This window comes from Oncorhynchus gorbuscha, linkage group LG18, assembly GCF_021184085.1.
Source record: "Oncorhynchus gorbuscha isolate QuinsamMale2020 ecotype Even-year linkage group LG18, OgorEven_v1.0, whole genome shotgun sequence".
Classification (NCBI taxonomy): Eukaryota; Metazoa; Chordata; class Actinopteri; order Salmoniformes; family Salmonidae; genus Oncorhynchus; species Oncorhynchus gorbuscha.
Genome location: NC_060190.1, coordinates 33,377,456 through 33,449,544, shown reverse-complemented (window position 1 = coordinate 33,449,544; position 72,089 = coordinate 33,377,456). Strand labels below are relative to the sequence as shown.

The following is a 72,089-nucleotide window of genomic DNA, read 5'->3' as shown; positions in this document are numbered from 1 at the left end:
TTCCTGCTCCCAGCTGTTCCTATTCCCCTAATCAATCATTTAGTCTTCCCACACCTGTTACCGATCCTTTCCCCTGATTAGAGTCCCTATTTCTTCCTTTGTGTTCCGTTCCTGTCCTGTCGGTTCCTTGTCTAGAATTCACCGTGCTGTGTTTGTGTATCGCCCTGTCGTGTCGTGTTTTCCTCAGATGCTGCGTGGTGAGCAGGTGTCTGAGTCTGTCTGGTTCAAGTACCTTCCCGAGGCAACCTGCTGTTCACCTGCTGTTCAAGATCGAGTCTCCAGTTTGTCCTCGTCATTTCGAGTGAAAGTTGTGTTTTTTGTTTGTATTTACTTTACTGGATTAAAGACTCTGTTTTCGCCAAGTCGCTTTTGGGTCCTCTTTCACCTGCATGACACCTATAGTGGATTGCTGGGGCGCTCCTAACTGTTTTGAGTTGAGAGCACCAGTGCTACCAATTGTTTTATTTCATTTAGAGCTCAGCCTATCTGTCCAATTCGCAGTGGTGGATAAAGTGCCCAACTGTCATACTTGAGTAAAAGTTAAAATACCTTAATAGAAAATTACTCAAGTAAAAGTCACCCAGTCAAATTTGATTAGAACTTGAGTAAAATTCTAAAAGTATTTGGTTTAAAATATACTTAAGTATCAAAAGTATAAATAATTTCAAATTCCTTATATTAAACAAACTAGATAGCACCATTTTCTTTTTTTTCTTTTTATTGACGGATAGCCAGGGACACACTCCAACATTCAGACATAATTTACAAACAAAGCATTTGTGTTTAGTGAGTCCGCCAGATCAGAGGCAATAGGGAGGACCAGGATGTTCGGTTGATAAGTGCTTGAATTGTACTATTTTCCTGTCCTGCTAAGCATTCAAAATGTGACAAGTACTTTTGGGTGTCAAGGAAAATGTATGGAGTGAAAGACCCATATTAAGGGTGCACATTTTTTATCTTCCTATAGTGAATCACCGGGACCATATTTGACATTCATAAACCAAGTTCAGCCTCATAGCGCAATACAAATTTAAAGGCAATGTTACCGCAATAGAAGAGACTGCATTCACGGTAAACGCTGCATTTGTCGGCTTAATCATAAATTACCTTTACATTTCAAATGCACTATAACGCTGAACTTCTGTGATCCAGATTTAATGAAACCCTGAATCTAGCCCAAGGTCTGGTCGGAACCAATTCCAGCTGTCCCGCTGTCCAGACTGCTGCATGAACCATTGAGACTGCTGCATGAACCATTGGGGAATAATCAGAATTGGTTGGTAACATAGGTAAGATGTTTTATATTCATCATATGTTTGTAAGTTACTTCTCATCAGAATGTTATTTTTGTATAATACTGTGGCGGGGTTGCAGTATCTGTTCTATGTCAAGACTAAGTTGCTTGGGCCGGAGAGAGGGGAGAGGTCAAGCGTGTATCTCTTGGCTCCACAATGTCTGTGTGCCAGTCAGTGTGTCTCTGTGATCTTGTCAAGATAGGATGGATTTGATATATGCCTGTTGATATGGAGGATTTGTTAATGGTTCTGAGTTTGAGAAGAGAGCATAGTTTAGGAGACAAAGCTGAACGATAATATGTGTGTCTTTTGCTATTAAAGGATCTCAGTTGCAATGTGGAAGGGACTCTCAGAGAATTCATTGATAGACATTGAATTGGTCTGAGAGTCACAGGGTTGTGATAGAGCTCATATAATTAAAGATGGACTTTGTGATAACTAACTCTGACTTGTGTGTGGTTTGCTCTCATGATTTGGTAAATAGAGGAAATTTCCACGACACTTGTTTCGCAAACTGACAAGTTTCTATTTTGGATGGCCATCTCCTAACTCAATCAGGATATTATTCTGTTAATTATTACGCAGATACTCAAGCTAACAGGAAAAGAAAACGTATGATTTTGAACAGGAATTCCCATGGGCCATCACATTTACTGTAAATCACATTAGTTGGAGACCATTTGGATTTTGACAGACAAGAGATTATGATTCTGGATGTAACAACAGTAAAAGTCTTTAAGGTCCCAGTGTTTGGTACAGCTGTGACAACGTGTTGGTTTCGAAACAACATTGACCCCCTGGCTCTGTAATAGGGCATGTTGCTAGTTAACCCTGGGATTAGTTCACCGCATGGCAAGCGGTACCGGAGTGCCAAGTCTGGGACCAAAGGGCACCTGAACAGCTTCTACCCCCAAGCCATAAGACTGCTGAATAGTTATTCAAATGGCTACCTGGACAATTTATATTGACCCCCTTATTATTTATTTCTCTTAAAAAATTTGCCTGAAATGACATACCCATAATCTATCTGCCTGTAGGTCAGGACCTGAAGCAAGGATATGCATATTCTTGATACCATTTGAAAGGAAACACTTTGAAGTTTGTGGAAATGTGAAATTAATGTAGGAGAATATAACACATTAAGAGCTGGTAAAAAGAAAAAACATTTTTTTTAATAGATTTCTTAAATAATTTTTGAAATGCAAGGAATGGTCACAATGTAATAATAAGATGGCGCCGGAGAAGACAGCTGACGTTTTATGTGTCCCCAACCAAGTGTTTATTTGTTTGTTTCTTTGCGTTGTTTGTCATTTATTTTTTTACTTATTTTGTACATATTGTTGCCGCTACCGTCTCTTATGACCGAAAAATAAATAACTTCTGGACATCAGGACTGGGATTACTCAACCCAGACTGGCAGAATACTTTTTTTCCTTTAACGAGTCTGACGAGCACGACGTGAATTATATACTGCTCTCCCGGGAACAGGCCCAGATTCCCGTGATTTGCGTGGAGAAAAAGGGGCCAAAGGACGGGTTGCCTTCTGAGAATTCGTAGACAATTGAATAAACACGCACTTCCTTCCATTCTACTAGCAAACATACAATCTTTGGAAAATAAAATAGATGAAGATTAAATAATATTAAACTACCAACGGGACATTCAAAACTGTATCTTATGCTTCACGAGACATGGCTGAATGACGACACTATCAACATACAGATGGCTGGTTATACGTTGCACCGGCAGGATAGAACAGCGGCGTCAGGTGAGACAAGGTGCGGTGAACTATTTATTTTTGTAAATATCAGTTGGTGCACAATATCTAAGGAAGTCTTAAGCTATTGCTCGCCTGAGGTAGAGTATCTCATGATAAGCTGTAGACTACACTATCTACCTAGAGAGTTTTCATCTGTATTTTTCGTAGCTGTTTTACATACCAATACAGACAGAGGCTAGCACTTATACCGCATAGGATGAGCTGTATTCCGCCATAAGCAAACAAGAAAATGCTCACCCAGATGCAGCACTCTAAGTAAACGGGGACCTTAATGCAAGGAAACATAAATCCATTTTACCAAATTTCTATCCGCATGTTAAATTTTATTTTTATTTCACCAGGTAGGCTAGTTGAGAACAAGTTCACATTTAGAACTGCGACCTGGCCAAGATAAAGCATAGCAGTGTGAACAGACAACAACACAGAGTTACACATGGAGTAAACAATAAACAAGTCAATAACACAGTAGAAAAAAAGACTCTATATACATTGTGTACAAAAGGCATGAGGAGGTAAGCATATAATTACAATTTTGAGTGATAAATGATCAGATGGTCATGTGTAGGTAGAGATACTGGTGTGCAAAAGAGCAGAAAAGTAAATAAATAAAAACAGTATGGGGATGAGGTAGGTAAATTGGGTGGGTTATTGTGCAACCAGAAGAAAAAAAACTCTGGACCACCTTTACTCCACACACAGAAACGCATACAAAGCTCTCCCTCGCCCTCCATTTGGCAAATCTGACCATAATTCTATCTTCCTGATTCCTGCTTACAAGCAAAAATTAAAGGTAGGAAGCACCAGCAACTAGATCAATAAAAAAGTGGTCAGTTAAAGCAGATGCTAAGCTACAGGACTGTTTTGCTAGCACAGACTGGAATATGTTCCTGGCTTCCTCCGATGGCATTAAGGAGTACACCACATCAGTCATTGGCTTCATCAATACATAAGTGCATCGATAACGTCGCCCCCACAGTGACCGCACGTACATACCCCAACCAGAAGCTATGGATTACAGGCAACATCCGCACTGCGCTACAGGCTAGAGCTGCCGCTTTCAAATCCTGCTATGCCTTCCGAAGGACCATCAAACAGGCAAAGTGTCAATACAGGACTAAGATCGAATTGTACTACACCAGCTCTGATGCTCGTCGGATATGGCACGGCTTGAAAACCATTACAGACTATAAAGGGAAGCACAGTCGAGAGCTGCCCAGTGAGACGAGCCTACCAGATGAGCTAAACTACTTCTATGCTCGCTTCGAGGCAAATAATACTGAAACATGCATGAGAGCACCAGTTGTTCCGGAAGACTATGTGATCATACTCTCCGCAGCTGATGTGAGTAATACCTTTAAAACAGGTCAACATTCACAAGGCTGCATGGCCAGATGAATTACCAGGACGTGTACTGCGAGCATGCGCTGACCAACTGGCAAGTGTCTTCACTGTCATCTTCAACTTCTCCCTGTCCGTGTCTGTAATACCAACATGTTTTAAGCAGACCACCATAGTCCCTGTGCTTAAGAAAACTAAGATAACATGCCTAAATGACTACCGACCCTTAGTACTCACGTCTGTAGCCATGAAGTGCTTTGAAAGGCTGGACATGGCTCACATCAACACCATTATCCCAGAAACCCTAGACCCAGTCCAATTTGCATACCGCCCCAACAGATCCACAGATGATGCAATCTCTATTACACTCCACACTGCTGTTTCTCACCAATGTGAGAATGTTATTCATTGACTACAGCTCAGCGTTCAACACCATAGTGCCCTCAAAGCTCATCAATAAGCTAAGGACCATGGGATTAAACACCTCCATCTGCAACTGAATCCTGGACTTCTTGACGGGCCGCCTCCAGGTAGTAAGGGTAGGTAACAACACATCCGCCATGCTGATCCTCAACACATGGGCCCCTCAGGGGTGCATGCTCAGTCCCCTCCTGTACTCCCTGTTCACTCATGACTGCACGGCCAGGCATGACTCCAACGCCATCATTAAGTTTGCCGATGACACAAAGTGATAGGTCTGATCACCGACAACGATGAGAAAGCCTATAGGCTGGAAGTCAGAGACCTGGCCATGTGGTGCCAGGACAACTCAAGGTGATCAAGACAAAGGTGATGATTGTGGACTACAGGAAAAGGAGGACAGAGCACACACCCATTCTCATCGACGGGGCTGTAATGGAGCAGGTTGAGAGCTTCAAGTTCCTTGGTGTCCACATCACCAACAAACTAACATGGTCTAAGCACACCAAGACAGTCGTGAAGAGGACACAGCTGTTCTCTCTGCTACTGCACGGCAAGTGGTACCGGTGCACCATGTCCTGCTTGTAATATTCATGTGTAAACATACTGAATTGTAATTGGATGCATTTTACAGCCATATCATACTGTGCTATGATTGGTTAAGGCCACCCAAATGGTAAGGTCATGGTCAGTTTGATCCTGGTTGGTGATATGTGAACATGCCAGTTATAGCTAGCTAATAAAGAGCTACGTTAAGACACTGCTATGTGAAATACTTTCTTACATACATTGGCTATTACAAAACAATTTCACAACTTTGAAACAATTGCAGCTAGCTGATTGCAATTGTGTCAAACTAGTTTTGGTTTAGCAAACGTTAGCAAGGGAACCGATAGAACACATCACGAAAAAGTGCACAACGTTGCCATATAGGATTACAATGCAAATACTTTTTGGAGTTTAACGTTATATTTCATCTCATCACTCGACATTATGTGTCCAGTGGTTAGCTAGTAGACTGCTGCTGTAGCTGTATGAAATGGCTGGCTAGCTAGCTATGCCGGTGTAAACAAATCCACACGTTTCAGAATGAAAAGGGGAGTCACGCTAGGCTTGCTGAGAAATGGCGCTGGGGTGGAGAGGGGGGGAGGTTGTTTGAAAAAAGCCTAACACTATGCCCAAACCGGACGCGCGCAAATGGATTTTGGCCCCCCCACACCAAACGCGATCACGACATGCAGGTTGAAATATCAAAACAATCTCTGGGCCAATTATATGAATTTGGGGACAGATTGAAAAGCGTTAAACATTTATGGCAATTTAGCTAGTTCCTAGCTAATTTGTCCTATTTAGATAGCTATTTATTTAAACAATTTATTTCACCTTTATTTAACCAGGTAGGCTAGTTGAGAACAAGTTCTCAACTAGCATACAGGTCGCAGTGGTGGGTGGTATAAGGTGCTTTAGTGACAAAACGGGTGGCACTGTGATAAACTGCATCCAGCTTGCTGAGTAGAGTGTTGGAAGCAATTTTGTAGATGACATCGCCGAAGTCGAGGATCGGTAGGATAGTCAGTTTTACTAGAGTAAGTTTGGCGGCGTGAGTGAAGGAGGCTTTGTTGCGGAATAGAAAGCCGACTCTAGATTTGATTTTCGATTGGAGATGTTTGATATGAGGTTGGAATGAGAGTTTACAGTCTAGCCAGACACCTAGGTACTTATAGATGTCCACATATACAAGGTCGGAACCATCCAGGGTGGTGATGCTAGTCAGGCGTGCGGGTGCAGGCATCGAACTGTTGAAAAGCATGCATTTGGTTTTACTAGCGTTTAAGAGCAAGTTGGAGGCCACGGAAGGAGTGTTGTATGGCATTGAAGCTCGTTTAGAGGTTAGATAGTACAGTGTCCAAGGACGGGCTGGAAGTATATAGAATGGTGTCGTCTGCGTAGAGGTGGGTCAGGGAATCGCCCGCAGCAAGAGCAACATCATTGATATATACAGAGAAAAGAGTCAGCCCGAGAATTGAACCCTGTGGCACCCCCATAGAGACTGCCAGAGGACCGGACAACATGCCCTCAAATTTGACACACTGAACTCTGTCTGTAAAGTAGTTGGTGAACCAGGCAAGGCAGTCATCCGAAAAACCGAGGCTTACTGAGTCTGCCGATAAGAATATGGTGATTGACAGAGTCGAAAGCATTGGCAAGGTCGATGAAGACGGCTGCACAGTACTGTCTTTTATCAATGGCGGTTATGATATCGTTTAGTACCTTGAGCGTGGCTGAGGTGCACCCGTGACCGGCTCGGAAACCAGATTGCACAGCGGAGAAGGTACGGTGGGATTCTAGATGGTCAGTGACCTGTTTGTTGACTTGGCTTTCGAAGACCTTAGATAGGCAGGGCAGGATGGATATAGGTCTGTAACAGTTTGGGTCCAGGGTGTCTCCCCCTTTGAAGAGGGGGATGACTGCGGCAGCTTTCTAATCCTTGGGGATCTCAGATGATATGAAAGAGAGGTTGAACAGGCTGGTAATAGGGGTCGGCGGATAGTTTCAGAAATAGAGGGTCCAGATTGTCAAGCCCAGCTGATTTGTACGGGTCCAGGTTTTGCAGCTCTTTCAGAGCATCTGCAATCTGGATTTGGGTAAAGGAGAACCTGGAAAGGCTTGGGCGAGTAGCTGCGGGGGGGGGGGGGGGGGGTGCTGTTGGCCGAGGTTGGAGTAGCCAGGTGGAAGGCATGGCCAGCCGGTGAGAAATGCTTGTTGAAGTTTTCGATAATCATGGATTTATCGGTGGTGACCGTGTTACCTAGCCTCAGTGCAGTGGGCAGCTGGGAGGAGGTGCTCTTGTTCTCCATGGACTTCACAGTGTCCCAGAACATTTTGGAGTTGGAGCTACAGGATGCAAATTTCTGCCTGAAGAAGCTGGCCTTAGCTTTCCTGTCTGACTGCGTGTATTGGTTCCTGACTTCTAGCAACTAGCTTGCTGTTGCTATATAATTTGTCCTGGAATATACACATTGAGTAGTTATTTTACCTGAAATGCACAAGGTCCTCTACTCCTACAATTAATCCACACATGAACCGGTCAACCGAATCGTTTCTAGTCATCTCTCCTTCTTCCAGGCTTTTTCTTCTTTGGACTTAATATGGCGATTGGCAACAAACTTTCAAAATAAGGTGTATTACCATAACAACCTCAGTTCATCTTTCAATCACCCACTTGGGTATAACCAATTTGACACACTGAAGCTAGAATATGCTTCTAAAAGCCAATGTTGAGTTGGGAGAGGCAGGATTTGCAGCAGGTTCTGGGTTGTTGTGCCAGTTAGTGACCACTTTGCAGAGCTGCCTCCAGAACAAGATTCATAACAAAAAATGCTAACCTGCACGGCGGTAGATACTATATATGTATATGATATCCCCCAGTCAGCTCAGAGATTTAATCCGCCAACCCTATGGTTACCAGCCGCCTATCTATGGTTGGTACTTTTGCGGTCACGTATGTTTGCAAGCAGAAGATCACTAGTTTGAGCCCGGTATGGGACAAGGACAGTGGAGGAAGCTATACTGTTTGCAGCACTGGTGCTGTGAAGATCCGGATCCACAGTTGGGCACAGTTCAACGGCCGGGGTTGCTCGGTTTGTAGCTAGTTTAAAAGGGATGAGTGTAACAGGGTTAAGAACCTGGCATAAGCTCACCCAACAGTTAGCTTGAAATGTAGCCGATGGAGCTATCGTATTAGATTTTTTTTCTATAGGTTAAACGATTGGTAAATTGTCAAGAAGGGCATTCAGGTGTGTTTGCAAGCAGAGGATCACAGGGACAGTGTTAGCAGCACACTGACGTCAGTTACGCAGGCATGTCTGATCTCAAGAGATGACCATTAGGGGGAAGCCCTTTTCTTTACAGGTCTCTCCTGGTCTGAGAGTCTTTTAGGTGCCTTTTGGCAAACTCGAAGCGGGCTGTCGTGTGCCTTTTACTGAGGACTAGCTTCCATCTGGCCATTCTATCACAAAGGTCTGATTGGTGGAGTGCTGCAGAGATGGTTGTCCTTCTGGAAGGTTCTCCCATCTCCACAGAGGAACTCTGCAGCACTGTCCGAGTGACCATCGGGTTCTTGGTCACCTCCCTGATGAAAGCCCTTCTCCCTTGATTGCTGAGTTTGGCTGGGTGGCCAGCTCTGGGAAGAGTCTTGGTGGTTCCAAACTTCTTCCATTTAAGAATGATGGAGGCCACTGTGTTCTTGGGGACCTTCAATGCTGAAGAAATGTTTTGGTACCCTTCCCCAGATCTGTGCCTCGACACAATCCTGTCTCGGACATCTGCAGACAATTCTTTCGACTTCATGGGCTGCAGTCTAAACACTTAAAAGACACACCCTATCCCCTCAGCCCTCAAATTAAGTGGACACTTCTGATGACATATCATGGCGAGTATACACTTTCAGGGCAAGGGGCGAGGGAGGAAGGAATGGAATTTTGTCATTCGTTCATCCCACGATTATTGTGTTTTCAGCCACCGGTAGCTTGTGGGTGCTTTATACAGTGGTTCCTCCTTTAAAAGTTTCGTCATACTGCATGTTATTTAATTGTCAGCCATTTTTTCTGTTAACGCAAGTTAGTGCTAGTTTGACCACCAGAGGGCATCTTTGAGAAGCATTTTGATAGTCTACCATTTTGGCATTACCGAAGAATTACATTTTTGTTTGTAATAACATAGTATATGGGATTGATTTCAAGAAATTTGGCTTAATTCATTTTATTAATATTATGGTGTTTCTATTCTGAGAAAAACGAAACCCTCAGGGTTTCCGTTAGGAGTTACACAACTTAGTTCCAATATTTCTGTAATTCAGTGATATTTATTCCCATAGTAATTCGTTATGGATCCATGACTAAATAAACATCAGCATTTTGAAAGAGTATTTTTATCCTTATTTTATTATAACGAAAGCATGAAGATGCTGATGAAGAAATACAGTACTGTACAGTTTATGCTTTTACATTTGGATAATAAAGCATTTACATTTACATTTACATTTAAGTCATTTAGCAGACGCTCTTATCCAGAGCGACTTACAAATTGGTGCATTCACCTTATGACATCCAGTGGGACAGTCACTTAACAATAGAGCATCTAAAACTTAGGGGGGGTGGGGTGAGAGGGATTACTTAACCTATCCTAGGTATTCCTTAAAGAGGTGGGGTTTCAGGTGTCTCCGGAAGGTGGTGATTGACTCCGCTGTCCTGGCGTCGTGAGGGAGTTTGTTCCACCATTGGGGGGCCAGGGCAGCGAACAGTTTTGACTGGGCTGAGCGGGAGCTGTACTTCCTCAGTGGTAGGGAGGCGAGCAGGCCAGAGGTGGATGAACGCAGTGCCCTTGTTTGGGTGTAGGGCCTGATCAGAGCCTGGAGGTACTGAGGTGCCGTTCCCCTCACAGCTCCGTAGGCAAGCACCATGGTCTTGTAGCGGATGCGAGCTTCAACTGGAAGCCAGTGGAGAGAACGGAGGAGCGGGGTGACGTGAGAGAACTTGGGAAGGTTGAACACCAGACGGGCTGCGGCGTTCTGGATGAGTTGAAGGGGTTTAATGGCACAGGCAGGGAGCCCAGCCAACAGCGAGTTGCAGTAATCCAGACGGGAGATGACAAGTGCCTGGATTAGGACCTGTGCCGCTTCCTGTGTGAGGCAGGGTCGTACTCTGCGGATGTTGTAGAGCATGAACCTACAGGAACGGGCCACCGCCTTGATGTTAGTTGAGAACGACAGGGTGTTGTCCAGGATCACGCCAAGGTTCTTGGCGCTCTGGGAGGAGGACACAATGGAGTTGTCAACCGTGATGGCGAGATCATGGAACGGGCAGTCCTTCCCCGGGAGGAAGAGCAGCTCCGTCTTGCCGAGGTTCAGCTTGAGGTGGTGATCCGTCATCCACACTGATATGTCTGCCAGACATGCAGAGATGCGATTCGCCACCTGGTCATCAGAAGGGGGAAAGGAGAAGATTAATTGTGTGTCGTCTGCATAGCAATGATAAGAGAGACCATGTGAGGTTATGACAGAGCCAAGTGACTTGGTGTATAGCGAGAATAGGAGAGGGCCAAGAACAGAGCCCTGGGGGACACCAGTGGTGAGAGCGCGTGGTGAGGAGACAGATTCTCGCCACGCCACCTGGTAGGAGCGACCTGTCAGGTAGGACGCAATCCAAGCGTGGGCCGCGCCGGAGATGCCCAACTCGGAGAGGGTGGAGAGGAGGATCTGATGGTTCACAGTATCGAAGGCAGCCGATAGATCTAGAAGGATGAGAGCAGAGGAGAGAGAGTTAGCTTTAGCAGTGCGGAGCGCCTCCGTGATACAGAGGAGAGCAGTCTCAGTTGAATGACTAGTCTTGAAACCTGACTGATTTGGATCAAGAAGGTCATTCAGAGAGAGATAGCGGGAGAGCTGGCCAAGGACGGCACGTTCAAGAGTTTTGGAGAGAAAAGAAAGAAGGGATACTGGTCTGTAATTGTTGACATCGGAGGGATCGAGTGTAGGTTTTTTCAGAAGGGGTGCAACTCTCGCTCTCTTGAAGACGGAAGGGACGTAGCCAACGGTCAGGGATGAGTTGATGAGCGAGGTGAGGTAAGGGAGAAGGTCTCCGGAAATGGTCTGGAGAAGAGAGGAGGGGATAGGGTCAAGCGGGCAGGTTGTTGGGCGGCCGGCCGTCACAAGACGCGAGATTTCATCTGGGGAGAGAGGGGAGAAAGAGGTCAGAGCACAGGGTAGGGCAGTGTGAGCAGAACCAGCGGTGTCGTTTGACTTAGCAAACGAGGATCGGATGTCGTCGACCTTCTTTTCAAAATGGTTGACGAAGTCATCTGCAGAGAGGGAGGAGGGGGGAGGGGGCAGAGGATTCAGGAGGGAGGAGAAGGTGGCAAAGAGCTTCCTAGGGTTAGAGGCAGATGCTTGGAATTTAGCGTGGTAGAAAGTGGCTTTAGCAGCAGAGACAGAGGAGGAAAATGTAGAGAGGAGGGAGTGAAAGGATGCCAGGTCCGCAGGGAGGCGAGTTTTCCTCCATTTCCGCTCGGCTGCCCGGAGCCCTGTTCTGTGAGCTCGCAATGAGTCATCGAGCCACGGAGCGGGAGGGGAGGACCGAGCCGGCCTGGAGGATAGGGGACATAGAGAGTCAAGGGATGCAGAGAGGGAGGAGAGGAGGGTTGAGGAGGCAGAATCAGGAGATAGGTGGGAGAAGGTTTGAGCGGAGGGAAGAGATGATAGGATGGAAGAGGAGAGAGTAGCGGGGGAGAGAGAGCGAAGGTTGGGACGGCGCGATACCATCCGAGTAGGGGCAGTGTGGGAGGAGTTGGATGAGAACTGTTTTCAGGGAAGTACTTTTTAAAGAATCCCATCAGTGATGAAATATGTTCCTTAATATATGGAATCACTGAGGTGGCATCATAGTCAGTAGTGTCAACAAATTCATGCAGGTTCTCGAATGAATCAGTATTTCCTTCAACAAGTCGCCTGCTCCAAATTGCAAGCTTTCGAGTGAAAGAGCTGATCTGGTCTGTGACCTGAGGGAGGTGTTTATCTTTCCCTTGAAGCTGTAGATTTAGTTCATTTAGCTTTTCAAATATGTCACTCAGGTAGGCCAGTTTTGCCAGGAAGTTCTCATTACAACATTTTTCTGCGAGGTCATACTTGTGCTCCTGCTCCGAAAACATTCTTATCTGCTCTCTTGAGCTCAAAAACTCTGGACAAGACTTTTCCTCGTGACAGCCACCTTGCTTCACTGTGAAACAGCACCGCTTGATGTTCAGCTCCCATCTCCTCACAGATAGCAGAGAAGACTCTTGTTTTTAGTGGTCTGGTCTTTATAAAATTGACTACACCTACAATGTCAGTCATAACCTCACTTAATTCAGAGGAAAGGTGCTTTGATGACAGTGCTTCTCTGTGTATAACACAGTGTGTCCACTCAGCATTAGGTGAGGCCTTCTTGATGAGTGCCCGAAGTCCTTTTCTCATCCTTGCCATGGTCTGTGCACCATCACTGCAAACACCAATGCAGTTCTCCCACTTTAGCCCATTCTCAGTCAGGAAGCAGTCCAGCATTTTGAATAGCTCTTCAGCTGTGGCTCTGTCTCTGACATATTTACAAAAAAGTAGATCCTCACACAAGGAGTTTGTCATGTCAAAACGCACATAAGCGATAAACAAACAGTCTTTGTTGCTGTCAGTTGCTTCATCGAACTGTAAGGCAAAACGTTTGTCTGAGTTCTTTAAGATCGTTAGCAATGTCATTTATACGTCTGGCAACTGTCATTGGACAGAGGGATAGTTTTTATTTTTGCAGCACTTACGTCATCCAGCATGACGGAGACCAATGTCTAATGCTGCAGGCAGTATCAGCTCCTCTGCTATGGAGTGTTTTTTTTTGCACTGAGCAATTTGGAACGCCACCTTATATGATGCTAACAGTACTCGCTGGTTTACTGAAGTAGCATTCACAAAGCGGGACGATTGTTGGCAATATTCGGCACATTTTCGCTGAAAAAACTCATGCGGCTTATCAGCGTGATTGGGGTGTAATGTCTTTATGTGACGCCTTAATTTATTTGGCTTCATGCTGTCCGCTGCCAACATTTTTAGACACAGTAAACATATCGGCCTTTCCTCGTCTAACACCGTAGTCACAGTGAAGCCAAGCGCTACATACGCTTCCTCATATTTCCTCGTCTTAGCTTTCGGGAGACTTATGTTTGTCTCATTATCTCCGTCTCTCTCCGCCTTTCTTTTCATCCCTGTTAAATATTTTTCCATGGCGTCTCTTAAGGGTTTGTTATCTGCACTTCATATCTCCTGCTCTGTGCTGTGTGCTCTTGTTCGGTGCGAAAAACCCTACTCCCTGCGGCAAAAAAAGCATGTTCCCTGGGGTCCCACGCGCCCCCCCCTGGCATCGCTCTGAGCCCCCCCAAGGGGGCACGCCCCACTATTTTAGAAGGACTGCTGTAGTGGTTGGTCTTGACTGTTGTTCAGGCATCAGAAGCACAGGGTCATGGCTCAGGGACACCACGTCGTCTTCGGCGTCATCGGGTTCCATAGGTTGTGGCTGAGGAGAATCAGCATTTTCAAAGCTGAGGTTGCCTCTTGAGCTGAAAAAAGGTCAACATAAATGAAAAGTTAAATGTGTTTTAAGTAAACTTTAGAAACCTCAGCTCAGGCTCAATTAATCACAATGTCACAATGGCCACAATGTCTAATACTGCTGGTTTTCATCATTCCTCTGTAATAAGAGACTGATTCATAATCTATAGGCCTATATAATCACTCATTCAGAAATGGGATACCAGCTGACATGAACCAATCACGTAGTGATTTAGCAGGTAGAAAATAAAGGCAGCAATACTGCAATTTGTTGAGATTTAAAATTCTGTGCAATAAATTCAAATGTATATTATAACTTACCTTCTTGGCTGGACGTAAGGTATCAATGATAATATTTTCATGTATTTCCATTCTTTCTGATTGGTTCCCCCAGAACCACTGGGCTGGGCCTTCCGTAGGTTCCTTACAAAAGTGTCACGGAGGGACTTCCATCTGGTTTTGCACAATTCAACTTCTGTGAAGAGTAAATACAATTTAGATTGTTATCCAATAACAAAACGTTTATTTTGTCATTACAGGTGTTTGGCATCTGGAGACTATTTGCAGCCTGGCCTTCACCTATCGTCTTGGATTCGAGACAGTGTCGCAGTGCATTATGGAGACCTGTGAGGCCATAGAGAGGAAGATGCTGGCGATCCATCTGCCACGACCCACTGAGGAAACCTGGAGACAAACTTCAAGTTTCATGAAAAATGGGACTTTCCCAATTGTTTGGGATCGGTTGATGGAAAACATGTTATGATCACCAAACCACTAAACTCAGGGTCACGTTTTTTTAAATTATAAAGGAACCTTCTCTGTGGTGTTACTCACCCTTGTGGATGCCAATTACCACTTCACAGCTATTCAAGTGGGGGATTTTGGGAGAAACAGTGATAGAGGAGTCTATGCCAACTCCCCACTTGGAAGGGCAATGGCATCAAAAACACTGCAGGTGCCTTTCTGGCTGGGGGTGAAGATTTAGGAAAGATACCATACACATTGGTGGTGCCCGCTGCCTTCCCACTAAAGCCCTACCTGATGAGGCCATATGCCGGGCATAACATCAGCTACGAGAAAGAAATCTTCAACTATCATCTCTGTTGAATGACAGTGGAGAAGGCTTACTAAGTATTTCACCTCTGTGGAAGGCAAAATTGACTTCCAGGACAGAATGGTTGTAGCTAGGCCTACTTAGATGCACTGTGTGAGAGTGTGTGTGTGTAGTTTATCAACTCGGGATAGTAAGTTCAACTTTGACATCTTCGTTTGTTTTGTGTATTAATTCTACACTTTAAAACGATTGTACAATTCCACCATTATTTCAACAACGAACAAAACATTTACATGAACATGTGAAAAATTGAAATACTTGTAATTTTCAACACAAAAATCTCACATGACTGTTGGCTTCAGAGGATTTATGTATTAATAAAAGCATACAGCACACATGACATTTACACTCAGCTAACGCTAGCTAGTTCGTTTTATACCGAGGATGAACATTGGATGAACATTATACTTTACCTGAAATGTGCATGGTCTTTGCAATCTCTCTCCATAACGCATCTTTATTGGTTGGATCCTTGTAGAATTTTGAAGACGGGTCATATAAAAGTGAGTACTTCTCTACTTCAACGATAAATCTCTCCTCGTCCATCTTTCAAGCACCCACGTTGGCTTTTGTTTACAGGAAATAAGGGAAGGGACATATGTTTGTTGTGAGAACCAATGAGTTGATGAGAGGCGGAACTTCCAGACTTGATATGGCGGTTAGCAACCAATTTAAGGTGCATTCCGCCACCAACTGGAATGGAGTGTGTACCTTGCAGTTCGTCTTTCAGTCACACTTGTGGGTATAACCAATGAGGAGATGACACATGAGTACCTGATAAACCAATGAGGAGATGGGAGAGGCAGGACTTCAGTGCAATCTGTGTCAGAAATAGGAATGACTTCTATTTTAGCCCTTGGCGTCACAGACACTCGCGAGCAGTGGGTGCAATAATTGAATAACATGGATTTCTACATTTATTTTGCAACGCTTGGGCACGTGACGTGTCCGGTCTGGTCAGCATGTTATGATTAACTTAGACTCAGCAAATGAAGATAAATAAAATATTTTTCAGTGGGTTATACTAGACTAGGTCAGTGTGTTAATGCTGCCGGACCCCAGAGTACTGAACGATGTCTCTCTCATCTAACACATCTGTTTCAACTCATGAAGACGGAACTATGTCAGAGAGACGCCTATATTGTCCAGTACTGTGCTGGGTCGGAGAAGGACTGAGCTGACATTTGATTCTTTCTTGAAAGAAGGCATGTGTGCGTTACCTTAGGTTTGATGGTGCCTTTAGTTGTATTTTTCTTCATATTGACACTAGGTCCCCTACTATTTCACCTGGACACACAATGTCTGTTTTTTCTTCTTCTTCAGTTTTAATCAAATTCAGCATACCAGAGGAAAGACAGTCTGACATCAAAGTGTATGACCAGTCTCACACAGAAATTGACTCAGAGGTGTTTGAAGAGATTGCAAAGGAGTCACCTGGCACCTTCTGGACCACTCTAGGCGATGAAGGACTTGGTGGGTCATCACTGTGTGAAATTATTTGTATTATTTATTAATTCAGACTCTTCACAGTTTAATGTTAAACTGAAAGGTTGATTTATAGCAAGTATGACACAATACAAAATGTTCACATATTCACATGGCTTTTACATTTTTTGCTCTCCTATTTTAAAGCTTTTCAATCATCATCGTCATCCTCTGTAAGATCTGATGACACTAATTCTGAATTTCACTGTGTGTGACCATCATGAAGAAGCAGCCACTGGTGAAGGGAGCCAACCCAAAAGACAGTGCCGGATAAACTGAGGCTAAAATGGTATGTGGTAGAAACTACTGTTTAGTGTAATCTGTATGTTTGTTTCATATTATGGGATTGGGGAGTGTTATTGAGCTGATTCTTTACTATTTTTACAATCTTAAAGTTTAATTTACTCACCAAGAGCACCTAATTTCTTTATTTTGTTTAAAGTTGATTGAAAGAATCCGAACATCAAAACCTGGTGGTGAACGCATTCATACAAGAGTATGGAAAAACCAAGACTCTGACAGATGCCACCAGAAGGCAGAATTTTTGCATTGTTTCCTTATCTCGAAGACTCATTTTCAAAAAATGTATATGTAAGTAAAGTAAGTGTCTTTGGAACATTACGTACATGATCATTCTTTGAAATGTATACATTATGCATTTATATGTATGTTTTATGTGGGAACATTACTATGATCAAGAGAGTGGGTCTGGATACATGGCATGTCGATTGAAGACCATACAAAATAAAAGCACATCTCCCAAAGGTAGGTTCACATACATATTATTGGTTAATATAACAATGATTTAATGAGTTGTGAATCATGCAGGCTCTCAAATTGACTTTGTCTCCAGTTGGTGGGCCAGGCCATTGTCGTTAGCCCTTCACCCGTGACGAAGTGCCAACTAACGAAGACATCGAGGCAGCCATTGCTGTTTTGAGATACTCTGCTGATGAAGACTCTGTCCGGGAGAAAATGAAGACTGCCTTCCCTCATTGCCAAGCAATGGTTAATAATGCAGACAAATCAGCAGATGTCTTCTCAGTCTTCCCCAGGGTATATCAGGACTGGTATGACATGTTAAATCACTACACCACCAAAATACCAAATACCGCTTCAAGTGTCAATCAGAAAATTATGTTATGTTTGTTTCATTGCAGATAGAACAAGACTGCAGGCTTCTGTTTGGTGAGGCCACAGCCAACAAGTTCTTGGAGAAGTGGCCAACCACTTTCAAGGGAAAAGTGATGGAAAGTCATGGACTTACACCCACCACAGAACTCTCGGAATTGATGCGCAATGCTGAGTCAGCTGTTGAAAATGAGAATGGTATGAGCAAAGCAATGTTTTATCTTGCCATTATTGTTTTTGTGCAGGTGCACAATATGTATTTTGGTAGCAATGTAAGTTTGTGACAACCAGTATTGAATGCAAATGTACATTTGACATGTATTTAGTGATCAACAGGCTGGGACAGTGACATGGCTGCTATCTTGCTGCTGCTACATTTGCTACCACCAGCTGTGCAAGGTCGGAAGAAGCCAGGACAGATGTCTGCATGTCAAGGGGTAGATCAGCTCATCAGATTTCAAAAGGTGTGTTGAAAAGTTGTTTAAAATGTGTACACCAGAAATGGCTCAAGTTTAATAATCTGTCCCTACCTCAAGCTCCCATGCATAGTGTGAAGTGATCTGATGTTCCTATAACCTTTAAAAGAAGTTAGTCACTAAATGCTCCTACCAATATCTCTTGTGTTTTAGGTTGGAACCAGTGTGCAGCAGCATCTGGATAGCATCACACAAAGCGGTCAGCCCTACCTTCTTGCCTTGGGATCCACAAAGAGCAGCATTCACTCCTACTTTGTTGTGATCGACAAGCATGTGGTTCCATGCAAGGCAACGTCCTCAGTAGGAACCTTTGACAAACTCTTTAAGACTCACTTCATTGTTGGTACATCATACAGTTCTTGTCTGAGTAACTTCTTCACTTTTGTGCAAACAACCATCTATAACATTGATATGGGGGAAACAAAGGAGACTCCCCAAGTTGCTGAGTTGAGAGCAAGAATGTTTCATTAGTGAAGATCTGCTAAGGTGAAATTATGAAGTGTTTTCTATGCAAGACTGAGCATACAAGTTCCGCTTCAAGTGTCAATCAGAAAATTATGATTGTATAATAATAATAATTTTCAAGCACCTTAAAGTAAGTAATGGACTTTGTCCAGGGAGAACTCTTTATCTAAAATGTGGTCAAGTGGGATGTTCACGTTCCTTTGGTAGCTTTTCTGGTTTTAGAAAGCATTTAAGTAATTGCCACATTAGCAGTTTATTTGGTTCAGTCGATGATGTTGAATTTTCAAACTCTCAAAGCACCTTTAACACTTGTAAAGGTAGTGATGTTAGAGAAGTGTTGACTGAAAATGTAGAGTGTTGTGCGTCTGTAATTGCTGATCTAAAGGCAGCAGGTGTAGGTCAAAGTACAGTTAATTCTGTTGTGAATTCCATGGAAGAGAGAGTTTATGATATCCAACAGCGAGTTAAATAAACTGTCGTTAAGCATGTTCTATGTGATAAAGGACAAACTGAAATATCCAAGAACGGAGGCATCTTTTGAAGGGTTAGAGAATCCTTTCTCTGTGCTAAATTCTGAATACAAGATGTCCACATTTTTCAGAGAAGTGGAACACTGTAGAACCAGTTGAACATGTCATTCATTGGCTCAAGATTTGACACAAGACGAAACAAAAAGACTGGAACATATGACCAGATTGTAGTTCAAGACAAATTCATGTATGTTCCAATATTGTCTACCTTGCAGTCAATATTCAAATGTAAACATGTTTCAGAGATGTTTCGCGATCCTAGTGACACAAGACTGTGATGGATCTTTTATTAGGAGTCACCCTCTTTTCTCAACAGAAAGACATGTCATACAGATTAAATTGTTCTAGGATTATTTTAAGGTAGCAAACCCTTTCATAAATTTGGTGCTATATATTTTACTTTAAGGAACTTCTCTCCTAAATGGAATTCTTGTTGGGCTAACATATACCAGTGAGCCTTATTTCATGCTCAAGATCTTAAATGTTATGGATTAAGGACAATCCTTGCTCCTATTGTTCGAGACATTAAAGTGTTAGAGTGATGGCATTGTGGTTCCTTTATACAGTGGTTGTGTTCATGGCAGTGTGGTTCACGTTACTGGCGATAATCTGGGTCTTACATAGTTTGTTTGGCCTGGTGGAGTTTTTCAGCGCAAGGTATTGCTGTTGGCTCTGTCTTGCAGAAAAAGATGACTCAGACAGAATTCTCTGAAGATTGTCCCAAGATAGTGTTGTGAACTAAAGAAATGCACACTGCTCACTGTCAGGAAATGAATAGGAATCCATCTCTTCCCTAGGTTTTTGGTGTGACGCATTCGTGTTTATTAAACTCTGAGTATTATCACAGAACTGAGAAGTTGATGTGTTAGAGGGTGTGGCCCAGTACGAGTTGAAGTTATTTATCTGAAGAAAAAACATGTAACATCAGCAGAATTAGATTTAAGAATACAAAGTATTGATTATGGATTCATGGAAAGAAACAAACCAGTGGCTGTGAATTTATCAGAAGGATGGAATGATTTGGGGCTTAATGCAATTCAGTCACAGTGCCTACTGAGAAACGCTCCTCTTATTTTGGGGGATTTGGTAACTTCTACTGAACAGCACTGGGGCCTGCTCCTTTTATTACTTCAAATAGTTAACATAATATTTTCTCCTGTTAACAGGGGGTCTGGTCTCTGTGTTTATTTAAACAATTGTTTTCCCAGAGAGAACTTTTACCAAAGCATCATTTTCTAATCCATTATCCCCGCTGCATCTAGAAAATTGGACCTGTAATTCATAGTTGGTGTATGCAGTATGAAGGTAAGCATGTTTTTTTAAAACTACAATCTTTAAAAAAAAATGTAAAAAAAATATGCCGTATAATTGGCAATCCTCTACACTTTTTAGTCAATAAGACATTGGTCCTGTGAAATGGTGCCTTTGAATATGGTAAAAGCTGGTTCTATGATTGCTATGGCAATGCAAGTGCCCATTAGCCCATCAGGTTATGAAAGTGGACTGGGCTAAATACCATGGCTTTGTTTTACCGCCCAAGCAAGGTTATCTGTTGTAAAATTGAATTTGAAATGCCTGTTTTATCAAATGCAGAAGTGTTGCTGCTCACGGTGCCTTTAATTACTCACATCCTTCTGTAGCTCAGTTGGTAGAGCATGGCGCTTGTAACGCCAGGGTACTGGGTTCGTTCCCCGGGAACACCCATACGTAGAATGTATGCACACATGACTGTAAGTCGCTTTGGATAAAAGCGTCTGCTAAATGGCATATATTTATATATATATACATTTCAATGTGTACAAAGTAACCAAGTCAAAACATGGTTTTGTTTTCTTTCATGTCCGACAGACAACCTGCATTATCATAGACCATTTGATATACAAATGTCGTATGGATGGAATTAGATCTCTATTTGTTGTCCCATATTGCTTTGTCTGGTGAGCATGTCACTTGCGCTGTTGACAGTGTAAATGGTTACATTGATTAAAGGCAAGGTGAGGGGTGGGTTGATGTGCATTTACATTGAAATGGATTACTTTTATCATGTGTAATTGTGTTTATTCACATTGACACCAAGTTAAGTAATTGGGTAATACTACTTTGCAGTGGAGCTTTCTGGATAACACTAGAGAAAAAAACAAGTGTCAATTTTAACACAACTTTGAGTATACTTGACTCTGAAAAGCGTGATTAAATAACACTGCAGAGTGCAACTAAACCATTGTTGAATATGATTACACATTTAAGTGTACATTTTAACAACTTTGAGTATACTGAACTCTGAAAATAGTGATTAAATAACACTGGAGTGTAACTAAACCAGTGTTAAATATTATTACACGTATGAATTTTAACACCAATTTTGAGTCAAATTAACTCTGAAAATGTGACACTAATGTTACCTGAAACAGTGTTGAATTCAACTCAAAAGTAGTTAAATTAACTTATTTTTACTGTGTATTTGAACTAAGCAAGCGGTTAAAATGTTCAGTATCTTAAAACAAACACTAGCTGCTATATCTAAGAACAAACAAGGCAATAGTTAAGTTATTTTCAAAACAAACAACTTCTGTTCACAGGTTTTATGCCAATAGTCACTACATATATCAACACAGAACCCTCAAATCTACACCCTTTAGCGAGTGTTAAAATGCTGCGTAAAACAAAGTTTGACGATTCGTAACATCAATCGTGCTCTTGCCCATATATACTGCTAATTAATGTTACCCAACACTCTGATTCTCACAAGGATTATACAACCCCAAAATCTGCCAAGAAGCAAGGTTGATTCAAGCTCTCTGACCTCACAAAATATAATACTTGTCTCACACCCAAGCTAACTGGCTAAAGTTGGCTAGCTAACACTACTTCTAGAAACAAACAAGAGAATACATCCTCACTCTCAATTATACTCTTCTAGCAATGCTGGTTGGGATTTTTTTCATGTTATTCAAACAAAAGTTGGTGACTACCCTGTGCTGCTGGCAATAATTCAAATTACGTTATTTCCCTAACATTTACTGACGAGGATAAATTCAACCCGTCGTATTCTGTGATCTGGTACATTCAAACCAGTGCTCTGAAATTCGAACAAAATAGCCAGAGCGAATTTATAAAGCACCCCATTTAACAATTTCCATTGAGAACGCACAACGACTATGCAATTTAGCCAAGCATGACGTGAATAGTCAATATACTAGCAAGTTCGATTCAGAAGGATAGGGCAACCAACAAACGTCATAATTAGTTAAACCAAATAATTTGTATCTTAAGATCAATAAGCATACTACATTCTCAAATGACTTCACAAAAAGTATGATTAGGCTAATAGAATGCTAACATCAACACGCTGGTGTATTGAACTAATGATGATTATTTTATGTCATTGTGTCAAGTCACAAATACATCCCTCAATTCTCAAAGATTGGAATTTTTCTTTCAGCAGGGCCAAATTTGATCTATGATTAGATTGAGCTCTTATGAGAGAAAAATGAAATGTTAATTTAAGAATAAAACAGAGACAGACAGAACCCCCTTCTCTTTATTGCAGGATTGTAATGTGATTAATCAACGTTGACACTTGTGATGTTTAACTGTATTTTGTATACATCATTTTCTAACATAGGTAGCCCTATAGATATGGCATATAGGATATACCCTTAGTCTCGTGGCATTCAATGGGACCTTTTCATTTGCAAACAAGCGTTCACAGCTTTCCATATGATAGAAAACAAAGAAATAGGCTTCATTATACTCATTAGACAGCAGACTATTATGTTGCTAGTATCTCAAAAGTTTTCCCCTCTAGGGATTGGAACTGGAGAATCTTTTCATGTCTTCCCACGAAATTACCTGCCCTATCCAGTAGCCTACATTCTCCCTTTACTGACAGCTGGAGCTGCAATTTCACCCTCTTCCATGGCTGTTATCTAGAAATGAATTTGGATAGGTAGCTAATAAAGTTAGCTAGCTGATGGCATTTCATTCACTTGGCTAAACAGTGTGTAAAGTTAGCCTACAAAGTGGTCTACTGTAGCCAGATAATAGGTCTCTTTTTACATAAAACTGGATTTAATTACTTGAAATAGGTTCTCCCACTGCCTTTTTAAATCTTAGCTTCTTAGTATGCTTTTTAAACATTCAATCATTGTCAATCCAAATACCGAGGTATTTGTATGCAGGGTCTTGTTCAATTATAGAACCCTCTGATGAGTGAAGATGTTCTCTGAACGGAACTTGAAAACATTAAGCACAAGTTAAATCAGTTAGGGCTTTGTGTACAGCTGCAAAATCGGACTGTTGTCTTGTCATATCCAGGTCAGCAGTCGGAGCAATTGCGTACATAATAGTATCATCTGCATATAGATGAAATGTACAATTTTTTACATATTGACCAGTAGCATTAATAGAAATGGTGAAAAGAACAGGTCCTAGTAGTGACACCTGTAGAACACCTTTTATGTACTTCAAGAAATTTGAACTTAGGCTCAATCACGATGGCCTGAGTTCTGTCACTAAGATAATCATGAAACCATGAGCAGGCATCAGAGCCCATGCCAATCGAACAGCATGACCGACAGTATCAAACACTTTTGACAGGTCCAAAAACAAGGCAGCACAATTCATTTAAGTTTCTAAATCATTAACTAATGTGGTTGCTGTGCCCTGGCCTAAACCCAGAATAATTAATTTTCAATATACCATGCTCAGAGTTTATTGCTTATCTACCAAAGACTCAAATCTTAGCTAGACATGGAAGCCTGGAGATGGGACGTTAATTATCAAGATCAATACTATCCCCGCCCTTGGAATGGCGGTACATATGCAGTTTTCCCTGCTTTTGGAATATTTCCTGTTAAACATAACATTGTTAAGATATGGCCTACTGAGCCAGCACACTTGAGTATACCCGGTTCCAATTGGTCAGCCCCTGTTGATTTCTTTGGCAACTTTGAATTGCCAAAATGCTAAAACTTATACCATTTGAGTCAATCTGCAAAATTCCAAATCAGCATTCAGCTCAGAGAGTAGAGCAAGAGGCTCTTTCAAAAAGTAAAACGATTAAATGCATCATTAAATCATTACGGAGCTGTGAGGGGAACGGCACCTCAGTACCTCCAGGCTCTGATCAGGCCCTACACCCAAATAAGGGCACTGCGTTCATCCACCTCTGGCCTGCTCGCCTCCCTACCACTGAGGAAGTACAGTTCCCGCTCAGCCCAGTCAAAAATGTTCGCTGCTCTGGCTCCCCAATGGTGGAACAAACTCCCTCACGACGCCAGGACAGCGGAGTCAATCACCACCTTCCGGAGACACCTGAAACCCCACCTCTTTAAGGAATACCTAGGATAGGATAAAGTAATCCTTCTCACCCCCCCACTCCCCCCCTTAAAATATTTAGATGCACTATTGTAAAGTGGCTGTTCCACTGGATGTCATAAGGTGAATGCACCAATTTGTAAGTCGCTCTGGATAAGAGCGTCTGCTAAATGACTTAAATGTAATGTAAATGCATTAATGGCATTTTTGTCCGTAATGGGGCCAGTCTGAATTAATTTGTTGGAGCAGAAAGGAAGAAGCACAATCTTTGAGATTTGACAGTATTCCAGAATTTGGTCAGATTCCCCCTTTACCATCAGAAAGTGCTTACATAAATAATCAGCCTTTCTAATTAGTCATATACATTAGGCATCTGAGGAATCAAACGATCGCCAATCCAGGCCTATGTTCCCGGCAACATTTCTTACAAATGACTTCAGATAATTCAGGAGTGAACCAGGCATTCAATCTACTTTTAACCATGCACCTTTCAAAACATCAGTTATCTAGTTGTTAAAGACATTTACAAAAAAGCTAAATCAGGTTCAGGGACTATGGAGTTCGAGTTCATAAATAGGAAAGAGTAGTCCTACCTACAGCATTAACTAATTACAAAAAATGGAAGCAGTGGCCTCCCGAGAAGCACAGTGCTAGCTAGATTCTGGGTTCAAGTCCTGGGGTTGTTGCAGCCGGTCGTGACTGGGAGACCCACAGGGCGGCACACATTTGGCCCAGCATCGTCCGGGTTAATGGAGGGTTTGGCCGGCAGGGATGTCCTTGCCCCATCGTGCACTAGTGACTCGTGTGGCGGGTCGGGCGCAGTGCACGCTGACACTGTCGCCAGATGTACGGTATTTCCTCCGACACATTGGTGCTGCTGGCTTCCAGGTTAAGTGGGCACTAGTGTAAAGAAGCAGGGCGGCTGGGTTGTGTTTCGGAGGACGCACGGCTCTCCCGAGTCCATACGGGAGTTGCACCGATGAGACAAGACTAACTACCAATTGGAGAGAAAAAAAGGGGGTAAAAAATAAATAAAACCGCAACAAGGCAAGTCATTTTGAAATATGTATTTATATCAGAATGCAAAAGACATGTTGCAAAAAGCTATATTTCAGAAAGGGTGAAAACGAAAGCATCCTAAATATAATTGGCTGAATGTTGGTATGGCTAGGCTTAGATAAGGTCTCTTGGTTACAATTACAATGATATTTCATTTTTATATTATTTGTGTTGGCTCCTTAATTTAGTTAAATTAAATCTCATAACACAACTGTTTGGCATTAAGTTAGTGTTTTTTCTAATCTAAATGGCACAAATGCTGCCATCAGTCTTGCTGTATAACAAACACAAAACCAAGCCCATGGCCCTGTGTAGTAACCCAAACAATGTGGGGCAAGAACAAAAAAATAAAATAAGATTCTGTTCAAATGTGTAGATTACACCCAAATCCACTTTGGCCTCAAAAGCACATTACTAAAGCAAACCAGATTCATGGCAGAGAACTAATTTTCGTAAATAATAAAATAAAAACATAATAGAACATTTGTCTTAATTATAATTGCACACCACATTTCGGAAATACAGAGACCCCTTTGAAAAACAGCCATCATTAGGTCGTCTCACTGTAGAAAGTTGTTTAAAATAAAATTTCATCAATAATAGTCCATTCAACTCACTAAGTTTTTCATATTCACATATTGTAGCAGAGACCCTATTTTACAAAATCTGTGGTGTTCGTTGTCCCCACCATCAGCACACTTGATAACAGGGAGTGTAATTTCAATCAGAGAAATAGAATTCCTAGATTGGACCTATCCCTTCAGACCACTACAACTTAGCTGGTATTGACATTTTAATGTCAAACTACTAACCACAAAGACTGCTGCCGGTCCTCTCACCGTTGAATGGGACTGTCTATTCCAGCGGTACTCAACTCATACACTACAAGGTCCGGCGCCTGCTGGTTCTCTGTTCTACCGGAATTGATTTCACACACACCTGGATTCTCGTTTGAGGAGTTATTCGATCATCTATATTTTTCTACGATTTCAACACGTTTCCTATAGAACCCTCAAACTCAACTCTGGATCTCAAAGCCAGTTCCACTGTATTTTTTTCATTGTTCCCCTCTAATCAGTGAATGATTTAGACCTGGGACAGGAGGTGTGTGGAATTCATTATGAGGTATAACAGAAAACCAGTAGGCTCCGGACCTCGTAGGGTGAGTTGAATACCCCTGCTATAGAAGATTGACAATATTATTTAAAACAATGGAAATTCCCATTCAAGTCAACATTCTCTGCAACAATTTTTATGGTACCATTTGGAGTTGAAATGTTACATTTTAATTCACATTTTAGTATTGTACTGTATTTAAATAGTATGGTGGGCATAACAAACACCTAATTTGATGTGAAATAGGGTATAAACTACAGCATAACACAAGAAAAACATGTTTTGTTAATTGACGTCAAAAAGGTGTAAAAATTACAACCCTGTTTGTATGCTTTCAAATTGCATCAAAATCAAGACTTTGTCTGAATCAATGACCAAGATATGGACATGTGGGAACGACCCCCTAATGTAAATACATAAACATTACATTCTCAAATCTATCATTTTAGTTTCCATTGTTTTAGGGAGAAAATAGAATAGGCAAAAGCATCTAACATCAAAAGCATACATTTCTAATTAATCTCCAGCATGAGAATACCATTCTAAATTGGATACGTTACAAACGTCAAAATGTGAACATTACTGGAGCCACATCAGTTTGTTTCAGTTAGCTCGCTAGAGTTTTATAGATTGATTTAGAGTTAGCTAGCTACCAATCCTATTCCTACCTATACTGTAGCGTCATGCCTCCAAAAATGACTGTCTCCAGTTATGTTTACATTTTGGAATTTGTGACATACACTAAGCATATTAAGTGCAAGGTGGTGTATAATACCAGCTCTCATAATGTGACATACACTATTGAAAAAACCTACATTGCATAAAGGATAATAAGCAGTGCAAAAGGCCATGCACAAGTATTCAAGTTTGAGTGGTGGAATGATAATGGCCAAGATATAACAAACACAATTAGGAAATGAAGATGTTGGCACTGATAACGTAGAATCACCCTGACTAACCTCTATAACGGAGGAAGCGTCTTTGCAATGAAAATAAAGATGAAATAAAGTAAAGTATACCCGAAAAAAAAAGTTGGCTACAAACACACTATGCCACTGCTCAACAAATTCTGCTAAGAAACACATTGTGTTAAAGTCTGAGGTTCTAAATTGGAGTTTGGTATAGTTCCAAAGAGATTCTGACTTGCAACACATGAACAAGATACAAAACAAATGCAGCCACTTCAAACTCAAAAATCCAAATCTGAAGATACGGGATTTGAAAGGCTGGCCACACGAGACAAAAGGCGTCCGCATGCTTCCTATCCGAAACAGTTTGGCATAGTTCGTGCATATATTAGGACGGCATTGACATTTGTCTGTTCGCACACAAAATAAACCTTGAGGCAAGCTGAATTTCGGTAGCCGTACACCCCTTCGCCAGTCATTGGTCAACAGTAATGTTTGTCAATTTTAATAATAATAAAATTAAAAAACTTTATTTAACTAGTCAAGTCGGTTAAGAACAAATTCTTATTTTCAATTACAGCCTAGGAACTGCCTTGTTCAGGGACAGAATGATATATTTGTACCTTGTCAGCTCGGTGATTCAATCTTGCAACCTTTCCGTTACTAGTCCAATGCTTTAACCACTAGGCTACGCTCAGTCATTCAACAAAGTAAAAATGTATGACAGATTTCTTCAGTTATCTTAGATTACTTCTGACTATTTTGAGGAAGTGTATACTGGCTACAGAGTCTCAAGTTGGACAAACAGTACTATCACTGCTTTTTTTTTTCTCAAGCGAAGGTCTTTTAAGGGAGTATGCAAGCACACTCGTTCGGTTCACCGAGCCAATTTCGGCTGAACCAAAGCATACAGAAGCCTTTAGAAACATGTAACGTGCGGTGCAAGCTAAGCATTTGTAGCCATTATTATTATTATGAAGATGTAACACCTTGATCAGACCTACAGCATCATTGCAGCAATGCTGCAAAATCAATTCTGGCGGTCAAACTTTTTTCATTACATAATACAATCGTTTTACTGGATGTGTACAAAAGTTCAACATTCACCTTTTGTTACTATTTCCGTCAAGTCTACAAATACAATTCAATGCATACGTTGGATAAATCCATGTATGCGCCACACAGAACGCACTGCTTCTGAAACAGAGTTTGTGTACCAAAACGCAATTACGCTCTTGATCTGATCGAGGAGTTCAAACTTTTGTGTTACGCGAGTAGCCTACTTTATTTAATCAAATGTTTTGAAGCGGCATTACATGAAATGCATGATTATTTTGGCTTTATTTAAAGCTCTCCTTTCCACTATTTTTTAACATCACCCTTCTTGAACTCCTTGTTACTTCCAGAGGAATGAAAGAAGAATATCTGAAGCAGCAAAGAATGAGAAATATCTATGACTGTAGAAAAAAAGAATATAAGTGGCATCAAAAGGCAAAATGAGCATTGACAGAAATAATTTCAGTATTTTCACATCCGATAGTGGGCATACTCAAAACCCTGTGTGGTGGAGTGTGCTGGCTCCCTCATGTGGCTAGGAATGCAAAGTGCTGCATTTCTGCTTGCTCCACTAAGCTTTGGGGGCAGGAATGTTGACTGGATCCAGTTTCAGCATCTTGTAGTAAGACACAAGTTGATTGGGCACTTCAGCCAAGACACTCTGGGCGAGGGCTTCCTTAGGGGCCTGCAGAGGGCGGAAGGACAGTGAGAAGATAAGTGCTCCAATAGCAGTGCAACAAAACATACAAATGAATTCAAGATAGAAAAGTGCGTAAAAACCTGTCAATATCTCGCCAAAGTGTTATGGAATGGTGCCACACTACCCACTGATACTATTACTGATGTACACTTGTGAATCTTCTCAATTCCTCGCCAAACTGGTGTGGTACTGGTACTGACAACACACTTCAATGACAAATGCAGATTAAAATAAACATACATTGGCAAACTGTCTGAGGGGCACAAACTGCACAATATCCCTGGTCACGGGCTCGCCACTCAGGGACTTGAGTACGCCGTCGTCTCCATCTAGCAGCTCCATGGCCTTGAAGTCTGCTTCGCCCACCCCGATGATGATGATGGACATGGGCAGCCGTGAGGCCCTGACGATGGCATCCCGGGTCTGGTCCAAGTCCGTGATCTCGCCATCGGTGATGATTAGCAGGACAAAGTATTGCTGACGGAAGTTAAGAGGACAGAACAGTTTGTTAAATTTGATTTAGTTTGAAATGAACACAAATGCGCTAGACATGGCAAATCCTCCTGCTTTCCACTGTGTTCATTCTGACCAAGACACTTTTTCATAACTGTTGAGTAGGCTTGTATTGTAAATGTCTGATTTGCATCATGTTTGTACACAGTGCCTTCGGAAAGTATTCAGACCCCTGAACTTTTCCCACATTTTGTTACAGCCTTATTCTAAAATGGATTAAAGTGTTTTTTTTCTCTCATCAATCTACACACAATACCCCATAATGACAAAGCAAAAACAGCTTTACACATTTTTTCAAACTTTAAAAAATATCACATTTTTACAGACAGTACTAGTCAAAAGCTGACACCAATTCATTAAAGGGTTTTTCTATAATAGTGAAGACATCTAAACTATGAAATAACAGATATGGAATCAACGTGTTAAATAAATATTTTATATTTGAGATTCTTCAAAGTAGCCACCTTTTGCCTTGATGACAGCTTTGCACACTCTGGGCCTTCTCCCAGCCAGCTTCATGAGGAATGCTTTTTCAACAGTCTTGAAGGAGTTACCACATATGCTGAGCACTTGGTTACTTCTCCTTCACTTGGAGGTCCAACTCATCCCAAACCATCTCAATTGGGTTGAGGTCAGGTGATTGTGAAGGCCAGGTCATCTGACGCAGCACTACATCACTCTCCTTGGTGAAATAGCCCTTACACAGCCTGGAGGAGTATTTTGAGTCATTGCCCTGTTGAAAAACAAATGATAGTGGGACGAAGTACAAACCAGATGGGATGGCGTATCAGTGCAGAATGCTGTGGTAGCCATGCTGGTTAAGTGTGCCTTGAATTCTAAATAAAATCACAGACAGTGTCACCAGCAAAGCACCCCCACACCACCTCCATGTTTCACGGTGGGAACCACACAAGGAGATCATCTGTTCACTTACTCTGCGTCTCACAAAGACACATTGGTTGGAACTAAAAAATCTCACATTTGGACTCAGACTTAAGGACAGATTTCCACCGGTCTAATGTCCATTGCTTGCGTTTCTTTGCCCAATCAAGTCTTCTTATTTGTGTCCTATGGTAATGGTTTCTTTGCAGCAATTTGACCATGAAGGCCTGATTCATGCAGTCTCCTCTGAAAAATTGATGTTGAGATGTCTGTTACCTGAACTCTGAAGCATTTATTTGGGCTGCAACCTGAGGTGCAGTTAATTGCCAGTTTCTGAGGCTGGTAACTCTAATGAACATCCTCTGCAGCAGAGGTAACTCTGGGTCTTCCTTTCCTGTGGAGGTCCTCATGAGATCCAGTTTCATCATAGTGCCTGATGGTTTTTGCGACTGCACTTGAAGAAACATTCATTTTCTAGATTGACTGACCTTCATGTCTTAACTTCACTAGGGTAGGGGGAAGAATTTGGAATTTTGGATGAAAAGCATGCAATAGGATATGCATATAATTAGTAGATTTGGATAGAAAAGACTAAACTTTCCAAAACTGTTAAATAATATCAGTTCTGTTATACTCTGACATGTCAGGCAAAAACCAGAGGAAAATCCAACCAGGAAGTACTATTATTTTGAAAGCCTATCCACCATACAAAGACTTAGGACCCAGTTCACGAGCTCTGTGCGTTCCTCTACATGTGACCATTGTTTCAGGCTTTTACTCTGAAAATGAGGTAGATACGGCACTTTCAATGTGACCAGTAGAAATTTCCATTCATCAGCCATGCGCCCTGAACGCGCCTTTGTTTCTCCTTTCCTATTGACGAAGCTTTTGTCCGGTTGAAATATTATTCATTATTTATGACAAAAACAACCGGAGGATGGATTTTAAACATTGTTTGGCATGTTTCTACTAACTTTTATTGTACCTTAAAAAAAAAAAAAAAACATTGTCCTGGAAATAGTGCCCACCCGCGCCTACTGAATTCGGATTACTGGACAAAACACGCAAACAAAAAGGAGGATTTTGCTCATAAAGAGGGACATTATCGAACAAACAAATATTTGTCTAACATGGAGACAGAGTGCCACCAGATGAAGATCATCAAAAGGTATGTAATTAATTTTAATGCCATTTCTGATTCCTTTGTTGGAAAAAGGCTGTATGCGTTTCTCTGGCTAGCTAACATAATCGCAGTGTGCTTTCGTCGTAAAGCATTTTTGAAATCTGACACAGCGGTTGCATTGAGGAGAAGTTTATCTATATATTTCCATGAAAATACTTGTGTCATCTGATGAAGATCAAAGGTTAGTGATTAATTTTATCTATATTTCTGATTTTTGTGAATCTCTTTGGCTGGAAAAATGTCTGTTATTCTGTTAATAGGCACTCACCTAACAATCATTTGGTTTGCTTTAGTTGTCAAGCTTTTTTGAAATGGTGTAAAATACATGTATGTTTGAGGAATTCTAATAATGGGATTTCTGTTTTGAATTTGGCGCCCTGCAGGTTCACTGGCTATTGACGAGGTGGGACGCTACCGTCCCACGTACCTTAGAGAGGTTAAAAGTAACGGCGGACTGTCATTTCTCTTTTCTTATGTGTCGTCTCCCAAGTGGCTCAGCAGTCTAAGGCACTGCATCTCAGTGCTAGAGACACCCTGGTTCGACCACAACTGGCCGTGATTGGGAGTCCCATAGGGTGGCGCACAATTGCCCCAGCGTCGTCCGGGTTTGGCCCTGTGTAACCCTTCATTGTAAAAAGGAATTTTCTTGATTTCCTAGTTAAATAAAGGTTAAATAAAAATGTGAGCTGTTCTTGCCATAATATGGATTTGGTCTTTCACCAAATAGTGCTATTTTCTGTATACCAACCTTACCAATACAAGTGATTGGATCACATAATAAGGAAAGAAATTCCACAAATTAAGTTAAGGCACACCTTTTAATTAATTAAAAGGCATTCCAGGTGACTACCTCTGGTTGAGAGAATGCCAAGCTGTCATCAAGGCAAAGGGTGGCAATTTGATGAATCTCAAATATATTTGATTTGTTTAACACAGTTATTTCATAGTTTTGATGTCTTCATTAACCTCTTGCTCCTACCTGACACGCAGGCGTCCCATCTAGACATCTGGAAATGCAAATGCGCTACGCTAAATGCGAATAGCACTCGTTAAAACTCAAACGTTCATTAAAATACACATGCAGGGTACTGAATTAAAGCTACACTTGTTGTGAATCCAGGCAACAAGTCAGATTTTTAAAATGCTTTTCGGCGAAAGCATGAGAAGCTATTATCTGATAGCATGTAACTCCCCAAAAGACCCGCAGGGGACGTAAACAAAATAATTAGCATAGTCGGCGCTACACAAAACGCACAAATAAAATATAAAGCATTCATTACCTTTGACCATCTTTGTTGGCACTCCTAGATGTCCCATAAAAATCACTATTGGGTCTTTTTTCCGATTAAATCGGTCCATATATAGCCTAGATATCGATCTATGAAGACTGTGTGATCAACGAAATAAATAGCGTTTTATAACATAACGTAATTTTTAAAAATTTAAAAAGTCGACGATAAACTTTCACAAAACACTTCGAAATACTTTTGTAATGCAACTCTAGGTATTAGTAAACGTTAATAAGCGATCAAATTGATCACGAGGCGATGTATATTCTATAGCTGTACGTCTGGAAATAATGTCCGGGTAAATCTCAACCAAAATATCCGGTCGGAGACCGGAAGAACTGCGCTGCCTCGTGTCTGTTTGACCAAGAAACAAATCGTAGGCAAATGACAAGACTGTTGACATCGTGTGGAAGCTGTAGGTATTGCAACCTCGGCCCCATTTAATGTGGTTCACGGTTAACAATGGGTTGAAGTGGCGCATGGATATATTTTCCCACTTTCAGTGATCAGATTTTCCTGCACTTTTCGATGAAACGCACGTTCTGTTATAGTCACAGCCGTGATTTAACCAGTTTTATAAATGTCTGAGTGTTTTCTATCAACACATACTAATCATATGCATATACTATATTCCTGGCATGAGTAGCAGGGCACTGAAATGTTGCGATTTTTAACAGAATGTTCGAAAAAGTAGGGGGTAGGAGTAACAGGTTAACCTGTTGAGTGTAGGGGGCAGTATTTTGATGTTTGGATGAAAAACGGCCTATTTCTCAGGCCCAGAACATGCATATAATTGTCAGATTAGGATAGAAAACACTAAAGTTTTCAAAACTATCAAAATATTGTCTGTGAGTGTAACAGAACTGATAGTGCAGGTGAAAACCTGAGGAAAATCCAACCCGGAAGTGTTGTTTTTCCTGAAAGCTCTGTTCCATTGCCTGCTTTCGCTCCATTTAAAGGGATATCAACCAGATTCATTTCCCTATGTTTTCCACATGTTGTGAACAGTCTTTAGACATAGTTTCAGGCTTTATTTTGAAAAAAATGAGTGAGAAAGATCACATCGCGTCATTGTATGGCTGGGTGCCAGCAGCGTTTTGCATGTGCAACAGCTTGGAGTAGACATTTTCTCTCTCTCTCTCTCCTATTGAAGAAGGTACAGTCCAGCCGGTTGAAATGTTATCGATTATATATTGTAAAAACAACCAGAGGCTTGATTAGAAAAAATGTTTGACATGTTTCTACGAACTTTATGGATAATATTTGGAATTTGTCTGCCCGGTCGTGACCGCTCGAGCCTGTGGATTTCTGAACATAACACGCCAACCAAATGGAGGTATTTTGGATATAAAAATAATCTTTATGGTACAAAAGGAACATTTGTGTAACTGGGAGTCTCATGAGTGCAAACATCCGAAGATCAAAAAGGTAAGTGATTCATTTTATTGCTTTTCGTGACCAATCTATTTTGCTGCTAGCTGTTTGTAATGTTATGTCTGCTGAGAGAGATGTCCTTAAATAAACTCTTGGTATGCTTTCGCCAAAAACCTTTTTTGAAATCTGACACGCCAGGTGGATTAACATCAAGCTAAGCTGTGTTTTGCTATATTGCACTTGTGATTTCATGAAAATTAAATATTTTTAGTGATTTAATTTGGCGCTCTGCAATTCAGCAGATGTTGACGAAAATGATCCTGCTAAACGGGATGGGAGCATCAAGTAGTTAACAAGGACAACACAGGTCTTTCCATCATTGTATGATTTTTCTGTGTCCAAATGAACAAGTTTACAGACACTGTCAAAATGTGAAATAGCGAAGCACTTGAGTTGGATGCGCAATTATGCAGGTACTTTCCCCGAAACGGATGACAACTGGATTTGTTATCCCTTTCATGCCCTGCCTCCAGTCCACTTACCAATATCTGAACAAGAGAGCCTCATCGAGATGTAATTTAAATCAGAAGCCACTGCCAGATTTCTTGATTGGGCTGCGCTCAGAGTATCCTGCCGTGGCAAGACACTGATGCCCTTTGCAACCACGTACCTATGCTAGTGTGGAATCTAAGCCATCACTAGCATGAAAACTAAATACAGGCACAGACTGTGTGTGGAAAATTATTTAAGACAGACTCTCTCCAATACAACATTGCAGTTATGTGCATCTTTTTAAGCACACCCTTCTCATTAACCCGTGGCCAGTTATTCACAATTTGATGAACAAATAAGGTTTTATACTTAAGATGGTTAAATAAGAGCAACATTATTGATTATTATTAGTGCCCTGGTCCTATAAGAGCTCTTTGTCACTTCCCACGAGCCAGGTTGTGACAAAACTCATTCTTATGTTTAATAAATGCATTGTATAGTGTATGTGGCAGTCTTGCAATGATGGCAAAAAACATTTGAGAGAGTGTGCGGACCCTGGTGCTTGAGGGGGTATGCAACTGGAGGTTGAATGTTTGAAGGGGCACAGTACTATAAAAGGTTTGGGAACCACTGTTGTAGAGAATCTTCTGTTTCCAGGTGTCAAAGTTATCTATAAAGAGTGATTTCAACAGAGCTACAGTAATCTTTTAGCCAAGTGTGTAATGCCAGTAGCCTGCTGAATCTTTCACACTCGTGGGCCAATAGAGCTGCCAATGACAACAGCTGGTGCAATGGCGGAGGAGGTCCGGCCATTCCTTCGCCTTGACTGGTTTTGCAAACCCCTCAAGGATCGAAGGGCGGTGGGGACCCAATGGACCCGAGCCAGCTGTAGTATCCTTTGTGGATGATTAATGGGCCGGACTCTCAGGCAGCCGCACATTCTCTTCCTGGAGCCCACCCCTTTTTATTCACGTTTTTGTTTAGTCTGTTTTGTTGTTTAATTTGTACAATTGCAAAGTGTTTTATAATGTTATGGTCTATTTTAAAGGTAAGCTGAAAAAGTGAAGATAACCTTTAATGAGATGGAGGGGAAGAGGTGTTGCATGTGGTCTAGACTCACCGATGCGTTGTTCTGCTGTGCCGCCCCTGACGCGATGCCTGCCACGTGGTTGATTATGGGGGAGAAGTTGGTGGGACCGTATAGCTTCACCTGAGGTAGGGCCATGCGGTAGGCCTCCACAATCCCTTGGACCCCTGCAACATATTAAACACACAGGGCCAGTTTGAGCTTGAACTGGTGTAGTAGGTAGGTCAGTGATACTCAAATACTATTTGGGAAAGTTCAATCACACACATTTCCTAGGCGGCAATAGTCTGGATGGATATTGTAATTTATCGTACATTTTATGACTTGGGTTACATATTTTTGCATAAAATGTTTTGAGGAATACTGGTAAATGCATCAAATGAGACTAAATATTTCAATTAAAAACAAAACTATTTTGAAAATGTGCCTTACAGTGCAGGAATTTGTACATTAGGCTACTGCTATTTTAGTTCAACATTAATTATTAACCTCTCTGGGATCGTTCGGGACGCTAGCGTCCCACCTCGCCAACAGCCAGTGAAATTGTAGGGCGCCAAATTCAAAACAACAAATCTCATAATTAAAATTCCTCAACCATACAAGTATTTTACACCATCGTTAATCCAACCAGTGTCCGATTTCAAAAAGGCTTTTCGGCGAAAGCAGAACATATCATTGTTAGGTCAGCAACTAGTCACAGAAAGCATTCAGCCATTTTCCAAACAAAGACAGGTGTCACAAAAAGCAGAAATATAGCTTAAATTATATCACTAACCTTTGACGATCATCAGATGACACTCCCAGGACTCAATGTTACACAATACATGTATGTTTTGTTCAATGAAGTTCATATTTATATCCAAAAACCTCAGTTTTACATTGGCGCCATGTTCAGAAATGCCTCCAAAACATCCGGAGAAATTGCAGAGAGCCACATCAAATAACAGATACTCATCGTAAACTTTGATGAAAGATACGTTTTACATAAAATTAAAGATAAACCTATTCTTAATGCAACCGCTGTCAGATTTTAAAAAGCTTTATGGCAAAAGCACAATATTCAATAATCCGATAACCGCGTTCAGCCACAAAAGCAAGCCATACAGTTACCCGCCAAATTGTGGAGTCAACAAAAGTCATAAATAGCATTATAAATCTTTGATTATCTTCGTCGGAATGCACTCCCAGGACTCGCACTTCCACCTGAAATGTTTGTTTTGTTCGATTATGTCCAAATACCTCTGTTTAGTTCACTATTCCAAAGGCACAATGTGAGAGTGCAAAATCCAGATGAAAGGTCAAAAGAGTTCCATTACAGTTTGTAGAAACATGTCAACAATGTTTACAATCAATCCTTAGGGTCTTTTTATAATACATCTTCAATAATATTCCAACCGGACAATAGCATATTCATTGGAGGAAAAAGGAACGGCGTGCCCGTGTGACCGCGCAGTAAACAACTGATTGGCCTCAGCCTAGTCCACTTGTTGAAACAGCGCTTATTTGACACCCTTCCAAAATAGAAGTCTCAAACAACTTTCTAAAGACTGCACTTCCCAAGGCTTCCAGCAGATGTCAACAATCTGGCCCCATAGACACAGCACATTGGATATGCAATCACTTAAATGAAACTACAGACCTCGGATTTCCCACTGGTTGGATTTGTCTCGGGTTCTCACCTGCCATACGAGATCTGTTATACTCACAGACATCATTCAAACAGTTTGTGTTTTCTATCCAATACTACTAATAATATGCATAGATTAGCATCTGGGACAGAGTAGCAGGCAGTTTACTCTGGGCACCTTATTCATCCAAGCTACTCAATACTGCCCCCTTGTCACCAAGAAGTTAAACTTGAATGAAAATATGCACAAAAAAAAGTGCAAAGTTGTGGCATTGCTGAAGAACAAAGTGGTTGCATAGTTATCTGTATGACACTGGTACACTGAACCAATAGATAAGGACTTAAAGGGATCATTCATCCCAAATATATGTTCACATGGTCTCTCCTATCATTGCTATGCAGACGACACACAATTAATCTTCTCCTTTCCCCCTTCTGATGACCAGGTGGCGAATCGCATCTCTGCATGTCTGGCAGACATCAGTGTGGATGACGGATCACCACCTCAAGCTGAACCTCGGCAAAACGGAGCTGCTCTTCCTCCCGGGGAAGGACTTCCCGTTCCATGATCTCGCCATCACGGTTGACAACTCCATTGTGTCCTCCTCCCAGAGCGCTAAGAACCTTGGCGTGATCCTGGACAACACCCTGTCGTTCTCAACTAACATCAAGGCGGTGGCCCGTTCCTGTAGGTTCATGCTCTACAACATCCGCAGAGTACGACCCTGCCTCACACAGGAAGCGGCGCAGGTCCTAATCCAGGCACTTGTCATCTCCAGTCTGGATTACTGCAACTCGCTGTTGGCTGGGCTCCCTGCCTGTGCCATTAAACCCCTTCAACTCATCCAGAACGCCGCAGCCCGTCTGGTGTTCAACCTTCCCAAGTTCTCTCACGTCACCCCGCTCCTCCGCTTTCTCCACTGGCTTCCAGTTGAAGCTCGCATCCGCTACAAGACCATGGTGCTTGCCTACGGAGCTGTGAGGGGAACGGCACCTCAGTACCTCCAGGCTCTGATCAGGCCCTACACCCAAACAAGGGCACTGCGTTCATCCACCTCTGGCCTGCTCGCCTCCCTACCACTGAGGAAGTAGAGTTCCCGCTCAGCCCAGTCAAAACTGTTCGCTGCTCTGGCCCCCCAATGGTGGAACAAACTCCCTCACGACGCCAGGACAGCGGAGTCAATCACCACCTTCCGGAGACACCTGAAACCCCACCTCTTTAAGGAATACCTAGGATAGGATAAGTAATCCCTCTCGCCCCCCCCCTTGTAAGATTTAGATGCACTATTGTAAAGTGACTGTTCCACTGGATGTCATAAGGTGAACGCACCAATTTGTAAGTCGCTCTGGATAAGAGCGTCTGCTAAATTACTTAAATATAAATGTAAATGTTTGGGTCAAATGTCTCTTACCTTGATGTGTGTAGGCCAGAACGCAATCCGTTTTTCCACAGCCAGGTGTTAGCATGATTAGCATTGTCCACAAATATGAATGTAACCCATGATACCGATGTTTGCAAAGCTGCATTAGGAGAATTTAAAAAAAAAAACTATTTAAACTAAATTCAGTAGTTAGTGGGGTTTGCAGGGAATTGTTTACGTGCATACTGATGAAATAATTGCTGGAATTTTGATACTCAAAACCCATTTTTTTCTTTAGTCTCACAGCAACATCTGTTTCTGTTTGCTTTAACATGGACAATAAAGTTGTGTTACATTGTAATTTGAGTCTTCCATTGGGAACTCAGACAGACTACCAGCTGTGAACAAACTCAGGTGGCTTGATTGAACTATCAGACCATTGGAATATTACTGCAAAAATAACTACATTCCTGTGGGGAAAATAACATGAAAAGGTTCTTATAGAGTATCAACGCTACTAAGGAGCTTGCAATGCAGCTTTTCCAACATCGGTACCATGGATTACAGTCATTTTTGGACAATGCTAAATCATTATGGCAGTGGCAAAAGTAAAACAACAAATTATTGTGGATGCTGTCACTCGTGGTCTGCAGACAACTCTAGGTAAGAGGAATTTGGCCCAAACATTTTGTATAAACTATGGCTTTAACAGTGGCAGTCAATATGCTTTGAAGTGATTGAAATGCATTAGAGAAGGTATTGGAAAGTTTAGGAAAACATCAAGGATGATAATCTGTGTATTATCTTCTGTGGAGAAGCAATTCATATTCCCCAGTCATTCTCTGGATGCGTCACACTCCTTTATAACGAGTCCTGCAAAGCTTATGAGGGTCGTAGACTAATTTGTACATAATACTGCTGCTTCCGTCTCTTATGCCTGACATCAGAACAGCGATTACTCGCCTTGAACTGGACAAATCATTTTTATTTAATGAGTTTGACGAGGGATTTACTTCAGACACCCAAACAAGCCCTCAGCTGTTCCGGAAAACTGTGAGATCACGCTCTCCGCAGCCAATGTGAGTAATACCTTCAAACAGGTCAACATTCACAAGGAGATTGGGGTGCCTTGTGAGGATCCAGCGACGAGTGCATAATCTGCCTTTGCCATCGGTACTATTGGCCAACGTACAGTCGCTGGATAATAAAGTGGACGAACTACAAGAACGTATATCCTACCAATGGGACATTAAAAACTAATATCTTGGCTGAGTCGTGGCTGAATGACGACATGAATAACATACAGCATCGGCAGGATAGAACAACCACCTCTGGTAAGACCAGGGGTGGCGGTCCATGTATATTTGTAAACAGCTGGTGCACGATATTTAACTTTTTATGGCTGCAGGGGCAGTATTGAGTAGATTGGATGAAAAGGTGCCCATTGTAAACGGCCAGCTCCTCAGTCTCAGTTGCTAATATATGCATATTATTATTAGTATTGGATAGAAAACAATAAAGTTTCCAAAACATTGTCTGAGTATAACAGAACTGATATTACAGGCAAAACCCTGAGGAAAATCAAAACAGGAAGTGGCTTCTATTTTGAAAACTCCATGTTCCATAAGCCTCCCTTTGCTGGATTAAAAGGGATATGAACCAGATTCCTTTTCCTATCGCTTCCTCAAGGTGCCAACAGTCTTCAGACAGTTTCGGGCTTTTATTTTGAAAAATGAGCCAGAACGATAACATCGCGTCAAGTGGTCACATGAGTTTTGCTTGCGCAACAGAGTTTGGATAGTATTGCTTTTCCCTCTCCTACTGTGAAAGAATTTTGCAGTTGATATATTATTGATTATATATTTTAAAAATAACCTAAGGATTGATTATAAAAACATTTGACATGTTTCTGTGGACATTATGGAAACTATTTGTAATTTGTCTGCGTTGTTCGTGACCCTCTTTCCTGTGGATTTCTGAACATAACGCGACAAACAAACTGAGCTATTTTGGATATAAATAAAAGGAACATTTGTTGTGTAACTGGAAGTCTCGTGAGTGAAAACATCCGAAGATCAAAGGTAACCGATTAATTTGATTGCTTTTCTGATTTGTGACCAAGCTTCCTGATGCTATGTGTACTTAATGTTTTGTCGTGCGATCGATAAACTTACAAACGCTGGGATGGCTTTCGCTGTAAAGCAGAATTTCTAAATCTGCCACGACAGGTGGATTAACAGAAGGCTAAGTTTTGTGTTCCTATATTGCACTTGTGATTTCATGAATATAAATATTTGTAGTAATATTTATTGAATGTAGCGCTATGCTATTCAGCGGTTGTTGATGACACTTATCCCATTAGTGGGATTGCAGCCATAACAAGTTAAATGAAGTCTCAAGGTTTTGCTCGTCTAAGGTAGAGAACTCATAAACTGTAGACCACACCATCTACCAAGAGTTTCCATTTATATTCTTTGTAGCTGTCTATTTACCACCACAAACCGATGCTGGCGCTAAAACCACACTCCATGAGCTGTATACCGCCATAAGCGGCGCTCCTAGTGGCCGGGGACAATAATGCAGGTAAACTTCAATCCGTTTTACCTAATTTCCATCAGCATATTAAATGTGCAACCAGAGGGGAGAGAAAAAAAAACTGTAGACCACCTTTACTCCACACAGACATGTACAAAGCTATCCATCGCCCTCCATTTGGCAGATCTGACCATAATTCTATCCTCCCGATTCCTGCGTGCAAGCAAAAATGAAAGCAGGAACCACCAGTGACTAGATCAATAAAAAAAAGTGGTCAGATGAAGCAGATGCTAAGCTACAGGACTGTTTTGCTAGCACAGACTGGAATATGTTCCGAGATTCTTCCGATGGAATTGAGGAGTACACCACAGTAGTCACTGGCTTCATCAATAAGTGCATCTATGACGTCGTTCCCAGTGACTGCACGTACATACCCCAACCAGAAGCCATGGATTACAGGCAACATCCGCTCTAAGCTAAAGGGTAGAACTGCCGCTTCCAAGGTGCAAGACTAACACAGAAGCTTATAAGAAATCCCGCAATAATCTCCAACGAACCATCAAAACAGGCAAAGCGTCAATACAGGCCTAAGATCGAATCGTACTACACCGGCTCCGACGTGGCAGGGCTTGCAAACTATTACAGACAAAGGGAAGCACAGCCGAGAGCTGCCCAGTGACACAAGCCTACCAGACGAGCTAACACTGAAACATGCATGAGAGCATCAGCTGTTCTGGAAAACTGTGACCACGCTCTCTGCAGCCGGTGTGAGTAAGACCTTCAAATAGGTCAACATTCACAAGGCCGCAGGGCCAGATGCATTACCAGGACGTGTACTCCGAACATGCGCTGACCAACTGGCAAGTGCCTTCACTGACATTGTCAACCTGTCCCTGACGGAGTCTGTAAGAACAACATTTTTCACGCAGACCACTGTCGTGTCATTACTATCATTAACTGAAGACTTAAAGTTAAAGATAGTCTGTAATTAGCATTTCGTGATTAACTAATCAGGCAAATGTAATTAACTAGGAAGTCGGAGCACAATATTTAGATTAAAGTTATAATTTTCCTAATATAACTTTTCAGATATTTTAATATCTGATCAATTAGTCTTCTGATTAATGACTTATTCTTTATTTTACCTCACGCTAGTCTCATTCCAAACATCGTACATTGTTGGTTATATCTGCACAAACCCAGTCTTCACGGAGTCATCCATACATCTATTGTCTTAAATCATTTATTTACTAACTAAGTAATTCCCAGAAATGCATAAACAAACAGTAGATAGTTACAAGGAAATGATAAGAGTTTCCCCAGTGGGATAAACCGGTATCGCGGCTTGGTGGACAAAGAGGGGGTCAATTGAGATAAGACAACACACAGTTGATAATTATAACAATTGAAATGCTAATCCTTTGCACATGAACTCATTCGGGAATAATTGCAATCGATATACATATTTACACTCAGTATGTCGTCGTGATCTCTGTTGAAAAGTTTGTTTCTGCTGGAGAGTTTGTCCACTCTGTCTCGTGGTTAGAATGGATAGTTCAGAGTGACATTCATTCATGTCGTTATAGAATAGATGTTTCAAAGACTTGTTCTTATTCTGTCGGTATCGATAGTCTAAGAGTTTAACCACGTGGGATGGTTAAAAGATTCAGCATTCTGGTCTCAAACATTGTCCTTCTCGTTATCGAGGTAAGCTGGTCTGCAACCTTTGTCCTCTCTGTTAAAATAGTTAAATAGTGTCTGAGTATAACAGAACTGATTTGGCAGGCGAAAACCTGAGAAATCCATTCAGGAAGTTTTTGTTTGTGGTTTTGTAGTTTTCTATTCAATGCCATTACAGTATCCATTAACTTTGGACTCAAATTGCAGGTCCTATGCCTTCAACTAGATTTTCTTATGAGGGAGTAAGACCCGTCTGAATGAGTGGACCCTGACGTGTAAGAGCTTTTTCATGCGCAATCCCGAGAGAGTGCATTTCTTGTTTACCTTTTTATATTGACAACGTTCTTGTCCGGTTGAAATATTCTAGACAATTTAGGCTAAAAACAACCTGAGGATTGAATATAAACATCGTTTGACATGTTTCTATGAACCCTACGGATACAATTAGGATTTTTTTGTCTGCCTGTTTTGACAGCGTTTGAGCCTGTGGAAAATGCGAACAAAAGAGGTTTTCAGATAGACTTTATCGAACAAAAGGAACATTTATTGAGAAAATGAATGTCTTCTGAGTGCCACCATATGAAGATCAAAGGTAAGGGATTAATTTGATCTCTATTTCTGAGTTTTGTAACACTTCTGCTTGGCTGGTTACTATTTGTAATAATTTGTCAACTGGGCTATGTTCTCAAATAATCGTAGGGTAAAGCATTTTTAAAATCTGACACCGTGGTTGGATTCACAAGTTAATCTTTAAACCTATGTCAAATGTTTTGTTTTCTGAATTTTTATAATGAGTATTTCTGTATTTGAATTTGGCGCTCTGCAATCTCATGTTGGCCACATACCCTAGAGAGGTTAAACAGTCCACAATCTCTCTATACTGTGGCCATGAGGAGATAATCTCCTCCAGGAATTTACGACCTCTCTGACCACAGCAGCCTGGGTGAGGGAGACAGGAGGGTAGGGGTATTGTGCATAGGAAAGGGCTGGTGCAGAGGGAGGGTAGTGCTCGCTGTACCCAAAGAGGGCAAGGTCATGACACCACCCTAGTTCCTGTGCCCAAGAACCTGCCTAAATGACTACCGACCCGTAGCACTCACGTTTGTAGCCATGAAGTGCTTTGAAAGGCTGGACATGGCTCACATTAACACCATTATCTCAAAAACCCTAGACCCACTCCAATTTGCATACCGCCCCAACAGATGTACCGATGATGCAATCTCTATTGCACGCCAAATTGCCCTTTCACACCTGGTCAAAAGGAACACCTATGTGAGAATACTATTCATTGACTACAGCTCAGAGTTCAACACCATAGTGCCCTCAAAGCTCATCACTAAGCTAAGGACCCTGGGACTAAACAACTCCCTCTGCAACTGGACCCTGGACTTCCTGACGGGCCACCCCCAGGTGGTAAGGGTAGGTAACAACACATCCGCCAGGCTGATCAACACGGAGGCCCCTCAGGGGTGCGTGCTCAGTCCCTTCCTGTACTCCCTGTTCACTCATGACTGGACGGCCAGGCACGACTCCAACACCATCATTACATTTGCAGATGACAAGTGGTAGGACTGATCACTGACAACGACGAGACAGCCAGGTCAGAGACCTGACACAACAGTGGTAGGCTTGATCACCGATGAGAGCCTATAGGGAGGATGTCAGAGACCTGGCCATGTGGTGCCAGGTAAACAACCTCTCCCTCAACGTTATCAAGACAAAAGGAGATGATTGCGGACTACAGGAAAAGGAGGACCGAGCACGCCCCCATTCTCATCAACGGGGCTGTGGTGGAGCAGGTTAAGAGCAGGTGTCAACATCACCAACAAACTAACATGGTCAAAGCACACCAAGACAGTCGTGAAGAGGGTACAAAAAAACCTATTCCCCCTCAGGAGACTGAAAAGATTTGGCATGGGTCCTCAGATCCTCAAAAGGTTCTATATCTGCACCATTGAGAGCATCCTGACGGGTTGCATCACTGCCTAGTATGGCAACTGCTCGGCCTCCAACCGCAAGGCACTACAGAGGGTAGTGCGTACGGCCCAGTACATCACTGGGGCCAAGCTTCCTGCAATCCAGAACCTCTATACCAGTTAGTGTCAAATGAAGGCCCTTGAAATTGTCAAAGACTCCAGCCACCCTAGTCAGACTGTTCTCTCTGCTAACGCATGGCAAGCGGCACCGGAGCGCCAAGTCTAGGCCTAAGAGGCTTCTAAAACAGCTTCTACCACCAAGCCATAAGACTCCTGAACATCTAATCAAATGGCTACCCAGACTATTTGCATTGTGTGCCCCCTCCCGCTCTGTTTATCATCTATGCAAAGTCACTTTAATAACTCTACCTACATGTACATATTACCTCAACTAACCGGTGCCCCCGCACATTGACTCTGTACCGGTACCCCCTGTACATAGCCTTGCTACTGTTATTTTACTGCTGCTCTTTAACCATTTGTTTTCTTTTTTTTTATAGGTATTTTTCTTAAAACTGCATTGTTGGTTAAGGGCATGTAAGCAAGCATTTCACAGTAAGGTCTACCTGTTGTAGTCGGCACATGTGACAAATACAATTTGATATTGGAGGTTACACCAACCACGGTTCTAAGAACTAATCGGCACATTCGGGTGACAGAAGAAAATACAGTCGGTGTTATTCGGTCCGTGTTGAGTATGGCCGCTGTATTATATGTTTAAAATGGCAAATAAATGAATGACTAAATCATTGTGCATTTAGGCTAACAACAGGCAGAGTATGGTTTCATTTAATATAAACAGGTTGGATTAATAAACATGACGTGATAGTCATGGATTATATTAACATACACACTTCACAGAAAGGAAATATTTACCTTGACAGTAAGGATTACTTGGGTTGAAGTTCAGTGCAAATTCATGGGATACCTGCAGGGTTAATAACAGAACAATTTACTAACTTATAAAATGTGTTTTCCTGAAATATTTACCCATGATGCTTTTTATTTCATTTTTTATCTAACCTTGAAGTCTGGGGGCACTTGAGCTCCAAATCCAAAGGCAGGGAAGAGTTTGTCACTGAGGAAGCGCATAAAACTTGATTTGAGTAGACTATCACAATTACCATGAAAACAATGGAGGGATGTTGTCCACGCCTCAATACAAGAGAGTCAGGCCAAACCTGCCATGTTAGTCCATTTAGGTCCACGCCTCTATAGAAATAACAATTTGGTAATGATCCTTAGGGCTAAACATTTCCATGACCTAAATCTACCCAGCCAGGAAGTCAAGACATGTGCTCTTATTCATCTCAGTTGCTGTATTCGGATTCCCTTTGCCTCTCCCCCTAAAATGTGCAGTTCCATCAGCATGGGCTGGGGGGGGTGAACAAGTGTACACTGAGGAGAAGGGTAGGGAATCTGAATTTAGCCATCTATTAATCTACTCATGGTCTCTCCCTCATCGGCGTTCTACTGAGCAGAAAGTTCTTACGTGTCATAGTCCTGGACAACAAGGCCCACTGACCAGGTGGCCGACAGGTACTGGTTCAGACCGTCAGGGCTCAGGTAATGCAGGGACTGTGGAGAGCGAGGGTCGCCGTTTGACCCAGTGAAGTCAATGCCCACCTTACAAAAATATAGGAACCATGAGTGGTGGTCCATATTGGTATAAAAAGCTTGAATAAAAGACTCATTTAAAAGAAGCATTCCGGGAATGGTACATCAAATGTTGGAATTTTATAGATCTAGCCATTGATTCTTAAAAGAACTTGTAAATGCCACATGAGCGTAGTCCATTTGCCGTGCCACACCAGAACAGCAAATATAAGCTTGTTTTACTCAATTGTTTGTAATTGCTGTAAAATCTATACTCTGTCTATTTTGAGAGTGGTTACATTTCTCCAGCCCCATCCCTCAGCCATTTACAATTTGACATTTAAAGTCATTTAGCAGACTCTTATTCAGAGCGATTTAGTTAGTGCATTCATCTTAAGATAGCTAGGTGGGATATCCACATCACACATTTTAAATCCATCAAAGATATTGCTTGAGTTTTAGACATGCGCTAATAAACAAAACTTCAACCCCTTACTTCTGATTGTATCTGAAGAGCCTGCACTTACCGTAAAATTTATTTGGCAACCTCCCATGACATAGTCCAGGAATGTGTACTGTGCCTGTATCTAGGGGGAAATTACAATTTGCTTTAGAAGTATCAACTTTTAAAAATAGGGTATAATCTAAGGGATAATGATAAGCTACTGTGCAATTGTCCTGAACAAAAATATAAACGCAACATTTAAAGTGTTGGTCCCATGTTTCATGAGCTGAAATAAGATCCCAGAAATGTTCCATATGCACAAAAAAAAGCATATTTCTCTAATTTTGTGCACAAATGTGTTTATATCCCTTTAGTGAGATTCTCCTTTGCCAATCAAGATGCTGGTTAAACAGCATGATCATTACACAGGTGCACCTTGTGCTGGGGATAATAAAAGGACACCAAAATGTGAAGTTGTGTCACAAGACAATGCTGCAGATGTCTCAAGTTGAGGGAGCGCGCAGTTGGGCATGCTGATTACAGGAATGTCCACCAGAGCTGTTGTCAGAGAATTGAATGTTCATTGCTTTATCATAGGCCATCTGTTGTTTAAGAGAATTTGGCAGTATGTCCAACCGGCCTCATACCGCAGACCACGTGCAACCACGCCAGCCCACAACCTCCACATCTGGCCTCACTTGAGGGATGGTCTAATTGGCTGAGGCTGGCACCCCAGTGGGGCGAATTCAGTCAATTGAAATAAATGAATTAGGGCGTAATCTATGGTTTTCACATGGGTGGGCATAGACCCACCCACTTGGGAGAAGGACCACCCATGTGAAATCTATAGATTAAGGTCCAATTCATTTATTTAAAATGGAATGATTTCCATTTATGAACTGTAACTCAGTAAAATCGTTGACATTGTTGCATTTTATATTTTTGTTCTGTATAATTATAACCTACCTGGCAGCTCTTGACACCGATTACTCCAGAGTTTTTGTAACTCTTCTTCTTCTTCTTCTTTTCTGGATGGACACAGTCAAACTCCACCTGATCACAATGGACAATATACACAACTTCCTCAAATACAAAACTACCATCACCATGATTAGACACATGAGGCAGAAGCAATTTACATTAAGCTGCTCAGCTCTTACACATGTAGTTAATATATAATGTATATGGTATCTATACTGTAAAGTCACAGAACAATGATTCAATTGTAATCAGAAACTGGCAACAAAAAAACATGAGTAATTAGTGAAGTTACTTTGTAGTGGGATACAATTAATTACACAACTTTTAATTCATGCAACATGGTATCTTTACAATTTAATGTCAAGTGGGACCAATAGAGTGACATAAGCTTAATGGTAAGGTAAGCAAAAAGTAAAAGTGCTAGAAGAAAAATACATGGTCTCACCGGTGAACCATGGGCAGCTTTCTGCAGCTCAGACACATTAGTTTGGAAAACACCGATAAGGTCATGCGAGCCATCACTATCATAATCAGAGCAGTGCACCTGGGGAAGGGGGACAGGAGAGAGGGAGTTTGAGACAAAAGGACAGAGGTGTTCTTTGGCTCACCGCACGGTCTTTAGCATCCAAAAGCTGGCGGGTAGTGCAAGTAAACTCGCCTATCATATCTGAACTGGTGTCTTCGTCTTTATCGTAACAAGTGACCTGCCAGTAACAAACACATAGGTAAGCCCTAGGGCTACAGTAGGTCAGAGATACCATAACAATAGGGCTGTAGGTTATATCAAAACAACGTTTTTTGTAGTCACAATATCTAATTCAACAGGTTCTATAGGACACCATAAGCTCTGAAAGTTCTCTACATGCTAGTGCAGGTCTGTCAAATGCCATGGTCTTTTAGCTATTCATACCTTGATTGGTTTGCTCATGTCACAGTTGCAGAATGTTTGCAGAGCCACAGTGAATTTCTTCCATGACGGACTCAGATTATTCTTGACAACCTAAAAAAAATACAAAGAGAATGTAAAAAAGTGAAAATGTGACCGACAACTCAAAATTGGTCTTATGTAACAATGTTTAGTTGTATTTTTGTATTTATTTTTTACATTGGATATAAGAGACTTGGGTTGCAAAGCGTCGGAAAACTTTCTGGAAATTTTGCTTAAATTCATCAAAAAAGTTTTGCTTAAACAGTGAACCTTTTTTGTGGGATGCACATAAGGCTATTCTAGGTCTTGTGGCATATTTTAGTTAAACTATCCCCAATTCAATGGAATTGCAACCCTCTGCATGCACAGTGCATTCTTCCATCACATGTGCTGTGCACTCTTCCATCACATGTACAGCTGATTCGCAAGATCTTGCACACTAATGAGATGCTTTAAGCCCACACTGCTCTGTCTGAGCCAAGGACTACATGCTTTCTGGTAAATTGAGATTACAATACTGGGTGGGATGTATATATTTCATGACATACATTAATTTTTCTTAACTAGTAAAGAGAAGCCTACAGAAAAGTGTTTAAATGATTTCCAACTTAACACTTTCTGCTAGTTAGTTTTTGCTACCATGTGGGTTTTAGCTTGCTTGAACCTGCTAACTGAGGAGTGTTAAATTCACCTGTTTCCATACAAGTTTAATTTTAAAACATTTACCTTACAAAATAGCAGTTTAACTCTAACTGCTTAACTATTTATCTGTACATGGAATTGTATTAGTTTTTTTTAAACTCATTGTTTTCTAATCTTTACAGGAAAATGCCACGGACACAATCTGATGTGGAGACATTTCACTGCAGCGAATGTAGAATGAAAAGTTGTGTACATTTGAGAATGTGCCAAAGCATGTGAAGAATGCAACAAAGATGCAGAATCATCTGGCCAAGTGCCATAAATTCCCTCAGTGCTCACAAGCAACCTCTGACAAAAGTCCCTCTACTTATAGTCGAGGGAAAAATGATGAATACACCTTAGATAGCAACAGCTCATGGTCTTCCTGGAATTTGAAGTTGTTTTGACTCAACGGAGGAACGTAGTTAGAGAAAGGCTGATTAATGTCTTGCTCAAAATGTGTATGCAGCTGGTTCACCTGTGATGCTCACAGGCAATGTGTATTGGAAGAGATTTCTGAATGTTCTTCGCCCAGCATACACCCCTCCAACCAGAGGGGTGTATGCTCATTTGCTGGATGCAGAGTTCAAGTGAAGGTCAAGCAAATCATAGAGAAAGCAGACTGTATTGCAATCATCTCTGATGGGTGGTTGAATGTTCGTGGGCAAGGAATAATGAATGAATGTTCGTGGGCAAGGAATAATGAACTACATCAACTCCACCCCTCAACCAGTATTCTACAAGAGCACAGACACCAGTCTCTACATTGCAGATGAGCTGAAGGAAGTCAATGACCTTGGACCACAGAAGGTATTTACACTGGTGACAGACAATGCTGCAAACATGAAGGCTGCTTGGTCTAAAGTAGAGTCCTACCATCACATCACACCCATTGGTTGTGCTGCTCATGCATTGAATATGCTCCTCAAGTACATCATGGCACTGAAAACAATGGATCCACTCTACAAGGAAATGGTTAGGTATGTGAAGGGTCATCAAGTTAGCAGCAAACTACCTCCCCAAGCAAAGTGAGAAGACCACCACTACATTGAAGCTGCCCAGCAACACCCGTTGGGGTGGTGTTGTCATCATCTTTGTCTCCTGGAGGGGAAGGAGTCTCTGCAAGAAATTGCCATATCACAGTCTGACGATTTGGACAGCCCCATCAAGAGGATCCTTCTGGATGATGTATTTTGGGAGAGTGGTAAAGCAGCCTGAAACCTATAGCAGTAGCCATTGCAAGGCTTGAGGGAGACCATGCCATCCGGTCTGATGTTCAGACTCTGCTAGCAGATTTAAGAGAATAAATCCTACTGCCCTGCCCACTTCACTGTTGCTCCAAGCAGAGTAAACTGCAGTTCTGAAATACATCAAAAAGCGGGAAGACTTCTGCCTGAAGCTCATACACGCCGCAGCATACATGTTGGACCCCAAGTATGCAGGCAAGAGCATCCTGTCTGGTGCAGAGATCAACAAGGCCTATGGTGTTATCACTACCGTGTCTCGCCACCTTGGCCTGGATGAGGGCAAGGTTCTTGGCAGTCTGGCGAAGTACACGTCCAAGCAAAGGCTTTGGGATGGAGATGCAATATGGCAGTCGTGCCAACATATCTCATCAGCTACCTGGTGGAAGGAACTTAGTGGATCTGAGACGATTTCCCCTGTTGCCTCCATCATCCTTCAAATCCCACCAACATCAGCCACCTCAGAGGACAACTGGTCCTTGTTTGGGAACACACACACCAAAGCACGCAACAGGTCAACCAATACAAGGGTTGAAAAATTGGTTGCCACCCAGGCAAATTTTAGGCTTGTTGAGGATGGCTCGCTGTCAGGCTCAAAAAGGTTGGAAAGTGACAGTGAAGAGGAGACCTCAGTCTGATGTTCAAGAGGTGGACATTGAGGATCTCCAGGGAGAAGACATTGAAGCCTGAGTCTAGAAACTGAAGCTTTGGTTGTCCTTCCTCTATCATTTTACAGATGTATATTGAAAATGTTTTTGGGAGATTCGATGGATAATTGGGGGATCACTCAATATTCCCTTTCTTTCGTTGTTCAGTGAAATCATCCCATGTGAAGAGTCAACTCATTTAATTAAAATTCAATTGGTAACTGAATAAAAAAAGGTGTTAGACAGGATTACCTAGACATACTGACTAGCTCAGAGGAGCGCTATATGGCAAACCAATCCAAAATCATCTCTCGGCATGTCCATCTCACTCATTATCTCAGCCAATCATGGCTAGTGGGAAGGTTGCTGCCTTTTTCTTTGACGAAACCAACTAGACTCGTAATTTAACAATTGTATTCGTATTTAGATGGAATACAAGTTAAGATGCATGAAAGTTCACGTTTTCTGCCAAAAACTAATTGTGATAATAAAAAATAAAAACGTTTATGTTCAAACAGCTCTGTGAAGTAGTGACATACACCTAGTTTCCTGAAATGGGTCACAAATGGCTGAGAGCAACAAGTCACAACAAATAAAAATTACAATTGCAACCATGCCAAAATAACAATACAGACAAATAAGGTCAGACACGAGACTCTCCATTAAACAAATACTACATTATTAGAGAAAGTTTCAAACCTGCTGTTCTGGTGAAAACAACTTCAGACAGAATGAATTATAAAAAATTAGGTAGCTGTATTCTGGACTGGTCTCAGAGTAGTGATGGGCTTGTGCAAAGAAGCGGGCCTTTTTAAAGAAACATGGGTGGTGAAATGTGCGTGAAGTAGCCTATTTTGTTCTGTGTCCTTGAGGAAATTCATGGAGGATAACTACTAAAATCAGTTTTTAATCACATACACAACTAACCCTTTTTATGAAAGCAAAACATGACAATTTATTACCAGTATTCTGCATCATAAACACCCAATGAGTATTTAGTCTCGTAGTCATTTTCCTTGAGGAAATGCATGACTACTAAAGCAGTTGAGTTCCCATACACAGAGCAAAAAAAAGAAGCAATTGTGACAACATGAAGATCTGCAACCAGTGTATCCTCATTTGACTTTGCTGATATGTGTTGGTATAAGACTAGTATGAAGGTAGGCCAGGGGTGTTCTATGACAGTCCGGGAGGGCCAAAACACTTACTGGGTTTTCATACACTCCTAATAAAGGACCGACTCAGACCTGGGACACCAGTTAAGTGCAATTAACGATCAGGTAGAAACAAACCAAAAAAGCGTTTCGGCTCTCCAGTAGCGGAATTGAAAAATCCCACTGTAGGCCTGCTCACTTCGTAAATTGGTTGTCACCAGCTCGTCAACAAACTTGTAGCCGGGCAGGCAAATGCTTAAGTCGGCCCATGAGCACGCTTGTTATTGGGGTTTAGAAACTGGACATCGACAAGTTTAATATTTCACCTTGCCCTCGGTAGCCCACAACAACTGCAATTAAACACGATAGATGTCAAATGTTCACAACACATTAAGATGTTAAGATACATGCATTTACATGCAATGTTTTTCCAATGTATGAGTGATTTTACGACGTTCATTCTGAGTTTCACCAACTTCGATGAGCCTTCCTCTCTACAGCCTTGTCTGCCCGAATCTCTGCACTCGCTGGCAAGAACTGACAGAAACCAATTACATGTGTGCTTTCAATAAGCCTACTTTCTTTTTGACATACCCAATCTCTGTTCCACATATTGGGTTGCAGCTACCCCAAACAAATATGCTGATAAGTACCTCTGTTCTGTGAACCAGCTGCCACTTGCCATCATCTCCTTGCTTAAAGAATTCTAGGAATGGATCAGATTTCCCAAACAAGTCCTGCAATAGAGACAACCATGAGCACATAAATAATGGGCGGGAGAGAATTCAGAACTGTTTATTACATCTTAATAAAGTAGGCCACTTTCCATTTGAAAAGACTGCACTGAAGTGCCTCTATTATACCTTCTTATCCAGGCCTTTAGCCTCCACCTCCAGCACTATGGCCCTGTTATCCTTTATCTCCTCAGCAGTAATCTATAAAACACACAATTTAACACAAATGGGAGAATTCATTTAAATATCTCAAGACAATGTTTGCATTAGCCGTGTGTTTGTTATCACAACATTTACACAGCAAGTTAAATACTTACAGTAATGGTGCCTTTGCCTGCAGGCTTCCCCTTCTTCAGTTGTAGAGGTCTGGTAATCTTCTTGCTGGACACAATCTGAAAGGCAAAATGGTTGGTTGTTGGAGACACCATCATTCGTGTTAGAAATTCTATAACAACATTGGGTTAAGTTTACACTTAAGATTTTTTTTTTTTTACACAATGTATAATAAGGATGCGGACTAATTGGTCCAAACATTCTTATATCCTCACCTGTCCCAGCGTACACTCAAACCCCCCCAGGAAGTCATCATCCTTCAGATCGACAGACTTGTTGTCTATGTCATAGACACCCAGCTTCAACTTCTGCACCTTCTCAAAGTGGTAGTCCAGGAGCAGCTTCTTGGAGAACTCGGGGTCCTGGCAATTTTTCACCTGCTCTGTGCGGTCCAACTGTAACAGAAAACATCTTCATGAACAAACAATAGGCCATTTGAGAAAATATGGAAAAAGCCCTTAACCAACAATGCAATTCAAGAAATAGAGATAAGAAAATATTTACTAAAACTAAAGTAAAAATTCTAATAAAAAGTAACAATAATGAGGCTATATACAGGGGTTACCGGTACAGAGTCAATGTGCGGGGATACAGGTTAGTAGAGGTAAGTTGTACGTAGGGGTAGTGGCTATTCAGTGTTGCTTGCCTTGAAGCAAGCATAAAGGCATTTAGCTCATCTGGTAGGATCACGTCACTGGGCAGTACGCGGCTGGCTTTCCCGTTGTAGTAAGTAATAGTTTGCAACCCCTGCCACATCAGACGAGCGTCAGAGCCGGTGTAGTAGGATTGAATATTAGTCTTGATTTTATGCATTGCCTGTGTGATGGTTCGTCTGAGGGCATAGCGTGATTTCTTATAAGCATCCGGGTTTAGTGTCCCGCTCCTTGAAAGCGGCAGCTCTAGCCTTTAGCTCGGTGTGGATGTTGCCTGTAATCCATGGCTTCTGGTTGGGATATGTACGCACAGTCACTGTGGGGACGATGTCGCCAATCCAATTATAGATGAAGCCCGGTGACTGAGGTGGTATACTCCATGCCATTGAATGAAGCCCGGAAAATTGTCTAGTCTATACTAGCAAAACAGTCCTGTAGCGTAGCATCCGTGTCATCGGACCACTTCCGTATTGAGTGAGTCACTGGTACTTCCTGCTTTAATTTTTGCTTTTAAAGCAAGAATTATGGTCAGATTTTCCAAATGGAGGGCGAGGGAGAGCTTTAGATTTGTCTCTGTGTGGATTATAGGTGGTCTAAAGTACAAATAATGTAGATAGTGTGGTCTACAGCTTATCATGAGGTACTCTACCTCAGGCAAACAATACCTTGAGACTTCTTTAATATTAGACATTGCGCACCAGCTGTTATTGACAAAGACACCCCAACCCCTCGTCTTACCAGACGTAGCTGTTCTGTCCTACTGACACATGGAAAACCCAGCCACCTCTATATTATCCCTGTTGTCTTTCTGCCAAAAATAAGATATTATAACTCTTAATGTTGGTAGGATAAAATGGATTATCTCCGTTCAAGGTTATTTTCCAGTGAAAATAGAACTGATGGTAGAGGTGGGTTACCCACTCGCCGAAGAATTCTCACAAGGCAGCCTGATCTCAGCCCCCGTATTTCTGTCTTTTCTTCATGCGAATGATGGGGATTTGGTCTCGGAGAAGCAGTATATACTTTGCGTCAGACTCATTAAAGGAAAAAAATATTCATCCAGTTCGAGGTGAGTAATCGCTGTTCTGATATCCAGAAGCTCTTTTTAGTCATAAGAGATGGTAGCAGCAAACCTATTTACAAAAATCAAGATTGTTATAATACTGTTATTTCATCAAATGGTTGCTTTATGTAATAGAATAGGGTTCTTAGAACTCTCATGTGTCTGTGTTAACACTGAGAGTAAATTGAAGAGGACTTAGATTATAAACCTAACAAGCCACATTCCATCCATGCGAGGGAGATTGCTCCAGCATGACTGGAAGGTAACAGGGAGAGATGGCTCGGGTTGAGAGGAACTTCGTTTTCGGGGCCAAACCCTGGATTCCTTACAATGAGAACAGTCTTCACAACAGATACTGTCCTCTGAATTATTCATTTCTTTCATAGCAAATGCTATCTGGCTGGGGGAATACTCCTTTCTCATATCAAGTGATCCATTCCACACATCTGTTGTTTGTCATGTAGACTAAGGGGGTGCATCTATGCCATTTAAAATATCTTGGTATTATTTGTGTCGGTGCTCAACCCAACAGTCAAGAGTATTTAGTTGACCAGCCTCGTTATTGCATAGCACTCACATCCTTCACTAGTGTGTGGTGTGATCTGCTTTCCTTATAAGTGAATAAAGATTTTAATTTAACCTCTTAGTCCGCCCCATCCCGGATCCGGGATCGTGACTACAACCTCAAGCTCATTACCATAACGCAAAATTAGCGATTTCTGAAAATTGCAAATTAAATGAAATAAATATGCCTATCCTCAAGCTTATCCCTTTCTTAACAATCCTGTCGTCTCAGATTTTCAAAATATGCTTTAGAACCAGAGAAAATCAATGATTTGTGTAAGAGTGGTGATAGCTAGCTTAGCATTTAGCGTTAGCATTTAGCACGCAACATTCACAAAAAACAGCAAAGGGATCAAATAAAATAATTTACCTTTGAAGAACTTCAGATGTTTCAATGAGGAGACTCTCAGTTACATAGCAGATGTCCAGTTTTTCCTGAAAGATGCTTGTGTAGGACACAACGTTCCGTTTTGTTACTATGCATTTGGCTACCGAAACTAACCGAAAATTCAGTCACCTAAACGTCAAACTTTTTTCCGAATTAACTCCATAATATCGACTGAAACATGGAAAACGTTGTTTGAATCAATCCTCAAGGTGTTTTGTCATATATCTCTTCATTGAAATCCCTTCCCTGGAAGCGTGCATTCTTCTCTGATTCGGATGGAAAAATACTGGTACCTGACTTTTGCGCACCAATTTCCACGCAGACACCGTGCGGGACACTTGTTATGGTCAATCTTCCAATGCTATGCCTACAAATACGTCACAATGCTGCAGACACCTGGGGGAAACGATAGGAAGTGTCCGTTCATTCCTGTCGCATTCACAGCCATATAAGGAGATCATGGAAAACGTGCCTCCAGAAATCCTGTTGATTTCCTGGTCACTCAAACATCTTGGTTTTGCCTGTAGATTCTGTTCTATGGCACTCACAGTGAAAATCTTTACAGTTCTGGAAACGTCAGAGTGTCTTCTTTCCAAAACTATCAATTCCAAGCATAGTCAAGCATCTTTTCGTGACAAAATATTGCGCTTAAAACGGGCATGTCTTTTTATCCAAAAATGAAATACTGCCCCTAGAGTCTTAACAGGTTTTAAGTATAACTCTGAAAGTTTCTCATTTGATAATAAAATAAATAACCACAAGTTACATGCGAGAAAAAGAAGATTATAGCAGTTTGCTAGGAGCTTGTAAAACTGCAGCCATCCCCTCCGCGCCCTTATCCGATGGTGACAGAGATTCTCACATGGCCCTTATATTAGGCTAGCTGTATTACTGGGCTAGATCAGCCAATATGCTAAATGTAGTTTGAAGAGAGCAGAGTTGCAATTGCACTTTCTCAAGAGAACCTTACCTTTTAGGAGTGGAAAGAATTACAGACAGAGAAATATGGGTGATCAATATTTAGGCCTTTCTAGGCAATATCGTCAACTGTAGCCTAATCATAGGCCTATTTAGGAAATATATTTCGCATAGGCCTATAGGATATGGCCTAACTTCTAGGAGGATCATTTGCAGGCAGACAAAATGGGTGATCAACTCTTCTTGAAAATTAAAAGGCACAACCCGTGCTGATGTGTTGTGCAGTGATTTCTTATTTATTTATCAAGGCAAGTCAGTTAGGAACAAATTCTTGTAAGTCGCTCTGGATAAGAGCGTCTGCTAAATGACTTAAATGTAAATGTAAATGTTATTTACAATGACCGCCTACCCCGGCCAAACCCGGACGACGCAGTGCCAATTTTGCGCCGCCCTATGGGACTCCTAATCATGGATGGATGTGATGCAGCCTGGATTCGAACCAGATACTTCAGTGTCACCTCAAAATTCTCTCCTCAACCTTTGTGCATCTACATTGAACATTTTTCATAGGCTAGCTTGCAGAAATCTCATGATGGGTATATTGAAAATTTGAGTATCAAGTATTCCCCTAAACCTATCGCTGTTACATTGAACTGGGTGAATGGAAATTTAAATGTTCCAAAAGCACAAATCAGTGGACTGGAGATGCTAAATATGTGTTTGTTAATTCAAATCAATTACTGTGATACCGTCAGTCTCATGCATGACAATAACCGACTGATAAAATGTTCTCCATGACCGCCACAGCCCTTGGTGGGCCTGATCACCAACGACGATGATACCGCCTATAGGAAGGTTAGACCTGGCAGAGTGCCAGGACAACAACAACTTCTCCCTCAACGTAGACTACAGAAAAGGCCGGCCGAGCACGGCACACATTCGCCACACACAAACTGCTGCTACTGTCTATCCTGTTGCCTAGTCACTTTTACCCCTCCCTACACATGACCAAACAAACGTGGACACCTGCCCAGTGAACATCTCATTCTAAAATCATGGGCATTAATATGGAATTGGTCCCCCCCTTTGCTGCGACAACAGCCCCACTCTGAGGCTTTCCACAAGATGTTGGAACCAGAGGTCGACCGATTAATCGGACTGGCCGATTAACTTCTCTAGGGTAGGGGGTCAGCATTTGGAATTTTGGATGAAAAGCATATCCAAATTAAACTGCCTTCTACTCAGGCCCAGAAGATAGGATATGCATACAATTAGTAGATTTGGATAGAAAACTCTAAAGTAAAAAAAAAAATAGTCTGAGTATAACAGAACTGATTTGGTAGGCAAAAACCTGAGAAAAATCCATTCAGGAAGTAGCATCTTTTTGTGTAGTTTTCTATTCAATGCCATTACGGTATCCATTGACTTAGGACTCAAATTGCAGTTCCTATGCCTTCCACTAGATGTCAACAGTCTTTAGAAATTGTTTCAGGCTTGTATTCTGAAAAATGAGGGAGTAAGAGCAGTCTGAATGAGTGGACCCTGCCGTGTCAGAGCTTTTTCATGAGCGCGACCGAGAGAGTACCTTTCTTGTTCACCTTCTATATTGAAGACGTTATTGTCCGGTTGAAATATTAATAGATTATTTAGGCTAAAAACCTGAGGATTGAATATAAACATCGTTTGACATGTTTCTATGAACTTTACGGATACAATTTGGATTTTGTCTGCCTGTTGTGACTGCGTTTGAGCCTGTGGATTACTGAAGAAAACACGAACAAACCGGAGGTTTTGGGATATAGAGAATTTATCGAACAAAAGTAACATTTATTTAATAAATTCATATCTTGAGGGCAATCATATGAAGATCAAAGGTAAGTGATTAATTTGCTCTATTTCCGACTTGTGTAACTCTTCTACTTGGCTGGTTACGGTTTGTAATGATTTGTCAACTGGGCCAGGTTCTCAAATAATCGTAAGGCATGCTTTAACCGTAAAGCATTTTTTTAAAAATCTGACAGTGGTTAGGTTTAAAGATTAACTTCTTGTGAATCCATGTAAAATAGTTGTATCTTTTCTGAATTTGTATAATGAGTATTTCTGTATTTGAATTTGGCGCTATAAACACCAATGCCGGTCTTAAAAATCAATACACAGAAGTATACATTTTTAAACCTGCATATTTAGCTAAAAGAAATCCAGGTTAAGCAGGCAATATTAACCAGGTGAAATTGTGTCATTTCACGCAGTCTGGGTATATGAAACAGTTTGGGCCGCCTGGCTCATTGCGAACTAATTTGCCAGAATTTTACATAATTATGACATAACATTGAAGAAGGTTGTGCAATGTAACAGGAATATTTAGACTTAGGGATGCCACCCGTTAGATTTCACTGAAATAAACGTTTTGTTTTCGAAATGATAGTTTCCGGATTCGACCATATTAATGACCCAAGGCTCGTATTTCTGTGTGTTATATTATAAGGCTGATTTTATAGAGCACTCTGACTGAGCGATGGTAGACAGCAGCAGGCTCGTAAGCATTCATTCAAACAGCACTTTTGTGCATTTTGCCAGCAGCTCTTCGCAAGCACAGCGCTGTTTATGACTTCAAGCATATCAGCCTAATGGCGCTGGTGTAACCGATGTGAAATGGCTAGCTAGTTAGCTGGGTGCACACTAATAGCGTTTCAAACGTCACTCGCTCTGAGACTTGGGAGTAGTTATTCCCCTTGATCTGCAAGGGCCGCGGCTTTTGTGGAATGATGGGTAACGCTGCTTCGGGTGTGGCTGTTGTCGATGTGTTCCTGGTTCGAGCCCAGGTAGGGGCGAGGAGAGGGACAGAAGCTATACTGTTACACGGGCAATACTATAGTGCCTATAAGAACATCCAATAGTCAAAGGTATATGAAATACAAATGGTAGAGAGAGAAATAGTCCTATAAGTACTATATTAACTACAACCTGAAACCTCTTACCTTGGAATATTGTTAAAAGGAAAAACCAATTTTCATATGTTCTCATGTTCTGAGCAAGGAACTCAAACGTTAGCTTTTTTTACATGGCACATATTGCACTTTTACTTCTCCAACACTTTGTTTTTGCATTATTTAAACCAAATTGAACAGGTTTCATTATTTATTTGAGGCTAAATGGATTTTTATTGATGTATTATATTAAGTTAAAATTAGTGAAATTAGTGTTCATTCAGTATTGTTGTAATTGTCATTATTAAAATTAAAAATTTATTTTACGGCCGCTTATTGGCTTTTTTGTTCCTCCAATAATCGGTATCGGGGTTGAAAAATCATAATCGGTCGACCTCTAGTTGGAACATTGCTGCAGGGACTTGCTTCCATTCAGCCACAAGAGCATTAGTGAGGTGGTGCACTGACACTGGGCAATTAAGCCTGACTTGCAGTCTGCGTTCCAATTCACCCCAAAGGTGTTCAATGGGGTTGAGGTCAGGGCTCTGTGCAGGCCAGTCAAGTACTTCCACACCAATCTCGACAAACCATTTCCGTATGGCCATCGCTTTGTGCATGGGGGACTTCCCCAAACAGTTGGATGGACGGAATCATCTAGAATGTCTTGGTTAGCTTTAGGGTGAAGATTTCCCTTCACTGGAACTAGCTTGACGCCACTCCAGCAGACGCTTGGCATCGTGCATGTTGATCTTGGGCTTGTGTGCGTGCGGCTGCTCAACCATTGAAACCCATTTCATGAAGCTCCCAAAGAACAGTTATTGTGCGGATGTTGCTTCCAGAGACAGTTTGGAGCTCAGTAGTGAGTTGACAATATTTACACGCTACACACTTCAGCGGTCCTGTTCTGTGAGCGTGTAAGGCCTGCCACTTTGCAGCTGAGCAGTTGTTGCTCCTAGACGTTTACACTTCACAATAAAAGCACTTAGTTGACCGGGGCAGCTCTAGCAGCGCAGACATTTGACGAATTGACTGATGGAAAGGTGGCATCCTATGACAGTGCCACGTTGAAAGTCACTGAGCTCTTCGGTAAGGCCATTCTACTGCCAATGTTTGTCTATAGAGATTGCATGGCTGTGTGCTTGATTTTATACACCGGTCAGCAACAGGTGTGGCTGAAATTGCTGAATCCATTAATTTGAAGGGGTGTAACAACACTTTACAAATGCACTTTATATACACACAAAAGTATTTCCGACTTTGCTACGTTATTCTAAAAAGGATTCAATTGTTATCCCCCTCCCCTAATCTACACAATACCCCATAATGACAACGCAAAAACATATTTAGTCATTTTTGTCAATTCAAAAAAATTATACTTTTACATAATTATTCAGACTCTTTACTCAGTACTTTGTTGAAGCACCTTTGGCAGCGATTACAGCCTTGAATCTTACCGCTACAAGCTTGGCACACCTGTATTTGGGGAGTTTCTCCAATTCGCTCCGCAGATCCTCAAGCTCTGTCAGGTTGGATGGGGAGTGTCGCTGCACAGCCATTTTCAGGTCCCTCCAGAGATGTTCGATCGGGCTCAAGTCCGGGCCACTCAAGGACATTGAGAGTTGTCCCGAAGCCACTCCTGCGTTGCCTTGGCTGTGTTTAGGGTCGTTGTCCTGTTGGAAGGTGAACCATCACCCCAGTCTGAGGTTGAGTGCTCTGGAGCAGGTTTTCATCAAGGATATCTCTGTACTTTGTCAACCACGGGTGGATGCCAATCAAGTTGTAGAAACATGTCAAGAATGATCAATGGAAACAGGATGCACCGGAGCTCTATTTCGAGTCTCATAGCAAATGGTCTGAATACGTAAGTACTTATGTTTGTATTATATTTGCAAAAATGTAATTTACCGTTATTTAATCCATTTTAGAATAAAGACTAAATGTAACAAAATGTGGAAAAAGTCAAGGGGCACTGTATACTACTAACATGAATGACTTTCATCTTAAGCTTTAAAATGATTTGGGATTGGTGTCCCGTCCACGCGACGATTAAGCTAACGTAGGCTAATACCGTATCCGGTTCCGGTTGGAGCGAGTGGTCGCATCTGCACGTCGCTCCAACGGGTAGTATAACTTTTTCATTATATTTCATTATATCACAACGGTTTGATTTGTCTTATCTTAGCAATTTCTTCTCAGCTAGCTACATAGCTAGCTACATAGCCGTCTTTGTATCAAAGATAATTGCGTAATTATCGTATTTCGCCGTCCTAACGTAGTCTTCACTAGCCAGCTAGCTAACGTCCACTGATTAGCTGCACTGGAGAAACTATTACACTCAACTGAACGACTTGATTAGTTTAGTGTTAGCTAGCTAGTTAGTGTTAGCTAGCTACATAGCCGTCTTTGCTGTCTTCGTATCATCGTATCCAAGATAATTGTGTTGTTTAGGTTTAGAGTGTGTAGTCTTAGAGTGATTATCTTAATTTACCGAGGTTAGCTAGCCAGCTATTTGTCATCCTTAACGTAGGTAGCTAGCTCTGCTAGCTAGCCAACAGCTAGCCAACGCTAGCCAACGTCTTCTGTATAGAACTCAACTACCCGGTCGCACTCACAGGTAGTATCACATTTTCACTTCATTTCATTACAGTACAACGGTTTGATTTGCTTGATCGTAGCTAGCTACTTAGCTAGCTACATAGCCGTCTTTGTATCAAAGATAATTGTGTAGTCTAGAGCGATTTTCTAGGTTCGCTAGCCATCTATTGTCGTTCTTTTAACGCAACGTAACGTAAACAACACTGCTAGCTAGCCTGCTAGCCCCCGAATAGCAACACTGCAGAAACTATTACACTCAACGGAACGACTTGATTAGTGTAGTGTCAACAACGCACCCACTGCCAGCTGGCCTACTTCAGCAGTACTGTATCATTTTAATCATTTTAGTCAATAAGATTCTTGCTACGTAGCTTAACTTTCTGAACATTCGAGACGTGTAGTCCACTTGTCATTCCAATCTCCTTTGCATTAGCGTAGCCTCTTCTGTAGCCTGTCAACTATGTGTCTGTTTATCCCTGTTCTCTCCTCTCTGCACAGACCATACAAACGCTCCTCACCGCGTGGCCGCGGCCACCCTACTCTGGTGGTCCCAGCGCGCACGACCCACGTGGAGTTCCAGGTCTCCGGTAGCCTCTGGAACTGCCAATCTGCGGTCAACAAGGCAGAGTTCATCTCAGCCTATGCCTCCCTCCAGTCCCTCGACTTCTTGGCACTGACGGAAACATGGATCACCACAGACAACACTGCTACTCCTACTGCTCTCTCTTCGTCCGCCCACGTGCTCTCGCACACCCCGAGAGCGTCTGGTCAGCGGGGTGGTGGCACCGGGATCCTCATCTCTCCCAAGTGGTCATTCTCTCTTTCTCCCCTTACCCATCTGTCTATCGCCTCCTTTGAATTCCATGCTGTCACAGTTACTAGCCCTTTCAAGCTTAACATCCTTATCATTTATCGCCCTCCAGGTTCCCTCGGAGAGTTCATCAATGAGCTTGATGGCTTGATAAGCTCCTTTCCTGAGGACGGCTCACCTCTCACAGTTCTGGGCGACTTTAACCTCCCCACGTCTACCTTTGACTCTTTCCTCTCTGCCTCCTTTCCACTCCTCTCCTCTTTTGACCTCACCCTCTCACCTTCCCCCCCCTACTCACAAGGCAGGCAATACGCTCGACCTCATCTTTACTAGATGCTGTTCTTCCACTAACCTCATTGCAACTCCCCTCCAAGTCTCCGACCACTGCCTTGTATCCTTTTCCCTCTCGCTCTCATCCAACACCTCCCACACTGCCCCTACTCGGATGGTATCGCGCCGTCCCAACCTTCGCTCTCTCTCCCCCGCTACTCTCTCCTCTTCCATCCTATCATCTCTTCCCTCCGCTCAAACCTTCTCCCACCTATCTCCTGATTCTGCCTCCTCAACCCTCCTCTCCTCCCTCTCTGCATCCCTTGACTCTCTATGTCCCCTATTCTCCAGGCCGGCTCGGTCCTCCCCTCCCGCTCCGTGGCTCGATGACTCATTGCGAGCTCACAGAACAGGGCTCCGGGCAGCCGAGCGGAAATGGAGGAAAACTCGCCTCCCTGCGGACCTGGCATCCTTTCACTCCCTCCTCTCTACATTTTCCTCCTCTGTCTCTGCTGCTAAAGCCACTTCCTACCACGCTAAATTCCAAGCATCTGCCTCTAACCCTAGGAAGCTCTTTGCCACCTTCTCCTCCCTCCTGAATCCTCCGCCCCCCCCCTCCTCCCTCTCTGCAGATGACTTCGTCAACCATTTTGAAAAGAAGGTCGACGACATCCGATCCTCGTTTGCTAAGTCAAACGACACCGCTGGTTCTGCTCAGACTGCCCTACCCTGTGCTCTGACCTCTTTCTCCACTCTCTCCAGATGAAATCTCGCGTCTTGTGACGGCCGGCCACCCAACAACCTGCCCGCTTGACCCTATCCCCTCCTCTCTTCTCCAGACCATTTCCGGAGACCTTCTCCCTTACCTCACCTCGCTCATCAACTCATCCCTGACCGTTGGCTACGTCCCTTCCGTCTTCAAGAGAGCGAGAGTTGCACCCCTTCTGAAAAAACCTACACTCGATCCCTCCGATGTCAACAATTACAGACCAGTATCCCTTCTTTCTTTTCTCTCCAAAACTCTTGAACGTGCCGTCCTTGGCCAGCTCTCCCGCTATCTCTCTCTGAATGACCTTCTTGATCCAAATCAGTCAGGTTTCAAGACTAGTCATTCAACTGAGACTGCTCTCCTCTGTATCACGGAGGCGCTCCGCACTGCTAAAGCTAACTCTCTCTCCTCTGCTCTCATCCTTCTAGATCTATCGGCTGCCTTCGATACTGTGAACCATCAGATCCTCCTCTCCACCCTCTCCGAGTTGGGCATCTCCGGCGCGGCCCACGCTTGGATTGCGTCCTACCTGACAGGTCGCTCCTACCAGGTGGCGTGGCGAGAATCTGTCCCCTCACCACGCGCTCTCACCACTGGTGTCCCCCAGGGCTCTGTTCTTGGCCCTCTCCTATTCTCGCTATACACCAAGTCACTTGGCTCTGTCATAACCTCACATGGTCTCTCTTATCATTGCTATGCAGACGACACACAATTAATCTTCTCCTTTCCCCCTTCTGATGACCAGGTGGCGAATCGCATCTCTGCATGTCTGGCAGACATATCAGTGTGGATGACGGATCACCACCTCAAGCTGAACCTCGGCAAGACGGAGCTGCTCTTCCTCCCGGGGAAGGACTGCCCGTTCCATGATCTCGCCATCACGGTTGACAACTCCATTGTGTCCTCCTCCCAGAGCTCCAAGAACCTTGGCGTGATCCTGGACAACACCCTGTCGTTCTCAACTAACATAAAGGCGGTGGCCCGTTCCTGTAGGTTCATGCTCTACAACATCCGCAGAGTACGACCCTGCCTCACACAGGAAGCGGCGCAGGTCCTAATCCAGGCACTTGTCATCTCCCGTCTGGATTACTGCAACTCGCTGTTGGCTGGGCTCCCTGCCTGTGCCATTAAACCCCTTCAACTCATCCAGAACGCCGCAGCCCGTCTGGTGTTCAACCTTCCCAAGTTCTCTCACGTCACCCCGCTCCTCCGTTCTCTCCACTGGCTTCCAGTTGAAGCTCGCATCCGCTACAAGACCATGGTGCTTGCCTACGGAGCTGTGAGGGGAACGGCACCTCAGTACCTCCAGGCTCTGATCAGGCCCTACACCCAAACAAGGGCACTGCGTTCATCCACCTCTGGCCTGCTCGCCTCCCTACCACTGAGGAAGTACAGCTCCCGCTCAGCCCAGTCAAAACTGTTCGCTGCCCTGGCCCCCCAATGGTGGAACAAACTCCCTCACGACGCCAGGACAGCGGAGTCAATCACCACCTTCCGGAGACACCTGAAACCCCACCTCTTTAAGGAATACCTAGGATAGGTTAAGTAATCCCTCTCACCCCACCCCCCCTAAGTTTTAGATGCACTATTGTTAAGTGACTGTCCCACTGGATGTCATAAGGTGAATGCACCAATTTGTAAGTCGCTCTGGATAAGAGCGTCTGCTAAATGACTTAAATGTAAATGTTAAATGTAATGCGATTAGCATGAGGTTGTAAGTAAAAAGAAAATTTCCCAGGACATATCTGTATTGGCAGAAAGCTTAAATTATTGTTAAATCTAACTGCACTGTCCAATTTACAGTAGCTATTACAGTGAAAGAATACCATGCTATTGTTTGAGGAAAGTGCACAATTCTGAACACAATTTTGAACATGAAAAATGATTAATAACATTTGCACAGTCTTGATATACAATTTTAAAACAAATGCAATGATTCATTGGATCAGTCTAAAACTTTGCACATACACTGCTGCCGTCTAGTGTCCAAAACATCATTGCACCTGGGCTGGAATAATACATTATGGCCTTTCTCTTGCATTTCAAAGATGAGACAAAATAAATAAAAAGGGTATTATCTTTTACCAGATCTATTGTGTTATATTCTCCTACATTCCTTTCACAATTCCACAAACTTCAAAGTGTTTCCTTTCATATAGTACCAAGAATATGCATATCCTTGCTTCAGGGCCTGAGCTACAGGCAGTTAGATGTCATTTTAGGCAGATCCTAAAACGGTTTAAAACACTTTTTTGGGAGTGAGGAATATTGTAATAAGGAAATATGCAGTTCACAATTTTTTTTTATAAATGGGTGAGCAACAATATTAACCGATACTTTGAAAGCACACCAGTAGAGGCATAAAGCAACATTTACTAGCACAGGCAAATGGTATTTTAGCATGTCAAAATTGCATTTGGAATATGTTCAAATTAATTTTTTACATAATCAAAATATTTTTAAGACAAAATAATGAGAACAGCTCAATAAATAGACAAAGATCTGTAGTTGAACAAGTCATTGCGTCATTGCATGCATATATATGTTTATTTTTACTTTAAAAAAACCTGACTCGAACGTTGTGACTCAAATAATATTGACTTAGTCTCACCTCTGTTGTAGCCATTGCGTGCTAGGAATAAGGGACCAAATACAAAACGTCTGACTAATAAGTGAATTTGTCCAAATACTTTTGGTTCCCTAGAATGTGGACAAAAAGTGCAATCATTTCTGAACAATTCACCTGATATGGATGAAAATAGCCTGAAACAAAAGCTGACAGTCTGCACATTAACCTCAGTCATTGTATCATTTCAAATCCAAAGTGCTGGAATACCGGGGCATAAAACACAATGTATCAGTGTCAATATACCTTTGGACCTCACTGAACGTTGCCAATTTTTAAACGTTTTGATTAGTTAAGACTTTCTCCCTACCTCGGTCCACTTGTCATCCCCAATGCTCTGCAGCAGCACGCAGAGTGGGTCAGACTTGGATCCAACGTCTTTGTCGAGGAGATTGCTGCACGAGATGGAGAGTTCTACTTTTGACACGCATTGAGAAGCCATCTGAAAAAGACAGGAAGAAAAAACAAGATTTCAGATCAAATATGACCATATTAAAAGCTAAAGTTAAAAACAATTAACAACGGGGTCCCTGCCACTTGCGTTGTAATGACGCTAAGGGAATGTGCCAGGGAAATTAAAACCTCTAAAATTCATAGATAACGCTCCAGATGCAGGGACCGACAGTCCATTACATTTTTTTTTATTTGAAGCCGTTTACATTCTTGTGGTTTATAAAATATCGAGTAATGAACCCTTATATGTTGGGTTATGATAAAGAAAAACAGCCCAGGAGGCATTTATAAATTATATTCTTCAGGAATAAATAATATAAAGAATTTAAATTACCATTAACCGCTTCCCATATCCCAGGCTTTGCTTTAATGTAATACTGCTCAGTAAAAATTGCAATTTTGAGAATGAGTGAGTCAACCAGGTCAGCATAGAGGGAAAAAAAAAATGGGACAGGTTCTTAGCTAGCAGATTGTAATGGGCTGGGATGCGATGCTCCATTAGCAGTCACGTTAGATACTGTTTGGTGTAGCAGAGAACGGCGATTTTTCTTCAATTTCCGATTTGGAAGGCAATCAAATGTATTCTAAACATCCATGTTCAGTTGCAGGGGGTTTTGTTTGAATTCAGAAAATGTGATCTTATTAAATAATTGTTTTGCTCCAGGAAGTAATTCAACAACGTGCACACCGCCATCTTGTCAATTTCAAATCTTCTCTCTCATTGAGGGGATTCGGTTAATCTGGCCAAGGCACTCGGTAGGTGTGTTGTGCACCAGGAGAAAGTTGATTGCATTAGAACCAGACTGCCTTCCAGGCGTGAGCAAGGTGCCCCGTTCAATGCCTAGGTAAGCTCAAAAAAGTGACATAATTAAGGGCCCAGTGTGTGTGTGTACACACACGAAGTCAGAAAGCTGCATACATTTAGGTTGGAGTCATTAAAACTAATTTATCCAACCACTAACAAACAATATTTTTGGCAAATTGGTTATGACATCTACTTTGTGCATGACAAGAGTAATATTTCCAACAATTGTTTACAGACAAATTATTTCACAGTATCACAATTCCAGTGGGTCAGAAGTTTACATAGTAAATACACTAAATTGACTGTGTATTTACTTCGCCACCATGGCCTTTTTTGCCTTTACCTCCCTTATCTCACCTCATTTGCTCACATTGTATATAGACTTATTTTTCTACTGTATTATTGACTGCATGTTTGTTTTAATCCATGTGTAACTCTGTTTTGTTGTACCTGTCGAACTGCTTTGCTTTATCTTGGCCAGGTTGCAATTGTAAATGAGAACGTGTTCTCAATTTGCCTACCTGGTTAAATAAAGGTGTGGGGAAAAAAAGAAAAAAATTGACCATGCAGACGATCGAAAGTGTCTCGTGGTCAAAGCCAAAACAAATGCGCTCCTTGAGTGACAGGGGGTGGGACTAAGTCTGTGTGGAGAGCAGCATGGAGAAAGAGTGGAGGGATGACTCAAGTAGCGGTGTAAACTATAAGAATTGACGTTACACGCGGCATATCACATTTAACAAACCAAACATTCAAATACGGTTATAGAAGGTAAAGTAAAAACCCAAACCAGTCCGTGCATCAATACCGGTATATAGTAAAATACAGTATTACCGCCCAGCCCTAGACTCTACACACCTGCTCACATATGAGCTGCTGCTACTGTTGGTCTTATATCCTGTTGCTTAGTCCCCTTCCCCCTATACATATCTAACGCCATCACTCCAGTATGGGGCGCTAGGTAGCCTAGTGGTTAGAGCATTGGACTATAGTAACCGAAAGGTTGCAAAATCGAACCCTGAGCAGAGGTAAATTCTGTCATTCTGCTCCTGAACAAGGCAGTTAACCCACTGTTCCTAGGCCGTAATTGAAAATAAGTATTACCTGCACATGTGAATATGGTATTGGATCTGACTTTAAAATATTTCCTGTATATGCTTGCTTTAATGTGCATTTCATATTTCCCCATTCTTATTGATTGCTGAATTGTTGGGTTCTGAGTTTACAAGAAAGGCACTTCACTGTACGTAACCAGTTTATAATATCAATTGTGGTATATGTTGCTGTATCCAGGCACTCCGTGTTGAGTCCAGCATAAGAACAGCCCTTACGTTTCGAGCACACCGACAGCTCCATTGCATTTTGGTACACCAGAATGACATTCATTTCCAATGAAACGCTGCGTTTGCCTTGCAGCATTTGCGTTGCAGAGGCAGTTGCAGGGCGTTCGGTGTGTTGCATATTTATCGAAGGTAAGCGTCAAACTGTATGCGTTCGGCTTGACAGAAACGGTAGCAGAAGGTGAATGTTTTACTTTTGTTGCATACACACATGTCCAGATGATGCTGCACACTAGATTGCGCAAATATACTATCGGTGTTCTTGAAGCGTTAGCCGTGGTGTATTGGCAACATACCACACCCACTTGTGCCTTATTGAGTAATCATAACAGTCAAACGAGTTAATTTTCCATCAATGGATGTAGATTTATCTTGGGAGTTTAATACCAGCTAATTATCTTCTCTTGAGACATATTCAAATTCCTTTAAGTCATAGCTCGCAATAATAATTATTTAAGAGTTCAACCGGATATTGCATCTAACGTTAAAAATTACTACGATATTTCTTCATTGCGTCAACAATTATTATTGAGGGGAAAAAAAGTTGTATAAATATGTCAACTCTTTTGCTGCGAAAAAAAAAAGTTGGCCTAGTTCAGGCCTTTTGGGCGGGTTTTGAGTAGTCGTCATGCTAGAAACCCTGGCTCACAACACACTGGTACTGTATATTTACAATAAACTACATACTTCCTAGTTAACAGCAAAAGTTCAGATGTGAATCAGACACCCTGAAAACTACCAGACGCTTATTTTATAGTAGAGACTCGACATGGAGAGAACTTCCTACAAAGTTAACTCAACCATTAAAAAAAGAAGCTTGACAAGAACTCCAAGGCCAGGGCCTATTACGCCCATAAAATAATAAACAGATTTGCCTGCTCACCTCGAGCTCTAAACTAGCAGAGGCTACTTTATAAAAATAGGTAGGCTACAAATATTACCTTGAAACGGAATATCAGGTCTCTTTTGAAACAGTTGCAACTGAACAGCACACTGCCGTAACACGAAATGAATGTGGAGTCGAGGAAATATTTCATAAAAAAGGTGTGGCAGATGGTCAAGTGAGCTCAACATTGGATGATCAGCGACCATAAAAACGTTCTTATTGGACAAGAAACAACGTCACTTCTGGTGCCCGCAGTGCAGGGGGAAGGGTCCGTCCGTGCTAGCCGAATTCCTTGGGACGTCCCTACACCATGCAAGCCGTTGAAGTTTAACATGGTTAAGGCCAATATTTGTATATTTGAGGTTATGTTAGGTAGGGGACGTCCTAAGAATCCCAGATAGTACTGATCGTGCAGGAAGTGACTACACGCATATCCCGGTTGTCACTAGTTACCACAGCCACAAATAGCCTGTATAGTAAAAAAAATCATGAACACCAAAATGTGCTTTTTGGTCTTCATTTCAGATTAAGGTTAGTCATAATGTTAGCAGTGTGCCTAGGGTTAAGTTTAGGGCTAGGTTTAGAAATGGTAGAAATAGGCGGAGTTTAACCATTTGTGGCTGTGGTAATTAGTGACATACGCATATCCCTAGTTGAAGCTGCACCCAGTGAGACAGGGTGAATGATTTTTTTTCTACAGATATAAAAGATGTAGCCATTTATAATTAGCCTATTCATCCGATGTGCAATGTTAACGTATAAGCTCCGTTCAATAAAAAGCCAGCCATTAACCACCGTTGGAAACGGAGCTAACTAAACCAAGCGATACACGTACATTTGTTAATACTTTTATATTGTTAGAATTTGCTTGTACAATATCTATTCTAGTGTCACTAGCGCTGCATTCCAAACATTTAACAGACACATCCTTTCCCCCAGCCCTCAAATTAAGTGGACACTTCT

At 42.0% G+C, this 72,089-nt stretch overlaps 1 protein-coding gene and 1 long non-coding RNA gene across 3 annotated transcripts; one reads left to right on the top strand and one right to left on the bottom strand.

Moving 5' to 3' along the window:
- Positions 1 to 17,235: 17,235 nt before the first annotated feature.
- Positions 17,236 to 20,859, top strand: LOC124002355. Its single transcript, XR_006832991.1, has 5 exons — positions 17,236 to 17,324; positions 17,413 to 17,629; positions 17,720 to 17,888; positions 18,027 to 18,154; positions 18,320 to 20,859. It is a non-coding gene; the product is annotated as an uncharacterized LOC124002355 (long non-coding RNA).
- A 4,673-nt stretch (positions 20,860 to 25,532) lies between these two features.
- On the bottom strand, positions 25,533 to 71,338 carry LOC124002415 (copine-3-like). 2 transcript variants are annotated; one of them, XM_046309782.1, is made up of 16 exons: positions 71,182 to 71,338; positions 67,956 to 68,087; positions 54,277 to 54,456; positions 54,046 to 54,120; positions 53,858 to 53,929; positions 53,648 to 53,731; positions 49,251 to 49,340; positions 48,949 to 49,044; positions 48,326 to 48,412; positions 47,442 to 47,501; positions 46,811 to 46,944; positions 46,342 to 46,396; positions 46,195 to 46,246; positions 36,173 to 36,306; positions 29,560 to 29,796; positions 25,533 to 29,304 (listed from the first exon to the last, which is right to left on the bottom strand). In XM_046309782.1, the coding sequence occupies exons 1-16, from the start codon at positions 71,275 to 71,277 to the stop codon at positions 29,191 to 29,193; spliced, it is 1,698 nt and encodes a 565-aa protein (XP_046165738.1). In that variant the 5' UTR covers positions 71,278 to 71,338; the 3' UTR covers positions 25,533 to 29,190. The 2 variants fall into 2 exon arrangements, with proteins under 2 accessions (XP_046165738.1, XP_046165737.1); XM_046309781.1 differs by lacking the exon at positions 48,949 to 49,044 and adding an exon at positions 48,786 to 48,884.
- Positions 71,339 to 72,089: the final 751 nt, after the last annotated feature.

Coding starts and splice junctions, on each gene's coding strand:
- LOC124002415 (XM_046309781.1), bottom strand. CDS start 71,277: ATGAAATATTTCCTCGACTCCACATTCATTTCGTGTTACGGCAGTGTG. Junction 53,930..54,045: donor CAGGCAAAGGCACCATTACT/GTAAGTATTTAA, acceptor TGTGTTTTATAG/ATTACTGCTGAGGAGATAAA. Junction 29,305..29,559: donor CCCTCAGACAGTTTGCCAAT/GTATGTTTATTT, acceptor CGCCCTCTGCAG/GCCCCTAAGGAAGCCCTCGC.